General features: G+C 36.5%; 6 protein-coding genes and 1 pseudogene across 11 annotated transcripts in view; 3 read left to right on the top strand and 4 right to left on the bottom strand.

The window, feature by feature from the left end:
• coro2aa (coronin 2Aa) overlaps positions 1-1,760 on the top strand; it is a 35,857-nt gene extending 34,097 nt beyond the window's left edge. For all 3 annotated transcript variants that reach the window (XM_067441618.1, XM_067441620.1, XM_067441619.1), the window contains one exon: positions 1-1,760. This exon is cut by the window's left edge and continues 275 nt beyond it. The gene's annotated coding sequence lies outside the window, so the exon portion shown is untranslated.
• A 1,946-nt stretch (positions 1,761-3,706) lies between these two features.
• anp32b (acidic (leucine-rich) nuclear phosphoprotein 32 family, member B) lies at positions 3,707-8,526 on the bottom strand. Of its 2 annotated transcripts, none has more exons than XM_067441615.1 (7): positions 8,276-8,526; positions 6,330-6,479; positions 6,126-6,248; positions 5,224-5,410; positions 5,016-5,137; positions 4,867-4,936; positions 3,707-4,339 (listed from the first exon to the last, which is right to left on the bottom strand). In XM_067441615.1, exons 1-7 carry the CDS (start codon positions 8,327-8,329, stop codon positions 4,254-4,256), a joined length of 792 nt encoding a protein of 263 aa, XP_067297716.1. In that variant the 5' UTR covers positions 8,330-8,526; the 3' UTR covers positions 3,707-4,253. The 2 variants fall into 2 exon arrangements, with proteins under 2 accessions (XP_067297716.1, XP_067297717.1); XM_067441616.1 differs by having other exon boundaries at positions 3,707-4,336; positions 8,276-8,519.
• Positions 8,527-11,485: 2,959 nt separating this feature from the next.
• Positions 11,486-13,694, top strand: hemgn (hemogen). 2 transcript variants are annotated; one of them, XM_067441613.1, is made up of 5 exons: positions 11,486-11,871; positions 11,973-12,039; positions 12,501-12,591; positions 12,742-13,064; positions 13,190-13,694. In XM_067441613.1, the coding sequence occupies exons 2-5, from the start codon at positions 11,982-11,984 to the stop codon at positions 13,312-13,314; spliced, it is 597 nt and encodes a 198-aa protein (XP_067297714.1). In that variant the 5' UTR covers positions 11,486-11,871; positions 11,973-11,981; the 3' UTR covers positions 13,315-13,694. The 2 variants fall into 2 exon arrangements, with proteins under 2 accessions (XP_067297714.1, XP_067297715.1); XM_067441614.1 differs by lacking the exon at positions 11,486-11,871 and having other exon boundaries at positions 11,878-12,039; positions 12,501-12,579.
• trmo (tRNA methyltransferase O) lies at positions 13,483-18,678 on the bottom strand. Its single transcript, XM_067441612.1, has 6 exons — positions 18,476-18,678; positions 18,218-18,369; positions 17,725-17,899; positions 16,270-16,427; positions 14,540-15,055; positions 13,483-14,460 (listed from the first exon to the last, which is right to left on the bottom strand). The coding sequence occupies exons 1-6, from the start codon at positions 18,562-18,564 to the stop codon at positions 14,249-14,251; spliced, it is 1,302 nt and encodes a 433-aa protein (XP_067297713.1). The 5' UTR covers positions 18,565-18,678; the 3' UTR covers positions 13,483-14,248.
• Positions 18,679-19,888: 1,210 nt separating this feature from the next.
• spag5 (sperm associated antigen 5) lies at positions 19,889-56,254 on the top strand. 2 transcript variants are annotated; one of them, XM_067441611.1, is made up of 26 exons: positions 19,889-20,043; positions 20,676-20,721; positions 20,822-20,938; positions 21,061-23,099; positions 23,184-23,373; positions 24,750-24,866; positions 24,951-25,043; positions 25,117-25,230; positions 25,347-25,466; positions 25,695-25,787; positions 25,908-26,042; positions 30,585-30,678; positions 30,768-30,915; positions 32,963-33,013; positions 33,101-33,275; positions 33,385-33,518; positions 33,613-33,781; positions 34,485-34,599; positions 34,911-34,997; positions 52,430-52,556; positions 53,953-54,085; positions 54,230-54,310; positions 54,455-54,604; positions 54,894-54,968; positions 55,195-55,275; positions 55,372-56,254. In XM_067441611.1, the coding sequence occupies exons 2-26, from the start codon at positions 20,692-20,694 to the stop codon at positions 55,441-55,443; spliced, it is 4,740 nt and encodes a 1,579-aa protein (XP_067297712.1). In that variant the 5' UTR covers positions 19,889-20,043; positions 20,676-20,691; the 3' UTR covers positions 55,444-56,254. The 2 variants fall into 2 exon arrangements, with proteins under 2 accessions (XP_067297712.1, XP_067297711.1); XM_067441610.1 differs by having other exon boundaries at positions 20,643-20,721.
• LOC137073684 (uncharacterized) lies at positions 49,532-51,826 on the bottom strand (annotated as a pseudogene).
• A 601-nt stretch (positions 56,255-56,855) lies between the features above and the next one.
• foxe1 (forkhead box E1) lies at positions 56,856-59,538 on the bottom strand. Its single transcript, XM_067442735.1, has one exon. The coding sequence runs from the start codon at positions 59,042-59,044 to the stop codon at positions 57,980-57,982; it is 1,065 nt and encodes a 354-aa protein (XP_067298836.1). The 5' UTR covers positions 59,045-59,538; the 3' UTR covers positions 56,856-57,979.
• Between the last annotated feature and the right edge of the window lie 12,190 nt (positions 59,539-71,728).

The following is a 71,728-nucleotide window of genomic DNA, read 5'->3' as shown; positions in this document are numbered from 1 at the left end:
TCACACTAACAGGAGTTTCATGCGAGGACAATTTTTGTTTGTGTTTATGTGGTCACGGCAATTTGTGACACTGACCAACAGAAAGCTGCTTTTTTGAAAGTGACTGTGTGTGAGCGGCACTTCATGCGTCGCTACACTATTGACAATGAACAATGGAGCTTTTTTGCCCCTGAAATTTCGCTAATGTGACCGCGCCTTAAGGAAACACGGGCTACATTCTCATTACTAGCATCTCTTATTGAAAGTCATTCCTTGTATGCACATAAATACTGTACAACCTCCATAGTAGTTTTTTTTTACACTTTAGCACTATGCAAACATTTTTAGATTGTGATCATACTTGTTTAAATGTTGTTTTTTTATTATTATTTTAAAAAAGGCTTAAGTGCGCATGTGTGTTTTGTTTTATAAAGTGGGTTATGTATGATTGTCCGTGAATATGATTGTAACATAACAATGTTTTTATTTTTTTCTGATTCATATTCTATTTAAATTTCTGCGCAAATGTATGTGATGTGGCAAGAAAGTTTGATGATGGAATTTTTTTAACAAAGGGACGTAAATTTTAAAATATTAATTCTTAACATGTACATTATCATCTTATGTTAAAGTTTTTTTGTGTTTAAATGCTGTTAAAGGAGCTTATTAAATCCCAGCATGCACTGATGAGGCACTGGCTGTGGGAACTGGCTGGGGTTCACACAATATCTAAAGAAAGTCTAATTTAAGTTCAGTAATTATTAAGCTGTGAACTGCCAAAATGCATGTAAGTACCATGATATTTTAATGGCTTACTGCGTGTTTCACTTAAAACCACCCAGTTTGTATGTATGTAAATTGAAAACTGACCCATTAGGAGCCCATGATACAATGCTTAGGTTCACAAATTTGGAAAAGCCATCTTTTTTTAAAATAATATTATTTTAATAATGTTTTGTTTATATATGAATCTGTACATGCGCACATCATAATATATAATGGAATAAGAGGTTAAAGATGCTATTTTAAGTGTTGTTGCTCAAATATTTCTTTAATTATTTACTAAATGTTGTCAAATAGCTTGATTGCAGTCTGTACTTTTTTAATCCTATAAGTCTGATAATTTGGGTATTCAGGTAAAATAGGAAAGATAAAGAGGCTTTCTGAGTTCCTATAAGGCATTTACTGCAAATAAACATTTGCCACTACTGGTCTTGTAGGCTGAGTTTGCCAATGAAAACAGATCAGTATCTTATAATAGAGAGACAAATTGGTAACACTTTACAGTAAGGTTTTATTTTTTTAACCTGAACTAACAATGAACAATACTTCTAACCTATTTATTAATCTTAGTTCATGTGAATTTTTATACTTAACAATAAAACATTTTAATCAAATGTATCTGTTAAAATTAGTTAATGCACTGGGAGCAACACACACACAGGTCTCAGATGATCCCCTATTACTTATTGTAGAAATTTCACTGGATTGTATCAACCTCCCTTTCACCTACCAATCATATTTAAGCTGGTATCCTTTTCCAAACAATTTGAGTGACATTTATGCCTGTCTCTCAAGCACACAGCTTTGACATAATGGTCAAAATGAGTTCAATGGAGTAGTATATGCAATTTATTAAATGTGTTATTTCCATTCTGAAATATACCTTTTAATTGCATTTTCATCTTATTGTTACACTTAGTAAATTATATGTTCGTATACACTACCTGTAGGCTATGGGATAATTGTTGTATATTTTTAAAAGAGGTGTCAATTGCCCACCATACACTGTGTGTGTGTGTGTGTGTGTGTGTGTGGGTGTGGGTGTGGGTGGGGGTGGGGTGTCTTTACATTGCAAGGACCAAATTTCCACACAAGGATAGTAAAACCTGAGATGTGGTTCAGGTAAACACTACATTATGAGGACAAAATGTCCCACAAAGAAAGCAATATCCAAAATCATTGTCTGCTTCATCTTGTTATTTTATGCTGTAATGGGTAGGTTTAGATGCATGTAAAATTTCAGATTTTTCTTCACATAATGGAACAATATGAATGTTAGTGTACATTACATGTTGCATTAATGTTGATTTTCTGTTTTACATTTTTAATTATTTCTTTATTTTTAATCATTGCGGAGACATCCTGTGGCCCTTTTGGAAGTTTTCTGAGCCGTTAGGTTAAGAATCTATACATTTGTAGCTCAACCTGTTTGTCCATGTTTGCAAAACTACTGTAGGTGTTTCCTGCGTGATTCATAGAATTATAGAAAAGTCCGCTACTGAAAATGGTAATAAAAGAGTAATAAATAAGTAATTTACAATGGGTATATTAGGAATTCTGATGGCAATGCTATTCCTGCAGAACGTTTGGCAGTGTACAGCAGTAGGACTGACCTGTAGGATGGTTGTTCTGTCCTGCAGGGGTCCTACCTGATCTCTGTTTATAGAACTACGCAACATTTTTTTTGTCACCATGATAGAAATGAAAAGATGTGGTGTCCTCGTGTGGCTGTGAAAGGAAACGCAACCACTTTTCAATAGGTGAAGGCAATTTGAAATTAATTTTGAATGAAATATTTTAAAGCTCCATAAACCTAGCTGTACACAGACATTCTTAGATCGTGTGTATCTCACCTCAATCGGATAACTAGACAAACATCTGAAATTAAGCTGAAATAAGTGAACAAGATCACACTGGAAAGGGTCATCTATATATTGAATATACATTTTATCCCATTATTTGACCTGTGATTTCAAAATCAAGCATATTTTTTAATAATTGTCAGGTCAGGTCAAGCTCTCAAATGTGTATTGTTCATTCATGGGCTTTTTATGTGTAAATTAATTCAATTTGTTGAACACCTTTTGGTTTGCCATTACAAAAGTGTAACATTTTTCATGCTACCATTTATGTTTGATATTTAACAGAACTGTTACTTACCGTTCAAACTTAGCTGACATTTTTATTGGCAGGTTCCCATTGTTAAAAGGTACCCCACTTGCTGTTACAATAGGTCATTGTATTTGTATTATCTTTTTTTCTCCTGGGCAAGTGTTTTTGCTAAACAATTACATTTTTAAGTAAGAAAAGCACACAGGCCTCAACAATCATTTCCAGGAAAATATTTACTGTAATACCTATGCTTGTGGCTTACAATTTTCCTTGAAAGCAAATGTAAGTTAGTCCATATTCATACATTTTTTGTTTATTAATGTTGTGACTATGAGAAGCCAAACACAATGCATTGTGTACGGAGTGACAGGGTCATTTGTATGGCTCCATGTTAGAGGAATTCATCATAAATTGATAAGACTTTATAAAATATAAATATCAGTGCAGTTCTCCATTTGTATTTTGTTTCTCTGAATCCTGACTGGATTTGATCAACATTAATATAGCTTTACCAACATGTATTTTCTGAAAACACTTGTGAAGGGACTCTATATTATATCACTATATTAGTTTGTCACTACATGTTGATTATGTTACAGGTTATTAGTGACCCCAATCAATTCAACCGTAAAACAGAAAATTATTAAATGTGAAATAAGCCACTACATCATGAATTGTGCATCTGATAATCACGATCAATTTTTCCAGCTGCCCTGCAGCTTTCCAGTAACAGGCAATGATTGTCTTAAAACATACACAGGTCCCCATTGCCTCTATTTGTCAGTAATCAAATAAATGTTTAGACAAAAGTACAGAGAAATAGGAGCGCAAGCAAAGCACAAAATGTTATTTTATTTACAAAGTTTTTGTCTTACAGAAAGTAAAAATGTAGCTACAACCTTGATTTGTGCCACAGGCTGCCACACTAAAATGATGGCCTGCTTGTCACACAGTTGCTATAGCAATCTTATTGGGAAATTTGGAACAAAAACTAAAGGGGGTAGGAAATGTCAACACAAAAAAAAAAAAAAAAAAAAAAAAGAAAGAAAAAGAAAAAAACACTTTCAACAAAATATTAAAAGCACAGACCCAAAACTAAATACCAGTCCCCAAAGTCCCCAAAGGTTTTGGAACACAAACGGGCAGGGGATTGACAGTGAACTTGTGGAATGCCGAGTAAGCCACCGATCCAGAAGGCTTTCATTCAGCTCGTGGCTCCATTTGAACAGCTCCACCTGTCCGGTACAGTCTTGCCCCCACAGGGAGCTTAGCGCTTGGGTAAGGGAAGAGTTGTGGAGGGGGAGAGAGGTTGATGGGATAGCCAAGGTGTTGAAAAGGAAGGAGAGGGAAAGGTTGGTAACAGAGTTGTTCATTGGCTTTTAATCATCCTCGTCATCGTCGTCATCATCATCATCCTCATCCTCTGCTTCTCGTTTTCTCTTCTCACCTTTTCCTCCTTGCACTTCTTCGGAGCGAGAGAAAATACGTCACTTACTAGTGTTGTCAAAAGTATCGACCTCGATACCAAATCAATACGGAAATGTTAAAAATGTGACGTTTTGAGTGGCATCGTATAAACACCTCTGACTGGCCATTGTGCTCAAGAGCTCATAAAATATGTCTGTGATTGGCTACGACAAACAACGCTTCACAAACACGTTGTAAAAAATACATCAATGACGCTTTTCACAGAGCGCTTGCACATATAGACATAGAGCATTTGAATGCAGGTGTCTATCAGCCTACCGGTCTGCTGGTCGATGCCTGCTTGTGCTTTCAAATGCTCCTGCTTTCAAAACACTTCCGTGTTCTTTCAAGCCGCTGCCACACATTAATCATTGTAGCCAATCACAGGCACATCCGATGAGCACAATGACCAGTCACAGGTGTTTACGATTACAGCTCAACAGAGCTCGAAGTGTCACATTTTTAACATTTCAGTATCGATTTGGTATCCAGGTCCAAAAAAAGGTTCATTTTAATATAACTCACCTTCTTCCTCATCGTCGTCATCATCGTCATCTTCATCCTCTACTTCTCCATCCTGACCAAAGTCTTCCTCCTGAAACCAACAAGGCATGTAATTAAATCTCTCACAAATAAAAAGTCTCCATAGTCAACAATTAAAAGAAAACTCGTACCTCATCTTCTCCACTGCCATCCTCGTCATCCTCCTCACCTTCAACCTCATCTTCGTCGTCATCGTCATCTTCCTCTTCATCAAAATCCTCCTCTCCATCCTCATCCTCCTCCTCTTCTCCTTCTGTGATTAAAATGACAAAGAAACATTGGTAACCCCAAAAATGAACAGCTGTTTAAACACTAAAACTGAGAGCTAGCCACACCAACCCTCATCATCGTCATCATCGACTCCATCAGCTTCTCCGTCAGAGTCCGACGCCTCGCGGTCATCCATATCATAGCCGTCCAGATATGTGAGCTGTGGAAGGAGTTTGAAGACGCTTTCCCGGTAGTCATTCAAATTTGTGACTTCGCAATTGAAAAGGTCAAGACTTTTCAAATGGTCAAGTTTTTTCTGCCAAAATAAACACATCAAAAATCACAAAACTGTACAACTCCATGTTTTGTTTTATTTTCTTAATTTTTGTTGAGGAGCACAGCTCAAATGTTTTGTACACTTAAGAGGGATAGTTTGTTAAAAATGTTTATTTACTCATCCTTTTGTCATTGTAAAAACTTTTTTCTTAGGCGTATTTTTTCTTAGATTTCGAGAAATGTCTTTTTTGTACCTACAACGGAAGTCAGTAATTATGTTTCCATCCAACAATTATTATGTGCATAACCATAACAGTTTAATAACCAACATATTGCCTTTTGTGTTCCGCAAAAGAAAGTCTTAGGTAAGTCTTACAGGTTTGGAATGACATGAGGGTCGTTTTCATTTGTTGGGTCGCTTTAACCCTATGAAGCCTGACATTTCCAAAATATTTTTTAATTGATATATAAAATGTTTAAGAAACTTAAGACAAAATCTTGAAAAATAAATAAATAAAAAATACAGGGGAAAAATTCAAATCAAGATCAAGATCAAGAATTCAAGATCAAAACTATGAAAAATATACATTTTTTTAATGAAATTTTGTCTGCGGTTACTGATATTTATATGGCCAGAAACTAAGATGGAATGCTGACTGATTGTAATGCAAAGCAATTAATAGGCTTAAGCTGCAAAAAATTGAATGTGGAAAATGAATGATGTGCAAGTTCATGAGACAGGAAGTTGTACAAACCAAGGGTTCCAATGTGCTGATGTCTTTTAGTTTGTTGCCACTTAGGTTTAGATGTGTGAGATTGGGGAGTTTTTCGGCTAAAACATCAAGGCCACCAGAAATTCTGTTGTCACTGAGTTCCAACTGTAAATGAAAATACATATATCAGAACACAAATAAGATAATACTGCATTATAGAGATCAGTAAACAATGTGCGAGATTACCTTTTTAAGTTTTCCGAGTTTAGGAAGGTTGGAAACTGAGAGTAGACCAACATTTATCAAACTTAGAAATTCAAGATTAACAAATTCTGCTGTGAGGCCCTCGATTTTCCCTTCATTTGATCTGCAGTTGTCAAGGACAAGTTCTCGTACCTAAGGATCCAAGATAAAAGCGACAATGTAAATATTGTAACACAGGTGTTAATAAGATTGAACAACAATAACATAAAAGTATACAAGTGTAGCAAATTTGAGCACAGGGGGTGTTGGACACGGTGGCTAACATGGGAATGCTCAATTGGAGGCGACAAACTATGCTAGTTAAAAAAAAGTTTCTCAACTGGGAAAAAAACCCAACAACAATGGGTTTTTGCAAATAAACTTGTTTTAAGTGTGGTGGGGATTCGGATGTTTTTGCCTTATACGTTCGTAGAGAGATTAGTTAAGAAACTAACATGAAAACCATTGAGGACGTTTTGTTAAGCGGTCGCTGCTGTTGTTGCATGGCCCTATGGCTCACACTGTCGCAGCGAGTCACCAATGAGAAAACAGCAGATTACACGCCGACAGCCAGACAACATGGACATATCCGAAAGACACCATCGTCTTTTTTGTGAAATTTTGTGAGACAAACTGCAATTGGAAGGGTTCGTAAGCGCTTGTGTAAGATGGAAGCGATATGTCGATGGCGTATTCCTGCTGCGAAAGACGAAGACAGAGCGGAAATTAGTGAGACAAAAATGGAGAGTTTCTTTCTCTCATGACAACATGGCGCCTCCTCAGATAGGCTAACATTGACAAAAACACTCTACACATTCAACAAACCTCAAGCGCTGCGTTTGAAACCCTGACTCTGTGCGGTTAAAGTTACTTCGCTTACAGAATAATATTTTACGTTACGTTTTGTTGATTTTTATAACAGTATTTAAACATTTCCGCCGGGTTGTCAAACCAAACTAGCACATGTACACTACGTTAGCTTTTTTTTTACTCAATCGATGGTCCCGTCCTTGCACTCGTTTTGCTACTTAATATACCTTTAAAATGTGTTTAAGTCATCACCGGGAGTGTTTATTGAGTATGAGCGTTAGTTTAATCGGTAACGTTAGTGGCGCGTGGAGAGTAATGGCGGGAATCAGTGTCTCGCAGCAACGAGCAACAATATAACGAATAAAACTCAACACGGTCTCGTTAATAACAAATACATGTTAAATAATACATGGATAAATACAACTTTTGAACATTTATTTGCAGTTTAATTAAAAAACGTATTAAAATATCAGTTTATTCATAAATCGATAAGCCATGGTGCCCTTAAAAAAATTCATAATGCGACTGTATGTGCGTCAAATTACATATATTTACATTACTTTTTTTTTTTTTTTAAATCGGTGGTCTTATTATTACTCGTCCTGAACATCGTAGCAAAGTAAGAGCTATACTGTAGTGTGATTAGATCAAAATGTGACCGTATTTAAGAAAATGTGTAAGGGGTTGGTTATCCTCAGATATATCTGGTTTACTTTAGCTTTTAAGTGGATGTAATAAAGGGCGCCTCATGTTAGCAACAAACATGGCCACCGCGGTGAAATAAACCATCCCATCCATATTGTACCACGCCGATGTTAAAACGAGCAAATATTAAGCATAAAAGCATGCTAGATCATGAATACACACATCCAGCATGGGGGTCTTAAAATGCTGCAATAATGCCTTCAGCTTCCCAAAGTACTCAGTGTTTCTTACACAGTCAGTAGGAATCCTTTCATATCAAAACAAGACGAATGAACATTAATGCTGTGAATATACACGCATTACTTTCTCTGTGCCAGGGGTATTACACCCATGTGCTTACCATTAAACTACTACACACAGGTCAGTTAAAGTAGAAAGTAGCACAGCTAGCATGGCTGGGCTCAAAACTAAAGGTTTGGCTCAAAATTACTCACATCAGATGGTGTCCTGTTCCTCAGCTCCAAATGAATCCTCTTTTTCATGTCCATATCGCCCTCAAAAGTTGGACTCTTCCCTCTTGGGTTCTGGAGGAATTTCTGTTCAGCCCAAAAGGTAGAAAGATGCCTTAATGGAGGGAGAATATGGGACTGTATAATGATCTGAGCCCAGCGCCAAGTTACTCTGGGAGAGCAGAAACCATGGAGGGAAACGGCACTGAAACAAATATATACTCAATAGCGCCATCTCTGACCAACGACGCGCACTACAGTCACACAAACACAAGATCAACGACATCAGTGCTGCATTACAGTATGACATGGGAAGCTTGTCGAAATTTTGTACTTACAGTAAAATTGGTTGGAAAGTACCATATATTTTAATGCAATGTATTGTCGTATCATTAAATAATGTTTAGTGTGGCTTTTAAGTACACATTCATACATCATCTTGTTAATTTCATGCAAAATCAACATTTTATTTTCCTTGTTACACCAAGTTAGTTATTCTAGCTGAGACAGCCATTTTATATTAAAAATATTCAGTTATTTCATTATTAAACTAATGTAAAATAGCAAGATATTAAATCCAAAATGTTTTTAAATTCTTAAAGATTTTAATTCAAAAAATTCCACAAATGTTGATGTTCTATCATCAATTAGCTATATTTATAGGGTATTTAAATATATATTTAATATACTATAATATGTTTTATATAGGCTTTTATTCATTTATTTATACTTTATTTTCCCTATTATGAATTTTTTTGTATACTCTTTCCAAAACAATGTAGTATATTGTATTTATTTCATTAGGTTAACACTGTCTGGGAAGCAAACCACTTTATACCCCAGACTAGCCTACACCAACTGTTAAATTATTCAAAATGAAAAAAGTGTCGTCGTTGAAATTGATAATAACTAAATTGATAATAACTAATTATTAAATCAGCATATTAGATTGATTTCTGAAGGATCAAGTGACACTAATGACTGGAGTAGTGATGCTGAAAATTCAGCTTTGTCATCACAGGAATAAATTACATTTTAAAAGCATATTCAAATGGAAAAGTTATTTTAAAATTAAAAAATATTTCACAATATTACTGAATCTTCTCTATTTTTAATGAAATAAATGCAGTCTTGATGAGCATAAGATACTTATTTCAAAAACATAAAACATTTCACTGGTTGTGTGTGTGTGTGTGTGTGTGTGTGTGTGTGTGTGTGTGTATGTATGTTTTTCTATCCCAGTGGGGACTTCAACCTGAATGTACACTGACTCTTGGGGACTTGTGTCGCCGTAGGGACCTAAATTGAGGTCCCCATTAAGAAATAAGCTTATAAATCATGCAGAATGAGATTTTTATTTTTATTTTTTGTTAAATGTAAAAATGCAGAAAGTTTTCTGTGCTGGCTAGGTTTAGTGTAACAAATATAATTGTTGTACAGTATAAAAACCATTACATCTATGGAGAGTGCCCACAAAAATAGTCTTACAGTGTCCAGTCTCTATTTGTTTAATTTGTGTTAATGTTACAAACATTGTTCACAGTTCAACAAGTTCACTTGCTGTATGTGAACTTGTCAGGAGAGGGCATCATTTTGCTTGTGACAAAACATTGAAACAAAAATTAAGTGAAACTAAGGTTAATAAATAACTAAATAACAATCACAAAAGCATATGCAAATGGAAGTCATTTATCTTTAAATGAAAACCAGTGCTGTATTATAAGCAAATAAGCAACACAAGGCAGCAAGGACCAAAGGGGCCACAGAGTCAATTACAACTCCATTGTTCACAGCTGCACTACACTATACATTTAATGTTTCAAAGGAAACTGTTTAGAAAATAATGACTTAGTTTGCCACACATGAACAAACTGCACTGACAAAGAAGAACAGTGGTCAAAACTCACCTATTAGACAGTTTCCCTGCAGGATACCAACGTAAATACTACTATAAAGGTACAGAATTATCAGAACCCCTGACCCAGTTTTAACAAGCGCTGTATGCCAACATGGTAGGAGATTTGTAGTGTTAGCCATCATATTGGTATCATTAAGATCAATGATTGCAGTTGCACAGCCAAAGAATATGAGATGCCTTTGTACATGGCGCTTGAGGTGCAAAACCCCTTTCCTTTAATGATATTAATTTATGATATCCTTCATTTATATAGCGCTTTTTTACAACAGAGATTGCTTCAAAGCAGCTTTACAGTGATAATAGGAAATCATTTTAGTAATTTTATTTCCTGTGCATATAGGAAATACATTATTTGAGTAATTTTAGTTCCAGAGCTCTAGGATGACATCCACCCCTAATAAACGCCCTCTCTGACTACTGACACCTTTAAACATTTATTTTATACATAGAGCTGGAGGCTTTTCTTCATGAAGAATTATGCAATATCCCATAGACTTCAGCTGTTCTGAATACATCTTGATATTAAACTGCTGTTCGCTGTTTCTGTTATGATGGTGGAGGTGATCACAGTAGCAGGGAGAAGAAAAAGTATTTATTTTTAATGACATGCAACAAAGTGCTAGGGGAAAGTAATTTGTTGCAAAAAGTTTATTGAATTTATAAATAAATATTAAATAATTTTAACGTGACATAAATGATGAATGTCTATGGTCATTTTAACTCATTAATCTCAAAAGTTGCTCAAGGGGAAGTCATGCACAGTATCTACATGGCGGGACAGAAAAACTCAATATGTTTCGACCTGATTGTGAACGCCCAGAAAGTGAGCAGTGGTGATAAAATGGTTATGTATGACTGGCCAGAGTTTTTAAGTATTCAAATAACATGGAAATACAGAAACACCTTCAATGTCAGCATGGTTGTTTTGTCTTTCAAAAGAATAGTTTATTGTTGGTGGGATTTATTTTTATTTTTGTAACTGTGGTGTCTTCAAAATAAGTCAGTGTGTGTGGACTAATTAAATAATCCAATGAAGGTTCATGGCTTCTGATTATCAAACATTAAGCAAAGGAAAAGGTGACATGAAAACTGATTACTGATGTGTAGGTGAAAGTTAAGAGAACCTTCTCAAAACCTTAAGTGAACATTCTATATACAGAAAATCCTTTTCTGACTATAGCCAATATTATATCTATTTGGGGAACATTCCCAAACTGGCCTGGAAACCAAACATTTTTAGCTGATGGGATACAGTGTCTGAAGCACATGCCGTCAGTCCTGGACTTTACTGTCTTTAGTGAAAAACCTTGCTTAAGTCCGGTGATATAATGTTACTTTTAAAGTTGGCTCTACACAATGACAAATAGATCCTCAGGATTTGTTACTGCATACAAATCTTTCTACTGAAGATTAATTTAACCCTATATTTTAATCTTTATAGTTTATTTTTTTACTGATCACTTAGCCATGTTTGTCTATATGACCCTTGACCGAATCAAGAATAGCGGTCTTCTCTCATGACGACAGGCAAACAGTCACATAAGTGCAAAGGCAGCCAGCATCATGACCTCCTTTTTTACTTTCTTCTGCGAGTATTGTGCCAAGTCCTCCACCTTTGCAAACAAGATAAGAGCACAACTGCAAGAACTCTCCCAGCACTACGGTAATGTTTAACCAGATAATTATTCTCTTAGCGGCAGGAAAAGTAAATGGGCACAATTTTTTTCCGCTCTGTCATTTTAATACTTCATATTTATGTGACAGGACAACAAAATGGACGAGACTTTGGAGAAAGACATTCTGCTGTCTGAAGTAAAAGATTCTGACGAAGGTATGACTTGAATGAATGAATCACTTTTAGGAACAACTTTATGACCTGAATTTGTTCATTATCAATTCATTAAGATTGTCTATTATGACCGTTTTCAAAAATTAAAATGGTTTAGATGAAACATTTTATATCAGATAAAGAACAGAAAACCTTTTGAGTGGTTCTTTGTTCTTAAGGATTGTAATCAGTCTTTCCCTCTGTGGTTTATTAGATATTTATGTACTAATTGTTTACTCTTGTGTTGCAACAAGATATTTGAAATGATTTGGAACCATACTAACTGGTGTGATGTATGTCAGTGCATGTACATTTAGCTTGAAACATGCATTGAGCAGCTCTTTTATATACTCATGACCTGAATTCTGAATACTTTTGGTTGGTGCTAACTTAGCAACTGTTACAAAGGAAACTAAAACCTGCAGTAGGCAAAACAGCAAAGGACTAATTTGTTTGTATAGTAGGTGGAATTCGGCTGCGATTGAGAGACAGAGACCTGTTGAAGAAACGGAAAGCCGAGGCAGAGGAAAAAGCAACCAACCAGTGGGTTTATGGGTAAAGATAGTGTTAAATGAGGCCAATAAAGGAAAAGGCTATTGTGCACTGATTATTTATTTTTCAATTCAACTCGCATTATGATACTGTGATGCAGAGCCACAAATTTGGAAATTTCGCTCAAATAATGTCTCCTAACGTTGACTGCAGGGCACAAAGCCTTAAAAGAGTGAAAAAGAGGACCAGCAGTAACCCAGGAAGGAAAGGTCGACCAAGAAAAGAACAGCCCATAGTTATTCCAGAAGATCTTGGTCTGCCTGAGGAAACAGATCCTGCTCCTGATACGCTTCCTGTCACAGCGCCTGTATTACCAATGACAATAGAGATAGTGCCTTCACTACCAGCTGAGCCACAACCAGAGCTGGTGCCTGTGGAAGCAGTAAGTGAAAAACCTCTTGAGGGGTTTCTGATTGAGGATCTGGGGCCGGACGATGAGGAAGACATGCCTCAAAAAAGCCTTGTCATTGATACAGGTATTTGGAGAAATGGCACTAAATTTTTTAGTAGGGTTCTCCATTAATCACTTGGTTATTCATTGTAAAATTAAGCATTTTATGTATTGAATTTTCAAAGCAAATAAATGCATGTTGGTTTTTAGGTGATGATGAGCAGCCATACGCTGACGTGCCTGAACAAAATCAAGTCTCAACGCCAGTGTTTCCTCCACCACCCGATCCTTCTCAATCAGACAGCCTTAGCCTATCTGACAATTTACTTATCTGAATATCTATTTTTTACAGCAAACAAGCAGTGTGACAAACTAATTTACTTTAACTCAAAGGGTTTCAAAGGCTGAAACAAGAAAAAGTGTATATTTATTAAAATTGTTCATCTTTTTGTGTATATACTCCACTCATCAGAATATTCTGTCCAAATAGTAAAAAAAATTAAAAAAAAAATTAAAAAATAAAAATATCGAATTATTTAATTGTTACAGTACAGCACTTTTGTGCCCCCTGGTGATTGTAAAATAACTACAACTTTTAAATAGGAAATAACTAGCAAATTTTTTTTTGCCTTTAACCTCTAAGACAAATAAATAATCTTTCTTTAGTTTGTTTGTACAACTGACTTATTTTGAAATAAATGGGTTTTATATTTTGTCTTTGTCTACAGTAATTTCTTCATTGGATCCATTCTCCACCTATGACAATCAATTCTATTTGCAACATTTTATAAACTACTTCACAAGGGCACATATTCAACAAATTCTAAAATGCAATAATAATACACAAACTAGATGATTATAATACACATTTGATTACGTTTTTTAAACGATGAAATTATTGTAATACAGTTTCTAACCATTTTTTTTTTTTTTTCTGAGCAGAGCGTGTTAATCTATAAAAAGTGACGATCTCCATAACACCATCTTCAGGTGTTTTGTTGTGAAGATTTACAAATATTTTTTTAATGACAAGGATGTTGGATCAGTTTGATTTGAGATTTATTTAACTCCCTGTTGCTATTGATGCACACATAAATCATTTTAGTGAACACTGAGTTTCATTAAATGGAAATGGACCCCATTTCACTCAAAGTATTGAAGGTGAGCAAATGATGACAGATTTTTCATTTTTGGGTAAACTATTCTTTAAGTCATTTTTATTAAAGTGCAGGAATCTGACACAAACCTTTACATCATATTTGTGAGTTCTTAACTCTGCACCGGTTTGACTCTCACAACTTCAGCAAAACCATCTCCAAACCAGCAGGTGACGTCAGCTGTATCCAGTGTAAAGAAGAACAGGCGGTCTTGACAACGTGTGCGACGATACACTGATCTGGGGTCAGCTGACAGAATGCCGTGGATAGCTGCCACTGCTTCATCCGGTCCTTTCAAGAACTTGAACTTTGGTCTTGCGCTGTCTATTAAATCAAAGGTCAATTAGAAAAATGGCAATTGCCTTCATTAGAAAAACACTCAAGTATCAGAATGACCTAATACCTGTACTGTCGCAGGGAAGAAACTCTTTGAGCTCTTTTTCAGCATTTGCAGTAAATCGCACATCAAGGTTACTGATAGGAGGCGCCCTGACCCAGGCAGCGATTGTACTGTAGTCCTCATGGCCAAATTTGAGAGTGGTTGTACCCGCTGAAGTGCCTTCAGGAGCATCTGTGTTTTCATTTGGATTCTCTGTAAAAAGTTGTTGCTGTTTCAGATAGTTTTTAACCTCTGCAATTAATTCAGTCACTTCACTGGATCCAGACCTTTTTGAGCATGATAAATTTGAAGCAGCGGCTGGACAAACACTGAGCTCTGAGGAAGGTTCAGATGAGGTCTCTAAGGTGTCTGGTCCTTCATCTAGATCCATCGGGTCTGTGAATGATGATGTTTGTTTATATTCACTGTTGGTATCATCTGTCCTTGTTTTAGGAGAATCATAGTCTGGAATATACGGCTTGATGTCCAGGACAGGCGTTCCAGCGATAATATCAACCCCTGACAAGTGAAGTGTATCCCCTTGAAAATCAAATGATAAATGATTACTTGTATTAAAACCAAACTGACTATGATAAACTTGATGTTACTCTAAAATCTAAAAGTCATTGTTCATTTTCTTTAAAGCTTGTGATTGATGATGATGCCTAAAGTCAAAATAAAATGTTTGTTAAAATGTTTCTCCTCTGAAAAAAATGACAATGCAGTACATCACAACCAGCAGGTTAATTAACAGTTGTTGTTAAAGGGATAGTTCACCCAAAAATGTTGTTGTTTATACATTGCTCATATAATGCATGTCAATGAGGTCTCATTCTAATTAGACCCCGTTGACATGCATTGTACGAGCAACGGTTGGAGTTAAAAACCTTCACTTATGTTCTATTGAAGAAACAAACACACTTACATCTTGGATGCCCTGGGGGTAAGCAGGGCATTTTTTGGTGAACCAAAATTTTTGGGTGAACTTTCCCTATAACTAAAACAATTTTTGTATATTAAGCTGAAACAAAATAAAAACATAAATATTTAATGAAAAACGTATAATGAGAGCTGTCACTTTGCCAACTTAAATAATATATAAAAAAATAAAAAAGTACTGAAATTGCTAATAGTGAAATTAAAATAAATCTAAAAAGAAATACAGTTGATAAAAAGTACAACAAAACTGCTAAAACAAACTAAAAATGTAAGTGAAAATTGAAAATATAAAAATAAAAGCTATGCAAAATATAAATACTAGAGGAGGACATCAATAAAACTAAAATTACAATGCACACATGACAATCAGTGTTTTTTATACTTTTTAACACAACTCATTGTCCACAAAATTATTTAAAGGCCCCATGATTTTTCCTGTTGTTTGTGAATTACTGGTTAAGAATAAAGGTTAACATTTTTTTAAAACTCAAATTCTGCTTAACAAGATATTTTGGCTAAGCAGAGCTAGAAAAGTGTTTATTCATAAAATTCTCACCGAGTTAAGATATTTTATTAATTTACACAACAGTTTCCCAGTTCTAGATATCACACATTTAAAATTAGCCAGCCTCGGATCATATATCTGGACATTTGAAACCCTGGATCTTCAAATAAATAAACACAGAAGTTAAAAAGTGAACTTTTTAACATTATATTATAATGAATATCTATTATAATATAATTATAATTGGCTTTAATGCCCCCATGGAAGTTTGCTGTCCTAGAGTTTATTAAGTGCAGTAAAGTTGTGGTACCTGCGATTCTCTCTAGCTTTGCCAAGGTCAGTCCCAAAGCATTGGGCCTGTGGGGGCTGCGGGTGGAGTACACCCCCACTCTCTGGCCATTCAGACGGGGTGGCTTTACTTTGGCTTTATAGCTCATTTGCCCATTCTTATGGAAAAGGAAAATGATCCTGAGAATGCGAAAGAAAAAGACAAAAGAGTTCACACAAATGTGTACTTAACTTTCAATTGTCATTAATTAGGTCTGGCCACTTGTCAGGCCTATCTAGAAACACTTCTTGTAACGGCTAAACCCATTCACTTTTGATTTTGCATGATCATCATTACCTCCTACATTACACTGCTATTTAAAAAGTGCAGCTCAGTTAAACTATTCTTTCTATTGTCTTATCCATCCAGCCAAGCTCTGAGGATGGTGGTGAATGTTATGCTTTTGCTACTAGACTTGCAATGGTTTTAGATTTTCATGGTATGGCTACTGTCGCAGAAAATATTGTGGTTTCACTGTATACAGTATTATTCAATTATTATTTTAAGAGCTACATACATCATTAACAGTAACATTTACCTTAAGAACATTGTTTGGCTACATTGTAATTGTAACCATTGGTTGGAAGTACTGTATGTGTACAAAAGTCTCTCTTTTGAAAATACATTTTAAAAATCTGTACATCTTCCATTTGAACAATAGAAATGAGCAGTTAAAAGGAACACGATCTTTAAAACATCTCTTCAGAAATAAACAACTGTAAACAGTTGTTTGCAATGCTTTGTGAGCAAAATCCAGTAATTTCAAAAGGAATATACACACATTCAGGTATTTTGTGTGAGGGCGAAAGTTTTCTCCATGCTGATTTCGGATTTGCAATGAGTTGAAGTTGGTAAAGCGAATTTTCCACGGTGACAATGGAAAGGTGCTTAGTTTGTAAGTGACTGACTACTGTGCTTTAACATCACTACATTATAGACAATAGCCTGGTTTGCCTGTGAAACTTTGTTAATGTGACTGCACCTCAACTGTAAAACTGTACTTTCTTTTAAGGAACATACAAAGGAAGGTTACTATTTTTCTTTTTCTGAGATCAGATTACCATAGCAGCATGGATTTTTGAACTTTTGTGTGTAATGCAAATTTGCAAATCTGACAGACAGTCAAGGAGGAAAGAAGATATCTGTCCAGATTTAATTGTCGATATCCTAGATCAGGAGTCTCCAATCTCAGTCCTGGATGGCCGCTGTCCTGCAGAGTTTAGCTCCAGCCCCAAATAAACACACCTGGACCAGCTAATTAGTGTTACAACAAGGCCCTAGTAAGACACGGATTAGCATGTTCAGGTATGTTTATTTGGGGCTGGAGATAAACTCTGCAGGACAATGGCCCTCCAGGACTGAGATTGGAGAACCCTATCCTAGATAAATACCATGAAACTAACCCAGTATACTACTGCAACACTATTTTTTACACACCAGATATGGGAGTATTGTTCCAGTCCAACTAAAGAATGTTCAGGGTTATTGAAGACTGACGGTTCGATCTTCAAGCTGGCCCGTGAAGAACTGCATATTGTGGGTTGTCGTGGGGTGCCAGTTTTGACTGCAAAACATGAGCTGATGTATCCAATAGGTTCCGTCTGAATACGCCCTGGGATGTTAACAGATACATAATATGGTTTGAATACTGTATATGGCTGTGTGACTACAGCCTCTGTAATAGTTATGTTGGTTAACATGGCAAAAACATCTGGAGTCTAAAAAGGGACTCTCTTTGATAGCCATTTTTAGGTTGTCTTTAGGTTTAATAAACACAAAGTTTATTAATCCAAAGAGTTTTCTGACAAAGTTCAGCCACTGACAAGGTACACATAATATAAATTTACATCACAATACACATTCTGCCTACTAAAATCGACTGTTCTAGAGTTAAAGTGCCAATCAATGCGTGGCATTTGATTCCGTTTACCTTGTTCTAATAACTGACTCATTCCACTGGAGCTCTTAGACAAGCTTTTGCTCACTGGTTGCAATCTGTCATGTTTCATACAGTCTGTCAGCATGAACTGAAGAGATGACATCTGCTTCTTATGTGCCCGTATGGATCCATCCATCTGCTGTCTGTTCGATCAACAAACCAATACATGGAGGAAATTCCGTTTTCCAGGATAATCATATTTCAATATTTCATATACGACAACCATGCTGATTTGAGAACCTAACTTACCTGAGGTTTTTAATCTCTTTTCTCATTACCGATGCCTGCTGTGTCAGTTTTCTGACTTGTTCGGCACAACTACACCCTGGTGGCGACATTTTAATGACAGTAACTCTATAACTCAAAGCCTTATACACTTCAGAAATTAAATTATGTTACAGTGTTTTTTCCATCAGTTCATCTGCTTCACTGACGTGCACGTGTTTCGCAATTGGGCGAAAAATGTTGGACGACCAATTACTTTCAAGGAATTAACTTCTTCTGGTGTAGTACCGCCACCTGCTGTTCGCTGTGCAATCCACACACATGAACAAGACAAATATGAACTAAACTAAAGCGTTTCTTTGATGTAAATGTCAAATCCGGAAAGCTAGAAATATTTGTGTAAGTCATGACAAGGATTTCTTTAATGTTTTTGAAAGAAGTCTCCACGCGCAACTTACTGCGTTTATATGATATTGTGAATTGAACAATTCACAATAATTTAACATTTAAATATAGTAAAACAGTAATATTGTGAAATATTATTTCAACTTAAAATAACTTTTTATATTTTTATGTATTTTAAAATGCCATTTATTATTGCAACGACAAGCTGATTTTTAGCATCATCAGTGACACATGGATCCTTCAGAATGATTTTTTAAAATGTTAAAAGCAGCTGTGCATATTAATATTTAATAGTGTGGTGTGGTTTAAGTTCAAAACTGCTAGGCAGGTAAATGTATACGATTTATACATACTTTCAAATAGTAAAAATAAAATAAAATTATTGACTATTGAAAAAAATAACACGGTACCTTCCTATGGGACACACACAGATGTTAAATGGACAAAAATAAAATAAAATTATTGACTATTGAAAAAAAATAACATGGTACCTTCCTATAGGACACATACAGATGTTAAATGCCATAAAAGGGTCATAATTTAGGCTAGGCTACTAAATTTACCTCAAGTTGTTCCAATTTGTTTCTCATTGCTGAACACAAAAGAAGATATTTTGAAGAATGTCGGAAAACAAACATGATGTGAAAGACACCATTGACTTCCATAGGCTAGGCCGACTGTTTTATGGTTTTATTTGCACCCATTTTTGGGGTGAATGTTTAACATCCATGTGTCTCATAGGAAACATGTAATACATTCTACAACAGTTAGACATTTTTTAGACATTTTTTACAAATGAATAAATACAAACTAATAACCTCCAGTTACATAATGTCCTATCCATAATCACAAACGTGATAAGCCTACAGAATGCATTCTAGGATTTGCAAACACTGAAGAAGAAGAAGAAGAATGCAGTTAGTAAATGAAGGAAAATTATATCAAACAGTCCAGTAGGTGGCACCAGAAGCATGCGTATAGCCAATAAAAACCAAAAAAAGAAGAAGAAGAAGCGCGTTTCCGTGTGTCACGCGGTGGTTTTTACCCAATGAGGTGTTTGTGCGTTTTATTTTGAACGTCGTATTGGCGGTTAAGTCGATAACCTTGTTTGTTTTTTGTACAGTACCGTGCTCAACTAAGAATCAAAATAAGCAGTAACATTAATAAAGCGCGTATGAGACGCAAAGGTAAGAATTAAAGAAGGACCATACTTTATTATAAATGTAATCATTAATAATATTTTGTGCTAGTCGATGTTGTTTGTCCAATTTGCTTTATTGTTCTTAAAAATAAAGACTGTTAACAGTTACCTAACGTTAAGTGACTTAACGTTAACAGTTAACTTACCTGAACAGTATTTGATCGGCGCCTTTGACAGTCTGCTTGATAACGTTAGGCGTTGAGACACCGACACATTTCTTGAGAGGATGCAAGCAGTGACTTTAATGTCTTATGCTGTTATATGTTAATGAAGGTATCACAGCAAAAACTATATACAAATGTATTTTCTGTGGAAAAGGGAACCTCATTCCAACATTTCCGAGTATATGTAAAAAAAGGGAATATATTGTATATTTAACTTCAAAGTAATGTTGTTTTCTCGGCTAGTAGTGAATGTAGGATTTACTTAATTCAGTGGTGTCTGTATATGATAGGCTGTATTTACATATTTATCAGATTTTTGTCAAAATGAAATCAACATGAGTTGAAATTTGCTGATTTATGGTGTTTACTTGATGATGGTGATGTAAACTCATAACGTAATTTCCTCATATTCTTTGAGAAGTTTGACCTCTGCTTAACTCTGGTGTGCCTGCAGTTATTAATCTAAAAACATGTCATCATCTGTCAGTGGCTTGTCAAATGTGAGTACTCCATGCATTTTATAACTATAAGTCAATGTAATGTTCCTACCAGTATGACAGTTTGAGCTCTAATAATAAAGGGCTATGTTCTATATTTTAGCCCAGATCTGATAGAGTGCCTCTCAGAGATGTACAGAATGAAATGCTGAATTTGCAGGACACTCCAACACTGATGCTCAAACGTGTGGCGATGTATGAAAGAGACCCTAAAATAAGGGTAAGTCATTCCTTCGCTGCTTACATATCACTTGTCTTATCTTTCAACCTTCTATGATGTCTAGTTCATAGGAATAAAAACAAGGAATTGTATTTTTATTATGATATTTTATTTTCCAACAGCATGATGTTGTTCCTGATGAAAATCTAAGCTTAACTATCACAACAGAGGTCCATAATAATGGGCAAGTTGTTGGTGCCACTGATGAACATCAAGATGTCATATTAAAATCCTTTGTGTGCCTTGAAGGAGAAGTCATAGTTGAAGATGAACCTGTAAAGTCAGATGAGTCTGTTCTCATCGGCCGTCTGGCACAAGAGGATAATGCCCCCCTTCAAAGTGACTCAAATGAAACCACTGAAGCCGAGGGCACAGTGGATAATAAGACCAGTCAAGACCATGTTGATCATCCATACTATTATAGAAGCAGATCTACTGGTATAGATGCTTCATCCATACTGTATCAGGGGGAAGAGGCTTCCACATGTGAGCTGGGAAATGTCACATTCAAATCCCTCATGTGCTTAGGTGGAGAGATTCAGGTTTCAGATGGCTCAGCCATCTCTGATGAATCGATTCTTATAAACGATCTAACATCAGGAAATCAGTCACAATGTACAAATACTCCTGTTTCTAAAGTTGACACAGAGCCCGTATCAGTAAACCCTCAACCCTTGGGTCATTCATACTGTTTTTGGAAAAACCATGCATCTTTATGTGAAGATGATGGCACAATCAGTACAGTCAATGCTGATGCCGCTTCTCAGTCAACTCTCAAAGACATTGGAGGAACGCCACGCAAGCCTAAACATATAGTGAATCCAAACAATCACAAGAGCACAGATCTCTCTGGAGGATGTCATGATGTGTCAAGCAGAAAAGGAGAGGTTACATTTAAAAGTTTGCATTGTTCTGGGGTTGAAATAGAAATTGCTGATTTATCCGAGGTGTCAGAAATGTCTGTGCTCATGGAAAATCTTTCTGAACATCAAAGTCTGCTTTGTTTAGATGACATCAGTGAAAACAACAGTCAAAGCTTTGCTTCTTTTGCACCTGAAAGCAAGCACGTTGACCATATATACTGCCATACTAGAGAAAAGTCGGGCACTGAAAATGAGGTATGTTCCAAGTCACAGCTTTCCCTGGCATGTCTTTTTCAAAAATCTGAAAATACAATTGGTAATACAACATCAACTATTGGAAACTTAGAGAAAATGTATGAATCAGTCACATGCTGTGAACTGGAGGCATTAAAGTTGATTGCTATCAAGGAGTCAAGCCATCACTTGTCAGCAGTGAATAGTGAAAATAACATGGTTAGATCCGGTGCTGTACCATTAAGTGATGATGATGACAAACTTAAGGTGCCCAAGGATGACTCTTCTGTCATGACTGAAAAGAATGTGGAGGAGCATCTTGATCAGCAATTTCTGCCAGAAAGGGACAAAGCAGTTTCATGTTGTGAGGAAATTCTTTATCCTCAAAGGGACTCTTTTGAAAATGTTGGCTATAAAGCCAGTATTCTCAAAGATAAGACACTGATTTTAAAAGATGAGGAGATCCACCCAGAGATTGAAGTTATGCGGTTGTGTGATGGATCTGATGAAGCTGTCCCAGTTCATCAAGATCTCCCTAGTGCTCTTGTTCTAACAGGTTACTGCACTCCAAAGACACCCACCCTAAGCAGGAGTGTTTTAAATGACCACACAGCTGAGAACCAATTGAGCCATCTGTGGCCTGAGCTCCCAGAGAGTCCCATACCACCTCCACTCTTGAACTCCACATCCCTGGCCAATGCTTTTAGCTATACACCAGACCCACCCAAGAACAAGAGTGTGGAATCTAAATTGGCTTCTGCAGACCATCAAAAGCTGTTGATTGCGCCTTCAATTGTGGGCAATGGTCCTTTACAGGAACAGCTCAGACAGGTGGCTGAACTCTTAATGGTTGCTTCAGGAAAGGTGGTTGTTCCTGCTTCAGCACCAGTGAATCACCACAATGCTTTAGTGGGCACTTCTCCAATAGCGATGCGTAGCGCTTGTGTGTGGAGAACCCCTGTTCAAAGGATTGAGCGGAGTGTTAATACTTCAGGAGCCATGGAGTTTTTAAAGGAAGTTTATGTTTCTGATGCCAGCACTTCAACGGACTCTCTGCTGTGGAAGTAAGTTAAGATAAGCCTATAAGCATGAATTATTGAATTTGTTGATATGATCTACATTGTCTCTGTGTGACTTTCTCTTTGAAGCCTTTCTCCTGGAAATCTGGAGCATTTGTCTAGATCAGAGTTGGAGCAGAGACTGATTTCAACACTCATCATGGTGGAGGTTCTTTCCCAGCAGCTCACTTCTGCACGGGCGCACAATCCAAGCAAAGACACTTCTCCATCTGATCTCAGAGATAAACTTATCCAGACGGACCACACTGAGCTCAGACAGGTACGTTTCCAGCAATATCGGGAAAAATAAATCCACAGTTTTGATGATAAAAGTAATTTTCAATATGTAGTATACATCATGATTGGGTGCATGTTGCTCAGTTTCGTCTACTACACATACTCAAACACACACAACGTTTGTACTGTTGTTAGCATCTGCTGCTCAGCCTGACTATATTCTGACAGTCCACATGAGCATCATTTCCAGAGCTGCTTCATGAGCATTTCACCATTTCATTTGATAAAATGAAATATTCAAATGTACACAGACTCTTCACTACAAACCAGCAAAATAAATATTTGGTTTACCTTGAAATCATCACAGAAATAACAATAAATTATAATTATTAATGTTATTAGATTACTATTTTATTCTTTGCATCACAAATAAATAATTAGTTGTATATTCAATTCCATTTGATTACATTTTAGAGCTGCACAATTCTGGATAAATTGGGAATCACTTTTTTTTGTGTGTTTGAAAGGGAGATTGTGATTCTCCCACAAATCTGAATAGACAACTAAATAAAATAACATGTCATTTACTAGAGGTTCTTACAAAATGTTAATTGCTGAAGTCTATTTTAAAATATTTTATGAATTTGAATTCATTATTTTTGTTAAAAAAGAAATAAATCAAAAGGTGATTTATTCTATTTTGATTGCTACTGTAGATATGTGTTTATATGCAAACTAAACTTTTATCCCAGTACTTTGTAGTAACTAGTAATTTGAATTATTGTAACAGAAATAGTGATACTGTGTGTGGTTGTAAAAGATTGTTCTCTCTGGGTCAGCGGCAGCGCGAATACAAATTTGAATGTTCAACTGTGATCATATTTTTCAAAGAGTTAATAGGCATAGCCATCTCGTTGTCATTTAGGAATAAGATTGCATGGTCGTTTGAATTGAGATAAATCATACAATTAATTGTGCAGATCTATTATATTGTAAAATGTTGTATGTAATTATTTCATTAGATATCTTTTTTGATGATGCATTTATATAAAATAAAACAGAACGTGTTGTTTACACTTATTGTTAGTCATGTTTACACTTATTCTTGAGGTCTAACAAACATGTGGAATTTATTTCCTTCCCCATTAATTGTAATTAATGTAGTGGCAAATATCGATACCGAATGATAATATTTTTGCCCATATTGCCTGGTAATAATTTCCAATATTTGTTCTGACCACTGTAAAAGTTCAGTGTTATTAGCTGCCTGTTAGAGCATTTTGTTGCCAAATAGACAAGGAGAATTTTGGACCAGTGAAATTACAGTCAGAGGAACAATTAAAACTCCTTTGGAAAAAAAAATACACACTCTGAATATGTCTGGTTTTAATATGTTTTTATCTTGTCTTTATTTGCCAGAATGGGACATACAGAGATTTGTATGAGATTGCCCTAGAGAGAATTCAGAGTCTTGAGCATGATCAGGAGGTTCTTCAAAGTTTATATAACAGCATTCAATCTGTGCGGGCTGGGATGGTGAGACATTTTATAATCCTACGTTTTCAAAGCTACACTTGCATTTCAATTTAAAATGCTTAAGATGTTATAATTCTTCTACAGAATTCATTTAAGTCAAGCACAGGGGATGCCATCTTCAAGATGAAACAGATTGGAGCTACTGTTAACGATGATCAGGAAACTTTATCTAGACAGGTAAGTGAAAGAGCTTCATAGAAGATCTTTGCCAAGAAATCGCCGCTCATAATAACAAGTCTGTTTTATGTAGGCCAGTCAGATGAAGTCTCTTTATGGAAGGTACAAGGAAACGCTCCATAGGATGGAGCAGAAGATGAAAGAAATGAGACATCGCATGGATGAGTCTGTAATGGAGAAGGAAGCAGTGAGATGACATTTTATTGGTTTTGCTGAAGCTTTAGAACAGAAGATTTAAAAAAAAATGAATATACTGTTGTTTTTAGCCTATAATCTTACCCTCTTATTTGTCTTTGTTTGTAGGCCTTCAGTGTAACACAGCAGTTGAGGGATTACTATACTGCTCAGGTGGCAGAACTAGAGCACACTGTTGGGTCTCACCAGGAACTGATGTCAGCCCTCAAACTGGCCTACCCATCACTGGTCTGCTTATATTGCTTGCTTTACCATCTCAGTTTATATGAAAATATAACGTTGCCTTCAACTTAACTCTTTCCCTAGCAGAAAGAAAAATAAGAAGTTTTGCCCACCTGCATTTTAACTCCTTCATTGGAAAAGGGCATGAATGTATACATAATGTTTTTCATCATGCATGCTTGAATTTGTGTGTAATTTCTTTTGTATTCTGAATGTGAATTGTGTAAACCCAAGGTTGAACTGAGCAAGTCAAACATGGAATCCATCAGTGCAGCGAATGTCCATTTGAGAAGGAAACATGAAGATCACATGAGCTTGTTAGCAGAGGTAAGACTTCACATTGAAATGAAAATGACATGCAAAGACTTAGCTAACTCAACCTTTAAGTATCAAAGTAACACATTTGCTTTGCTACCTTTCCTTTCCTTACCTTTCCTCCATGGGAAGCTGAGAAAGGCTCAAGAGCTGGTTCAGAGGACAAACCCAGTGCTTCACCAGCTCTATCAGAGGACCACGACCGCCATGGAGCACAGCAAGCAACATCTAGAAATGAGAGACAGAGCTGTGGAAGAGAGAAACATGGTTAGACATTTACCACTGAAATTATAGAAAATTCTATCAGTATTTATTTATTCTCAGCTCCTTTGTTAAACCCTAAAAAAGAACCTGAAAACCACAAAGAAAATAATCTGACGCTCTGATAGATTTGGGCAAAGAACAGGTCGAAATTTGTGTCGAACAGATCTAATGAAGTTATATTTGATTTTAAAATCAGACCATTTCATTTTGACCAGCTAGTAGCTACTACATGTTAAGGTGCAAACACATTTACCGTTATTTGCCAAGCAGGTGAAATCCATGCTATCTGGCATTTTGTGTGAATGCACGGGTTCTGTCCATGCAGATTTCACAACGGGATCAAGTGGTTCCACACATTGACCAAGAGAAAGCTGCTTGGATTGAAACTGACTTGGTTTGTGAGCTGTGATTCATAGATTGCTACACTGTTGACAGTAGAAAAAGGGCCTTTTTGCATGTAAAAATTTGTTGAAATGTTGCTAATGTGACCGTACCTTTAGTAGCAGCTTCTTTGGTGCTTACTCATCTCATTCAAATAACGCCAAGACAATTGAGCTTCTATTATTTTATCTGTATCTTAATAGACTTTACAGATTAATGCTTTAAAGTCATGTCTCTGACAATATGCTTATTATTATTTAAATTTATTACAAATTATGTCATATAGCCCTGCAGCACATGATCAATCCAATTTTTTTTTCTTTAGAACTGACTGTTCATTTGTTCAGTCAGGTTAATATCTGGTTCTTTTGTTACTGTAGTAAATTCAACTTTAGCACAATGCCAAAGGACAATTCAATTAAAAAAAACTGTAATTGTGGAAAGATTCTGTCAGAAACGTTGTGCAAGATGTAGGGTTATTAGAGTCAATTAAAACCATAAAAAAAAAAAAAAAAGTTAAAATAAATGTTAACTGAAATATTACAAGGTGAAAGCTTTGTGTTGTGAACCTAAAAGCATTAATTGACTTTAAAATCAGAATCACCCCATGATTTACTTACCCTCAAGGCATCCTTCGTTATATTAACACAAATTCTGGCTCTTCCAAACTTTATAATGGCAGTGAATGGGGCCCACACGTTTAAAGCTCGAAAAGTGCATCCATGTAAATTATCTAGCTTCCACCACCTTCCATATTCAACTACATCCTAGTAGGAGTGTAACGGTATTAAAGCCCTGCATTTATGCCCGAGCCCGACGGGCCCCGACTTTTTTACGCCCCTCGGGCCGGGCTTCGGGCCAATTTTCATGTCATACCTAAAACGCGGGCCGGGCTTCGGGCCTTTTTATAGGCTTCTCCTTCGTTTTATATTTATTTTATCAATTAAAAGGAACAATGAGTTCTGCGCTGGTGGAAACAACACGAGACCATAATAGCTAACGCAACTGTTAAGATGGCTCGCACAGTGTTCAGAGCATAGGTTCAGAGTCCGCGCCAGCAGCAGCGCGCCCGTTTCTTCAGCACGGAGACACACTGCAAGCGTGGCGTGAGCATGGCGTTTCTGTTGCGTGTCATCCGCGGGGCGTCTGGTGCTATTAATGTACAGGGAAGCCCTATACTTCATGTTAAATATAAATATATTGCCTATTGATACAGCAAAGACAACTTCGGCAGTAGCCGGCCCATGCCATATCCATGGTATTGACGGCAAAAGGCTACAGAATAATTCGTTCTGTATTGACTGGTTTAATATTTCAAAATCGATAATTAGGCTATGTTGTCTTTTATTATTACAATTAGGCCTATCTGCATTTATGTTAACCTACAGACTTTCAAACATTATGTGTTACAATGTTTTATGGGCTATATGTTGTAGTCAGATAGATATGATGGTGCTGCAACACGCATCGCTGCAAATGACTAATGCAAGCCAACGCAAATGGCCGTAAATGAAACTTAAAATAAGTCTAAGATAGTCCAAACACCATCATCTTCAATAAAAATGAATGAGATGAATGAGATCATTATCTTACCAGTGCGTCGCGCTCTCTTATGTGGTATTTGAATCTGAAATAAGCTGCTGAATAAAATGCATCTTAATCTTTTGCTTCCGTTGCTGTAAACTCCGTTAAATGAGCATATACCCCGGGAATTGAAGATGGGATTTATATTCATTTGCGTAGGTGTAAGGTAGGCTATAAGACAACCTGCATGTGCTTTTTTTATTTTATTTGTTTAGCTCCGTTTGCGAGAGCCGCGAGCAGAATCAGCCTGCCTCAGCTCGTCAAAAATGCCTTTTAGGCTACTGGTGGTAATAGTTGGCGAAATTAACTAACATTGAGATGCTTGAAGTGTTTTATGGATTTTATTATAGGCAAGACAAGTCAAGAGTTGATTTGAGAGACTAAAATAATTAAATATGCGGTTAACTCACTGTCGGCCGCTGGTCGCTTTTGGTCGTCACTTAAAAAAATTAAAACTTTAATTTAACAAACAAAAAAATGCTTTAAACATTTTTCTAAATTAACGTAACAAAGAAACGAAACGAAAAATAACTACTTTGACATTAAAAACAAAACAGAACTATTTTAATGGCTGCAACAATGTAAAAAAAAAAAAAAAAAAAAAAAAAAACGGGCTCCAGTCGGACTCGGGCCGAGAATTTTGATAAGCTGTCGGACACGGGCCGGGCTAGGGCCTCAGCGTCTCGGGCCCGGGCCGGGCTAGGGCCTAGATTTGAGGCCCGTGCAGGGCTCTAAACGGTATATCATTAATTGATATATCACGATATAAAAAAATGTCGACATGCATCGTTGATGTAAACAATATGATTTGTTTTTATCCAAGGCTCAGCATACTGTATTTATAAGGTATAATTCACCCAAAAATGTAAATTCTGTCATTATGTAGGCTATTCACCCTCATGTCATTTTGTTTAATTTCCAAACACATAAGATATTATTTATGAAAAACTGATGAAGCTGCGCTGCTGGAACGGCACTTCTCAAAGTCAAAGCACAAACATAATTTAAATCACCATATCACATTTAGTTTTAGTAGTATGATTATTCAAAGCGTTTTAGATTGTTCATTATGATATGTATAGTGCATTAATAGTAGGAGAGGTGGTACATAGTGAACTGAGAGAATGAATCTGAACGTGATTAATGCGTGAGAGGAGAAAAATTTCAGTTTCAGTGACATTACTACATTAAACGACTATATATAATGTTGATTAAAATCTATAATAATGCAGTGGGGGAATATTTGTGGATCCTGATAATTCAATAATAATATTATTTTAATAATCAAAAAGTAGTAATAAAACCAAAAATCTTTATTTTCGCTTAAAATATTGCGATACATATCATGAATATCAATGTTGAGCTGTGCTGTGTCTGGCTTATTTCAGTAGCTCACAGCACAGTTCAGTTGTTCAGTGAAGCGGCCCGTAAGTCCTAACAGAACACAGACCGACTGAATGACACTTTAAGCCAAACATCTCAAATGGAGATTGCTAAAATTCAGCCTACTTTTTTTATTGGTGTTTTCAGATCATTTGCGTGCATATGGTTGCCAGATTGAACATGTTTAGGTAAAACATAATATACGCGTTCTTTCCACAGAAAACCTCTGTTTGGAGGATTTAAATGACTGAAATCTGGCAACCGCAAGCTCTTCTTTCCCTCAGCCAAAACCAAAACAAAAGTGATTTTAGATATAACTTTAGTCACATTGTAGCAGGGTTTTTCCTACATTGAAATTTTTTTGGCGGCCGCCAAAGCAAATTTTTGTCCCCCCAAAGCCTTATTTGATGAGTTATTGTGATTTATAAATTGATGTAAATTACTAATGCGCGTGACTCTCTGCTCGTTCTGACATTTGGTTAACGTGCGCCCTTGTTTAAACAGTCAATAAGTGGATAAAATCACTACTTACTGTTTTCAGGAATACAGTTGAATTGCCACTTTCTTCAGTTTAAGACGCTGAGCGAAGCTTGTTTGAAATGGGCCGAACAAACGAACGATCTTGAATTAAATTGTTGTGGTATCCGATCATAAACATCAACCATGACTGTTGACATTTATCTGTTGGAAGGGTAGAAAAGTCCTCATGTCCCCTGCACAGACTGGAACATGACGTGTGTCCATAAGAGCTGCCGTTTTTGCAATCCTCAAATGACGCTTGTTTACATGATGATTCGGCTTTGTCAGTTCCGCCTGACAATGAACATGTTTGGACATATGCAAATGTCAGGGGCGTACATATAAATGATCCCCAATGATTGTGTCACGGTTGGTGTTATGCTGAGAATCACTTGTTTTTCCGTGGTGTTTTTCATGCAAGATTTACATATACTGTGAGTCTCAAACACCCTTGCCTCTTCCTTCATGTGATGTCCATGTACTGAACTCTTATTTCACTATGGCATGGTTAATTAAATTTTTCATTCTAGGGCACCTTTAAAGAGTACATTGTTCACGGAACTGTTTCATTTGAAAAAAGAGACAGGAAAATATTTTTAATCTCTTTCCAAAGAACTTCATGCATTTATTTTAAATGTAGACTCTCTTCTTTTAAACACTGTTGCTGTAATTTCCCAGATGGAAAATGAACTAGAGCATGTGAGTTCAAGCCTGGAAGATGCCAGTCAACAGATTTCCGACTTGAAGATGCAGCAGACCATCATGACTTCAGGTGGGACAGTGAATTACTTTGAATTGGCTTATTCCCTGTGCAGGCAAAGGTGTAGCTTTCGCTTGATTTTGCACTGTGTTTTGTTTTAGAGATGTCAGTGCTGAGGGAGCAGCTGAATCAGGCAGAGGAGGAGCGTTTTCAGCTGGAGAAGAGAAGCACTGAGCTTTCAGCCACTGTTACGTCCACGCTAGCCTCTTATGCCTTCCTGGAACAGACCCTTGCCTCTGAGACCATCAAGTATGTTAGAAGATATGCACTTCTGCAATTTGCCTTTTTTGCTAAAACTCACCTGAATTAATGAATGTAATCTACATTTTTTTTTTACATATAACTAGAATCTAGAGAAGCGGACTTCCAAGGAGGTCTCAATATGACTTAAAATTATTTAAGATAAGCCAAAACAAATAAAAATCAAGATATCTCTTATTAATTCATGATTCTAGAGTCATCCAAATGATATAAATTAATAAAATCTTATAACCACCATGTTCAATTTTGTAATATATATCGCCTCAGCCCTTGTACTAAGTACTTGTACTAAGGTAAAAACCTATATATTGGAGCCTGGCAAAAATCCATAAGCAATATGGTCTTTTCACACTGCACTTTCAAACTCTGCAAAAGGTAAAGGAACGTTTCACTTTTAATTCAGAAGCAGGGTTAATCACCAGGGATAACTTTTTCAAGTGTGAAATCTGAAATGTGTCAAATATTTTTATACCATGGTCTGTTTAAATTCTCGATTCTGACTGGCTGGAAGGTGTGCAGTAAAACCGTTTAATGCACAGATAGTTCCAGTCAGTTTGATTACAGTTCGAAATTAATCCGCCACTATAAACACTGGTAACCATAGTAACAAAGTTACGCTTACAAACAGAGTGACAGTGGCAGACTGCAGTATCAACCACAGATATGTCTATACGTATAACGTTCCATATCTATGGCAACATTAAGTGACATGAGACATGAGGTGACACACAGAAGCCAATGGCACATGTCACTATGGGCAGATAATGTACATATCTATGATGCGCGTAGTGGCACATGCGGTCTTCATTGTCATGTCACTGACATTATCGTGACTGACACTGACGACACCTGCATGACACCGAGTTGCGGAACATGTCACCGTGTGAAGTGCGTTTTTTACAGTCTGATGGTCGTGACGCCTACACTGACAGACTCGAGCACCTATACTGACGTGACACAAAATCCTAAATAAATAGCCTAATTTTGGTGTATTTTAGATGTCAATAAATGCATTAAAGTCAGTAATATATTTTTTAAACATGTTATTTGTGTCACGTCTGTATTTGATTGGCACGTACCACTGAATGTTTTGTAATAGCCTACGCTTCTAGGAAAAACACGAAATAAATCGGGTCACTACGACTACAAATAAGGCATTAACAGTAGTTAAGGCAAGTAGTCTTTAGGCCTACGACATACTGACATTGCGACATCTGAGAGAACCTCAACAAGCAAGCGAAACATAATTTCACCTCCAAGCCTAATAAACCTGAAAAACTCCATGTCTAATTTCACGAAAACAATCACCAAAAACGAAATTTCCAACTGTGTTATTTTTTTATGTTTTATTAGCCTATTGCTTAATTTAATGCATTAAATTTAGGCTAATGTGTCTTAGTAGGCTAGCCTATGTGGTTAAAGACGGGGGTTAATTTCACACTGGGTTACATAATGATGATTCGTTCAAATAAAGATTGCCTTGTCACTGCAGTGTTGCCTGTCATTCATAAATAATTTTAATAAATCCATTAAATAATCATTAAGTTATGTTCGCTATGCTTAAGCAACGAGGGGATCTTCAGACTGACATGAAGAGATGTTAATATGATTGCATGGAACAGAAAATAAAAGCACCTAAATTGTTGCAACATGAGGGTTAGTAAATATAGGGTGCACTTCTTCATTTACTTTTTATCATTTGACAGAATGCCAAAGTTACTTACAAATCGGGAGAACAATAGAAGCAATCAAACCAACAATAGGGCAATATTATGCAAGTGGTATCATGTATGTATGTATGTGTATATGTATATATATATATATATATATATATATATATATATATATATATATATATATATATATATATATATATATACACATACATACATACATATAGAATAGGAAGTCTATAGTAATATGTGAACTGTGGTGATGAAAAAGATGTGTCTTTCAGATGTTGCTTGAAAATGGCTGAAGACTCAGTGGCTTGGGTTGAGTTATTATTTTATATAATTTTATTTTTCTACTTTAGGTTTCAGCAGTCAATGTGTGATGCACAGCAAGCTACTGAGAGAGCAAACTGGTATAGCTTCACAATTGTATTCATCATCTTTTGTTTTAGGCTGTGTAAATGTATAATTTCTTTTAAATAAACAAATGCTTTTGGCAGTCTTGAAGAAGCGCTAGAAACATCCAGAAAACAGCTAGAGGAATATGAGGACGCTCTGTCGCAGAGAGAAGCCCTGATTAAAGAACTCCACAGTGAAGCTGAGATTCATCGCCGTCAGCTCTGTCGACTGGCTCAGCTGCAGACTGAACTCTCCGGTGCAAAAGAAATGAGTGAAGTGAGGATTTATTAGACCTTTCACCATATAACATTGTTAGTAAATGTTCACAATACTTTTGCCAAGCCAGTTCCTCTCACAATATCAAATCTTTGTTTCGTTCTATCAGTTCCTGCAGGCAGAACATGAACTGGCACGGGAACAGATGGAGGAAAGCGAGAGATTGCTGCGGTGCCACTTACAGGGCCTCAGAGAGAGAAACCTGGAGTGTGAAGACCTCAAACTAGCACTGGAACAACTGCGGTACAGCATATTCTTCTCTACCCACTGTTACTTTTTAGAACAAATATGTCAGAATAAATGGCTTTTTTCCTGATGCTGTCCATCCTTCTCTAAGACTTGAGAAAGAGTCCCTTCAGGAAGAGCTGGACAGCACACAAGACAAAGCTCGCAGTATGTTGCTGGAACAAGGAGAGCAGATGGCTCAGGCGTCTAAGGATGTCATGCTCCTAAACCACAGAGTTTGCTGTCTCACGAAAATCTTAAAGGAATCCCTAACCTCCAAGGTCCGTATGCTTCAAACTCTACTTGTCTTAATATGCATGCTTTCATTTACTCAAGACTTTTAAAAGAATATTCCAATAAAAAGAATCTTGGCTCCACCCACCCAATAACCACAAATTCCAGCCTCAATTTCTTTAAATTAACAGAAAAAGGGTTTTGCAGTACATTTTTAGTATTATTTATATACTATTATTAATTGTATTATTATTGTAAAAAAAAAAAAAAATATATATATATATATATATATATATATATATATTTTTTTTTACAATAATAATACAATTAATAATAGTATATAAATAATGTTTTAATTAGTTGTCATGGCAACATATCTAAAGGTTTTTACGTTTTACTTTCCATTTTCAAGTGTTTTTTTTTTATGTAGAGAGAGATTTAGTTGACAGTAACAGTACTGATTTGTAAGTTTGCACTTACTATGAAAGTTTATTGATCGGTTACACAGGACCGTTTAAAATAAGAAAGGACCTAATGAGTATTCCCTATTACAAATAAAGAATATATTCAAACTCCATAATAGATTCCATTAATAAAGTAGTCATATTTCAGAATATTAGTTCTAGGTTTTTAGTGCTCCCCTCCCTTCTGCTCTAACTGGCTCTGAATTTATTGTAAAAGTTCAAAAAAACTTGCATACACAAACATTTTTTTCTGAATAAATAATTGTTGCTCTCTTGCATTGCTCAGGAGTCTGATAAGTCTCTGCAGTCTCATCGACATCCCTCCAGCTCTTTTGTGGATTCTGTTATGGTGGCCATGATGAAGACACAGGATCCTGAGACAGAGTCTCCTGAAGGTTCAGGTGTGTTACCGTTTGGTGCTTGTTTTGCCTTATTGGAAAGCAGTTCTAATAATGCATTATCTGAAGACAACCTTCTATTTTGTGTGAAAAGTTTCTGGATACAAAAAAACTAAATAATCACAAACACTGTGTGAATGTAGTTTTGAAGTCCTTAGAAGTAGTCTAAATCTATAGGTCTATGGATTTGTACATTTAGGAATATGGCATAGAGACTCACACAAAACTATAATTTGTATAATTTATGTAAAAATTTATGTGAGATTTATTTGTCATGATTGTGCAGCCCTCTTATGATGTTTAATGTCTTGCAGAGGAGAGGGAGGTGCAACAAGATGGCATTGGCAGTGAAACCAGTGCTTTTACCAGAATACCCCCAACTACTCACACTGAAGTGAAAGGTAAGTTCATTACCGGATTACAACATATATTTCATATTTTAGTACTCAGGTTAGATTTAAACTGGCTGACAAGTTAAATTCAAATTTTGAATTCATCAAATTAAAAATAACAATCCACATTTGAATGCATAATGGTGCATTACAATTTTAGGTGTCCATCAGGCAATGCCACACAATATGCGATTTATGCCATTGTTGTATTTTAATGTTAGCCCATAGATGGCACTTAGATACATATCTAATACATATACATACAATATAAGATACATATTGTATATTAGGCGCTAGATACAAAACATTGCCAAGCCGTTCACACACACACACAACACATTTTCCGTGCTGCTTTTCCATTGTTTTGCATTCAGTATATTATTTAAAGGTGCCCTAGAATGATTTGAAACAATATGTTAAATTGTTTTCTGGTATCTTCATAAAGGGTATGTGGCTTATTTAAGGCAAAAATTGTCCAGATACAGTTTTACAGGTTCATTTACAACCCTATAAATTGTCCCTAGGATGTAATGCTCTGTTTTTGCCTTATTTGGAAGAGTCATGAATATTAATTTTGAGCTCTGCTCTGATTGGCTTATTTCAGCAGCTCACAGCAGTTCAGTTGTTCAGTGAAGCCGCTCATGAGTCCTGACCGTCCGGACAGAACACAGACTGACTGAATGACAGTTTAAGCAGAACATCTCAAATGGAGATTGATAAAATGCAGCTTACTTGTTTATTGGTGTTTTCAGATCATCTGCATGCGAGAAAGAACTTGCATGCTTGTGGTTGCCAGATATCAGTAATTTAAATCCCCCAAACAGAGCTTTTCTGTGAAAAGAACACATACTATCCAGTGTTTTACCTAAACATGTCCAATCTGGCAACCATATGCACACAAGCTCTCTCTCGCGAGCGGATGATCTGAAAACCTCAATAAACAAGTAAGCTGCATTTCAGCAATCTCCATTTGAGATGTTCTGCTTAGTGTCGTTCAGTCTACATTTTAGACTTGTCTTTATTCGTCAACGATATTGCATGTTTATATAACATTAGCCACAATGTAGGCTATGCAGTGACTGTGATACTGTGTAATCTGAACAAGCATGCGAAAACATCACAGGCCTAGCTCAGGGTTTAGACATTCGAATCAGAATTGTCTAATCTCTCTATGGTCGACCGATAGTCGAATGCGTGTGTGAATGGGTTGGGAGGGGCACGACACTAGTCAGCAGAAGGGTAAAACTATTTTTATTTTCCTTTACACACTGCACACAGCAACAACTTTCAATAAAGTGACCAAAACTGCCTGCCAACTGACAGACGAACTGATAATGGCTTTCTTATTTAGGTTTAAATAGCCTAAAATGTAATGTGGTGGATAAACATTCATAAACCATTTTCTCAAAACATTTTAAAGCTGCGATCGAAATACAGAACATCACACAAATATATAAAAGAACATTTTGATAAATAAACCTAAAAAAAATACCTGCCTACAGAGGAAAAGAACACTGTGTGCGTTTACATGCACGTTCTTAAGCCGATTGTGCCTAAAGCGAGTGAAGGACTCAAAGCTCATCCCCGCGCCTCAGGATCTCACACCGCTACCTGACGCGCACATTATATGTATATTAATGCGAGCTCAATTTTAAATTGACTGACATAAGCTGCACGAAAGCGCTCTGTGGTGCGGCAGGATTTTAAACAACTTCCTGAGTGGCCGCGGACCGGCGCTGAATTTTAAAGGCGCGGTGCGAAGCTCAGCGCCCTTAAAGGGGTCGCACACCGATGCTCAGCTCAAATCAGCGCTGCAACGCGTCTTTAAAATATTGAGCGCCCCCATATTGCCAAAATGGTATGATGCTCGTTTCATAACACCCGCGAAGATTCGACCGTGAGATCGGTGGTCGAATCAGGCTCCGCATATCGATGCATCGGATTTTCAACTATTCGGGGTCACCCCTACAATACATAATTAAAATGTAAGTACTTTACTGTAAAAAAGAAAGTATACAAATTGAGTGTCTGTAGACCACTTATGACTGTTTTAAAGACAGCTCATTATTTTCATTCACCTGAGACGAGCGGAGTGCATGTAGTGACTAGTGTTGTCAAAAATATCGATATTTCGATATATATCGATACTGGAATATCTGAAACGATGCGATTCTCAGTTTTTACAGTATCGATATCAGCTGCGCTCTCCTCTCTGACCGTCAGCGAGTTGACACACACACCGGCATATTCTCCCTCAGCCCGGTTAACCTCTGAGCACGGCGAAGCGGGCGAACGTGCGTTCTGCTGGACTTTTTCCTCATGACAGTGTGTTAGTGTTAGTGAGTGATCGGTCTGAATTTCGCGCGGGATTGCACATAAATTAATTCTACTAATCCCCGCAGATTTCGTGCTCACATCTGAAGCGCACACACATAGCCTACCGTAATAAAGCCGCCTCTGACATGATACAAGTGCAAACATTTGCTTCCTTTTCCAGCTTATTATTGGTCAAATACACTCAAAGAATTATCAGTGCACATCTGGAAGAGTATTAATGTAAGCACAGTCGCAAACAGTTCAGGAAGAACGAGTAACAGGAACAGTGTTCAGGATCCATGCGTCTGTTAGTCCTAAAGGGACCGCAGTCATTTGCTATTCAAACTACAAAAAGACACGATCAACTGCTCTTGACTGATCAACTTGTGTAACTTTAATAGTTTCATCTGTACGCTATTGAATTTTTTACAAAGAACATTATTCAATGTTGTTTTAAATGTAATTACTATGCATTTTTTTTAAATTCAGTTTCTTATCTGAATGTTAGACCTACCTGAAAAAATAAAGCAGTCTGTTTAATTTGTATCTTCTATTCTATTGTATTTATTTGTGCTATTGTTTGTAATCTGTTTATTTGTTCTTATTTTATTACTGTTTACTCGTCTTTTTTAATTCAATTTACCATTCGAAATCAAGCTTTCTTGTGCTGTGTGTAAGCTATTGCAACACAATTACCCCGTTGTAAAAAATACATTGAGATAGCAAAAATTTGTGAGATAATTTTAATAGTAATTGATCAATAATTGTTCAAATCAAAACTATGCCCAACCCTAAGGAACATGCTGGCCACATGAATTTTTAGTAATAAATAACAATGAATAATAACAAGTTCTGTTGTCATATTAAGCATCTTATCTTATTTATTTATTTTTTTACTGTGGTATCGATTTAGTATCGATATATCGATATTTTAGTCTGATATCGTATCGAAGTCATAATTTTGGTATCGTGACAACACTAGTAGTGACATCAGATCAGATCACATGTAATAATAAAATCTAACTTTATCAGTATGAATATAAACAAATAGGATGTCTTTTAGTACTCACTATCAAGCTAGAATACCGATACTGGTAAAGTTTAAAATATATTTTAGTTTGATTCGGCAACAAGCTAGTTATATTGCGAAGGCAAAGAAAACCGCATCGATACATGTTTTTCCAATAACATCAGTTACACTGTGATGAAGAGGAAAAAAATGGGAAATTCATAACATATACTGTGTTTTGGATGTAAGAGTTTCCATGATGAAAGCATTGTTGATTAGTAGTAGCTAAAGCTAACTTTAGTTCTAAAAAAAAGTTCCTGGATGTGGTGTACTAGCTTACACATGAATTTTGTTATTTAAAGTTAAATTTTGCGAAATTCAACACGACAGCAATCAACTTGATCTACGCATATTGAGTATTTATCATCTCTACTAATGGCTAAATGAATAACATTGTAACTTGTATGCTTATGCAACCGGCCGTACACAGTATTATATAGTATAATCCAGATATCACTGACTAGGCCACCTTGGGAATTACACCCAAGGAAATAAGAAAGGAACACAGGTCGGTGGTGCAGTGAAAAGACAGTCGGGTCATCCAATAAACCACTGAAGAGTTTTATTTAAAAGACAGAAAGAAAATGTTTCACTAGCATTGTTTAATCATGGTATAAATCACTAGCACATTTATTGTAACAATACTAAACATATCAATGCTCATGGTTAGAAAAAGACTCCTCCAATCATGCCTGATTCAGATACTGCATCAGATCAAACAAACAAACACAAAAACAATGCACTGTTTTCACCAAATAAATACATTAACAAAAAGAAATAAATGAAAAGGAAAAAAAGAAAAAGAAAACAAGCCTAGAGCTTACCTGAGGGGCGGCAACCTAGCTGTAAATAAGTGTTCCACCCCTTATGTGTGCACAGCAAACCAAAACAAGAGGTGCCAACCCTGGTGCATCAAACTCACAGCAAATGTGTTTCACCCAGGTGACTAGCCTTCCCCCTCGGTGCACACCCTTGACTTGAAAAAGAAAGGAAAGAAAAATTAGTACAGTGCAAATATACAAAACAAATCAGACAATTCTGGTAATAGACCAAATCAGCTGGTACATGGATAAAATCCCTCCAACCTCAGCGGCACTATAAGGACCACAAAACTATCAATGAGTGACAGTTTGTCAGATGGCACATCCGCTATTGAATACAACACAACTTATGGTCCTGGTCGCAATGGCCAAACTGCAATACAAATATAACAAACCACACTAATAAAGAAAGAAAAGCGAAATACAGAGATTACTAAAATTATGAAAACAATTCTCAACAAACACCCAAACATCTAATCACGAAAAACAGCAGCACGACCTGGGTTAACCATCACGTGGTACACATGAGACTGCAAAACAAAACATAACCATCAAGCAAAGATTTACTCCAAGTCAATCAAATTTACTTCTGTAATACGAGCATTCACTAGATCATACATACCCCTGATGTCAGGATACACTCGCGAATGTCCTGTTAAAAACACACAATAACCCCCATTAAACCCAACTAACAATAAAACCCGCACCACAACGGTGATCGCCGACGTACCTTAAAGCTTTCAATGAGCGCTTAACGCAACTCCCAGTGCAAGTCACTGAGACCACTACAGCGATCACTTCAGAGACAAAGAAACGCACTTTAACAACTTTACAACCACGCAAAGCCGTACATCACCTCCGTCACTTACCTCCACTATAGTGACACCGATAACCGGAATAGGGGCGGGTATGACAATCTACGTTTGAAGGTTTCCTGTCTACACACTTAAATACACTGGCCCTAATTATCATGCACACCCAATCTCATATAAAGGATAATGAACGCAAAAAGAAAAATCCCCTACTACTAAACTTAGTAATGTTATGTTAGCTATATTAGGCAGCTACATGTGCTAGTGATACATGCTTCATGAAAACATAAACCAAAAAAAATGTATAATCAAAATTAAAGATTACCTGTCCAGCAGAAGTACAGCCATCAAGGAGTCGTTTTTAATAATCAAAGAGTTAACAAACTGGTTTGCGGAGCCAACAGGGTTGTCATATCTATACTTCCTTGCTACAACGTACAATTTACAATACAAACTATTACATGAAAACACATAGACGAAAAATAAATCATACTTACAGGTTATTTCCCATAAATACCTTCTGTTTTTAAAGTTGGAACTGCTCCATCTTTCAGGACAAGCCATTGTGCAAATCCTGCATTTAACTCAAGACGATTGTGAGCTTTCCTCTGTGAAAATGTGCTGCACAGAGAGCAAGATTTAAATTTTAACCATTGATCCCTAACTCCCACGTCACTAGGAAGGCTGAACAAAGTGGACCTACAATCCGGATGAAAATAACAGTGTTTCCTCTGCATTTCAAAATGGCCTTACCCACCTTATTTAACATTCTCGGAGGAGGGGTTTATGTAAATATTGAACCCGCTGATGTCAGCAAGTCTGGAGGAAAAGGCTGTAGTTCCCTACTTGCCGTTTGCTGTAGTCCTTAGAAATTGATTTCTTTAAAAGCAAATCTCTCCCTTAGCTTTAAACTTTGAATGTTGTAACTGTGAAGATGTTGTTTATGGTCAAACAGCAACATTACACACTAGCTAAATTTAGAAAAGTGGAATCATGTTTTTTCACCCCTTTAAATGATGCTTGCGCTTTGACTCAAGTCGAGTGTCATTCCAGCAGCACTCGCGCTTCAGATGATCAATGCAGTTCTAATCAATCAACTTTATTTATATACCGTTTTTACAATGACGATTGTTTCAAAGCATTTTTCTTTTCTTCACAGTGTTAAACAGGACAATATTTCAACAAAATTTGCTTTTGCTGTACAATCGTTCTGGAGAAAACAGTGATGTTATCAGCTTATTTTAATTTATCAAACTGTTAGGGGTTAACAGCTTATGACCCAGGACCAGTAGTGAAGGAACAGGAACCACTTTTTTTCATAAATTTGTCATTTAAACCTTTATATCTCTTTTTATGTTTTCTTGCCTCACGTGTTTTTCAGTCATTGTCTTTAATTGAATTCAAGATTGCATTTACGCTGCTTTGTTTAGTACATTAGCATACTAGCTTTAAGTAGCTAGAAATGTTACTCAGCGATGATTTATTTACTGTATATTTTCAATGTAGGTCAAAACTAACCTTTAACATCCTACATTTATGGGTTAGCCAGCTTTATCTTAAATTAGCTTATCTTTTTACAATCATCTTTTTATTCAAGATGATTGTAAACAAAATACCTTCGAAATTGTACAATACAATTTCATATATTGAATATATTGCACTCGAAACACAAAGATGAGTAAACATAACATGTTTAAACAAGAGTAAAACTGATTAAACAAATGACCAATCACAGGTGGGAAGACAAAAGTCATTGCCCCGCCCTCAAAGTGTCAAAAGTCAACTCGAGGAGCGAGCGAGTGTTGGGTAGTCACGCGAGCGCTCATTTGCAGTTGTGCGCGCTAGGCAGCAGGGGCTTGCGCTAGTATTCATTTCCGCCCCTAAATACTGTTTCGCGCGCTCGCGGTGTACAAATGCGCGCTCGCGGTGTACAAATGCGCTCGCGGCTGCACAGATGCGCTCTCGCGGCTGCACAGATGCGCTCTCGCGTTGCTATTTTCCTCTCGTGGGTCTGGTTTGCGCGCTTGGGTTTATTCGCGTGCTCGTGGTTTTCGTGCGCGCGACTTTTGACTTAATTTAAACGCCATAATCTTTCCTTCAAATTACTTATTACTTAAAATAATTACTTAAGACCTTCAATTCATTAACATTATTATTTCTTATACACTCTTAGACAGAGTAAAAATCTCTTCTTTGTTTCTGTCTTTTTACTCTGTTTCATCTACAAAATTTAGTCTGATGGCCTGATTTGCCACCATTTCTACATTTTATGGGTGGTTGTTCAAAATGGCCCTGCTGACCATAATTAAAACACTCTCTGTCCTTCAGCAACTGGCATGTTTCAGTCTAATTTTCCAGTCTGTAAGGCGGTGCCTAAAGTGGCACTCGCTCGGACAGTCAGAGAAGAGCACGCAAGAGGGGAGAGGGCAGATAAGACTGACTGCTCACACATCTTGGTGTTTTTGCTTTTTCAAAAACGATCTCAAGCCCTTTATTCAGATTACACCTTAATTCCAGTAATTTCAGCCAATTTATTACGTTTGGCAATTACACTACACCCTCAGTAACTTCTGGGATTTTTTTTTTTAGGGGTTAAAGACACCCCACCCATTTTACAAATTCATTAAGCATTCTTTATTTGTAGCCAGTCAAGTTGCTGTTTAACTTTTTAATCATAATTAAAACCTGCTGCCCATTTTTGTTAATATGTTCTGCAAAATTCTTTTAAGTGAGGGCTTCAGAGCAAAGCTAGTTACAGTATTTGCTCTCTTTCATTTCAACATATTATCAAGACTGATCAAGTTACTGATCATGTCACAATTTGTCAGCCATATTTTAGTCAAAGTTCACTCACTGAAACGGAAAGAGATGGAGGCGGCGATCTTTAACCATCACAGCTGTGGCTTCTGCGCGATGAAACTGCAAAGGACATTTGTACGGAAACGTCACGCATACTGGTCCATGCCAATTTGGGTCACAATTTTTATTTTACTCTGGATTGTTCCAGATGCATCCCTTGCAAGCATCTAATTTTATTTTGTTTAACTAATATTTTATTCCCTCACTGCCTGATTCACTAATTTCTAAACTCTAAGTTTGGGGTACCCCTATCTGAGATGGAAGAGATAGAGCAGGTTTGCGATGCCCCCTGGACCGTGTGACCATCCCTTAAGACTCTAAAGCCAGGTGCACACTGTGCGATTTTGGCCACGATTTGGCCGTCTGGGACAAATTTAGCAAATCCTAAAAGATTCCTCAGGCTAAAATCTGAGGTCTTTGGTCGTTAGTTTGAAATGTTCACCAGCAGCCGATTAATGAGCGCTGTGATCAAATTTTACCTCAGACGAAATTCTGGCAGTGTCAGAAGATTTGGCACACAATCCTGCAGTGTGACTTCTCCTACGACGACAGTCAAATATCTCAGTTTTTCAAGACAAACTATGACCAAAACGAGAGCTAGATATTTCTTTGTAGCCGTCATTTCAGTCCCGCGTGTAATGCAGCTCACTGTCACTGAACGCGTCACTCATTGATGATATAAAACTCCGGGTGAGTTTTCTTGCGTGCGTCCGTTTTTAGCGCGCCTTCACTATCGTGCAGTCTGACATTAATGTCAACTGAGATCTTACAGTGTGACATGGCGATCATGTTCGTACAGTCTGACAAGGGACATTCGCAAAGGATTTTGAAAAATCGCACAGTGTGCAGGACCCATAACTCAAACAATCAGATCACAGGCCAGAGAGACGTGCTAGTGCAGTGTTGACAGAACTGGACTAACATGATCGTACTTTCTGGTTCTAGTAAGAACTCGAGTTGCTGCGTTTTGGACTATTTGGAGTTTGTCTATTAAGCGAGCAGGGCAACCACCCAGTAGAGCATTACAATAATCTAGCCTCTCAAGAACGCATGTACTAACTGTTCAGCATTTTGCATTGAAAGCATGTGCTGTAATTTAGATATATTTTTAAGATGGTAGAATGCAGTTTTACAGATGCTAGAAACGTGGCTTTCAAATGAAAGATTGATGTCAGAGAGCACACCCAGGTTCCTCACTGATGATGAGGGCTTGATAGAGCAGTCATCAAGTGTTAGACAGTATTCTAGGTTACTACTTGTGGAGCTTTTCTGTCCAATAATTAAATTTTTTATCTGAATTAAGTTGCAGGAAATTACTATTCATCCATTTTTTTATATCAGCTATGCATTCCGTTAATCTTGTGAATTGGTAAGTTTCGTCAGGGCGTGAAGAAATATAGAGCTGAGTATCGTCAGCATAAAATGGAAAACAAATGCCATTAGGGCTGGGTTTCGATTCAAATTTCAAGAATCGATTAGATTCCAATTCTCAAGATCTTGAATTGATTATCATTATTTGATTTGATCTTTGATTTGATTTGAAATCTTCGAGATTTAGATACGTGTTTTTAAAGAAAGCATTTTTTCCAGCTGTTACCTGAATTACAGGACTGTAGTTATGCAACATATTGATACTATTATTATAGACATTCAACTGCAAATTAATGGAGTATTGATGGTTGTAAAGAACAATCCCCCTTCCAGAGTGCTCTAGTCAGCGAACAAGCGCTGTGGAGAGGGCGCGCGCTGTCATGACAAGACAGTCATTACAACTTCCTTGGCAGTAAGAGGATGCTGCAGTGAGAACGGCTGTGACGTAAGCCGCGTTCTCGACATATCCAGCAGCCCGAGTTCGCTTGTCTAACTTAGTCTAGTATTCTCTGTCCGCGGCGGTTCTTACTTTCGGCTTCAGTTTGTTTATCTACTCTAGTATTCTCTGTCTGCAGCGTTTCTGGAGTTTTCAAAGCTGCCATGTTCGTTGTTTTAATGTCCTTCAACCTTGCGCACATGCGTGAATTCAATGACTCAGCAAATTAAAATTCACAGGGAAAATGTAGGCCTATTATTAAATCGATCCTCTGAGTTACAGATCGATCTTTAGAAATTAATATGACAATCTATTCACGAAAATCAATTTTTTTTTCACAGCCCTAAATGCCATGCTTCCTAATGATATTTCCGAGTGGTAGCATATACAGTCTTGTTCAAAATAATAGCAGTACAATGTGACTAACCAGAATAATCAAGGTTTTTAGTATATTTTTTATTGCTACGTGGCAAACAAGTTACCAGTAGGTTCAGTAGATTGTCAGAAAACAAACAAGACCCAGCATTCATGATATGCACGCTCTTAAGGCTGTGCAATTGGGCAATTAGTTGAAAGGGGTGTGTTCAAAAAAATAGCAGTGTCTACCTTTGACTGTACAAACTCAAAACTATTTTGTACAAACATTTTTTTTTCCAGGGATTTAGCAATCCTGTGAATCACTAAACTAATATTTAGTTGTATGACCACAGTTTTTTAAAACTGCTTGACATCTGTGTGGCATGGAGTCAACCAACTTGTGGCACCTCTCAGCTGTTATTCCACTCCATGATTCTTTAACAACATTCCACAATTCATTCACATTTCTTGGTTTTGCTTCAGAAACAGCATTTTTGATATCACCCCACAAGTTCTCATTTGGATTAAGGTCTGGAGATTGGGCTGGCCACTCCATAACATTAATTTTGTTGGTTTGGAACCAAGACTTTGCCCGTTTACTAGTGTGTTTTTTTGGTCATTGTCTTGTTGAAACAACCGTTTCAAGGGCATGTCCTCTTCAGCATAGGGCAACATGACCTCTTCAAGTATTTTAACATATGCAAACTGATCCATGATCCCTGGTATGCGATAAATAGGCCCAACACCATAGTAGGAGAAACATGCCCATATCATGATGCATGCACCTCCATGCTTCACTGTCTTCGCTGTGTACTGTGGCTTGAATTCAGAGTTTGGGGGTCGTCTCACAAACTGCCTGTGGCCCTTGGACCCAAAAAGAACAATTTTACTCTCATCAGTCCACAAAATGTTCCTCCATTTCTCTTTAGGCCAGTTGATGTGTTCTTTGGCAAATTGTAACCTCTTTTGCACATGCCTTTTTTTTAACAGAGGGACTTTGCGGGGGATTCTTGAAAATAGATTAGCTTCACACAGACGTCTTCTAACTGTCACAGTACTTACAGGTAACTCCAGACTGTCTTTGATCATCCTGGAGGTGATCATTGGCTGAGCCTTTGCCATTCTGGTTATTCTTCTATCCATTTTGTTGGTTGTCTTCCGTTTTCTTCCACGTCTCTCTGGTTTTGCTCTCCATTTTAAGGCATTGGAGGTCATTTTAGCTGAACAGCCTATCATTTTTTGCACCTCTTTATAGGTTTTCCCCTCTCTAATCAACTTTTTAATCAAAGTACGCTGTTCTTCTGAACAATGTCTTGAACGACCCATTTTCCTCAGCTTTCAAATGCATGTTCAACAAGTGTTGGCTTCATCCTTAAATAGATGCCACCTGATTCACACCTGTTTCTTCAACAAATTGATGACCTCAGTGATTGAATGCCACACTGCTATTTTTTTGAACACACCCCTTTCAACTAATTCAACTAATTGCCCAATTGCACAGCCTTAAGAGCGTGCATATCATGAATGCTGGGTCTCATTTGTTTTCTGACAATCTACTGAACCTACTGGTAACTTGTTTGCCACGTAGCAATAAAAAAAAAACCGAAAAACCTTGATATTATTCTGGTTAGTCACATTGTACTGCTATTATTTTGAACAAGACTGTGTATATATATATATATATATATATATATATATATATATATATATATATATATATATATATATATATATATATATATATATATATATATATATATATATATATATATATATATATATATATATATATGTATATGTGTGTGTGTGTGTGTATGTATGTATATTAGGGATGTCAGCGATTAATCGATTAATTGTCGAAAAGACGTTTGATTGATAAGACTTTTCGATCATCGATTAAGCAGGGTCATGCGCGTGCGTGCGGCTCAAACGCGAAACGGGAGGAAAAATGAAGCGAGCGTGCCCGAGTTCTACTTGGGACCATTTTACAGCTGGAGTCACACCTTCATCATGACTGCAAGTTTCATGTGCATTCGCAGCCTTTTGTTTTGTGCAAATTTTGTAATATTGTGTTTATTTTGTGCAGGCCTATCTATAGCTGATTTATCTCATAAGGATGCATTTGGTTAATAATTAACGTTATAGGCGAGCGGTAGTAAAAGCGTGGCGGTGATCGGCTTCAGCGTGCAGCTCCAACAGCACTAATAATGACTATGATTGGGACTGTCATATTACACAACGTTAATGAGAACACTATTGTAATAAAACATTGTGATTGTTAATTATTTGGGTTTATTTGCCGTGTGTTTCATTGCGTTGATCTAGGAAGAGCGCGTGCACAACATGAGTCACGCATTCTGACTCGTGCATGTAACTTAGTTCAAGTTCACTTGTGCATTCGCATCAGATTGTGCTGAAGTAATCTGTAATATTACATTTATTTTGTAACGTTATCTATGTGATCAATCAAAAGGATGCGTTTCTTTTAGCGAAATAAAACGCACTAACAAATGGCTTCAGTCAGTGATGGCTACCGGTTTTCATTCAGTGCTTCGGCTTTAGCGCATACAGAGCAATGCATAATAACGATGATTGGGACTGTCATATTATATAACAGAAATGAGAACACTGTTTTAATAAATGGTTGTAAAGTCATTGGGTTTAGGTGCCGTGTTCAGAGCGTTGTTCCAGGAAGCGCGTCTCCCATTCTGAATATGAATATCAGCAACTCAATTGAAGTTCACTTGTGCATTCGCATCATTTTGTGAAGATATATAATTTGTAATATTCTGTTAACTTTATATAAATCTAATTAATCTCATATAGGAAGCTTTTTGTTGAGTTAAATAATGCGCTAACAAAGAGCTTCAGTGTAACTTACCGGTGTTGTTCAGCGCATCCGCTTCAGCACGCAGTTCAAACAGCAACGCACGACTAATAATAACTATGATTGGGACTGTCACATTACATAACATTAATGAAAACAATATTTTAATAAATCGTTTTGAATTAATTGGGTTTAGGTGACGTTTCAGCACGTTGTTCTTGGAAGTGCGTCCACACATTCTGAATAATCAGATCTGAGGCGGCGTTCGTGTTGTATTACATTTGGTTATTAAATAAGTAATTTAATTAAATTATAAATAACATTGCCTAGTTTTACAATCCCATAGCTCTTTGTTTAGATAAAAAATCCTTCTCATTCATTTGGTGAACATGGCGTTTTGAGCAGCATTTGCACATCCTGTCATGCTGTCGGCAAACCACTGCTGTAGACACATATTTTAGTATTATGGTTAACGATTAATCGATTAATTGATCGTTAATCTAAACGACGATCGATCATGGGAAACATGTTGTTGATTTTGATGATTTAACAAGTTTAGCCAATTCTTCTCCTCCTATAGCAGTGAATGAGTGTAATTTTTCCTCAGTGACACTACAATGCTCTGTCTGAAGTGATACTGTAGTAGACGGCTGCAGGGTTATAATTTTATTCCTTCTTGGTACAGCGAGTGTGCTCGTTGTACCACGGCGTTGGATTATTTTCTTTGATCTTCTTTAAGTGCCAGGGAGCAACTATGTCTAAAGTGCTAGTAAAGAGAGAGTCAATAGTTTCTGTTGCAACATCAAGTTCCTCTTGGCTATCTGAAATGCTGAGGAGATGGAACTGATGAGGCAGATTAAGTACAAAGCAATCTTTAGTCGCAGCAGTTATTGTCCTGCCATATTTGAAGCGAGTGGGTGGCTTTGCAGCCTTAGCTAAATTAAGTATACATGATATTATGTAATGATCTGAGATGTCATCGCTCTGCTGCAGAATTTCAACGGTATCAACATTTACTCTGTGACATTATTAGATCTAAAGTATGATTTTAACGTTGAGTGGGTCCTGATACTTGTTGTCTAACTCCAATAGAGTTTAGAATGTCTCTAAATGCCAGTACCAATGCGTCTTTTTCATTGTCTACATGGATATTAAAATCACCAACAATTAGTACTTTATCTGCTGCCAGTACTAACTCTGATAGAAAAACAGCAAATTCTTTAAAAAAAGTCTGTATTGTGGCCTGTATACAGTAGCCAACAGAAATGTCAAATGGGATTTATCACTTACACTACACAACATTACATAAAGCACCAAAACTTCAAAGGAATTATATTTGAAACTAGACTTCTGAGTAATACTGAGGATATTATTATACTGTAAATTACAGCAAAACCTCCCCCTTTACCTTTCAGTCGTGGCTCCTGTTTATAACAATAATCTCAGGGGGTGCACTCATTCAAAGTAATGTAGTCGTCAGGCTTTAGCCAGGTTTCTGTCAAACACAGCACATCTAGGTTATCGTCTATAATCATATAATTAACGATAAGCGCTTTTGGCGAAAGGGATTGAATATTCAGCAACCTGAGCTTTATCAATTGTTCATCTGTATTATATCTGTTGTTTATTTGTTGGACATCAATTAAATTTTTTACTGTTGAATGGTTTTGATGGGTTTTTGTATTTACTAATTCGGGGAACAGACACAGTCTCTATGTGATATCTAGGTGAAAGAGTCTCTATGTGCTGGGATTTAGCTGACTCTGGTGACGTGAGACAGCTAGCAGACGGTTGGTTTAGCCAGTTTGTCTGCTTCTTGACCTGGGCCCCAGTGAGTCAAGGTTTAGCTCTAAGACTATGTGCCAAACTACTAGAGAGAAGAGCAGCACCAGCCCAGGAGGGATGAATGCCGTCTATCTTCAACAGGTCAGGTCTGCCCCAAAAACGTTTCCAAGTGTCTATGTACCCTATTTTATTTTGCGGACACCACTTAGACAGCCAGCCATTGAGTGATGATAATCTGCTAACGATTTCATCACCTCATTTAACAGGGAGGGGAGCAGAGAAACAGACTGCCTTTGACATTGTACTTGCGAGTTTACACACCTCTTTAATGTTAATTTTGGTGATCTCCGACTGGCGATGTCGAACATCATTAGTGCTGACGTGAATAATAATTTTAGAGAATTTACGATTAGCTTTAGCCAGCACTTTTAAATTTGCTTTAATGTCAGGTGCTCTGGCTCCCGGTAAACGTGACTATGGTGGTGTCTATTTTCACGTTCCGTGTAATAGAATCACCAATAACTAGGGCACTTTCAGCAGGATCCTCAGCGAGTACGTCACTGAGTGGGCAGAACCTGTTTGATGTTCTAATTGGAACGGAAGAGTGTTTTTTTGGATCTGCGACTATGCTTTCTCATCGTCACCCAGCCTTGCTGCAAGGGCTCAGCCGGAACCAAACAATGTAAAGAGTTCACTAAGCTAGTCGCATCCAAAGCAGTATCTAAAGCTTTTACATTCTCACTACTCTCACATAAAGTCTGGATGTGTGTCTCTATATCTAAAATCTTCTCTGTCAGCCTGATTAATTCCTTACATTTATCACATGTGAAGCCAGGAGATAGATATGTTAAACATGTAGCATGCAGTGCAAGTGACAATGACAGGAGAAGAAGACATGGCTTACCGTATTTGTTGGATCCAAAACTTACCACAGTTGTTTGATGGAGTCTATTTAATAATCCAACTCACCACAGTTGTCTAATGAACTCAGAAAACAGGAGACCTGGATGCCGGGATGGAAAGCTACCAGGCTATTGAAAAGCTAAAACGTGATAGTGATTTAGATTAAAAGCTAGTGATGTCAAATTTAACTTGATAGGTTATATTAAACAATATATGGTGATGAGTAAGTTATATTTAGCAGTATAGATAACAAAGAAAATATATTAAATAAAGATTCAAACACAACTATACAGAGCTACAAATGCTGAGGCAGGCAGCAGGCAGACATGAGCAATCGATCAGGAACAACAGTCAGCCCAATAATCGCAAGAAAATGTGTCAAAATGACTATTCCTAAACTGTAAATCTTTAGCTCATCTAAAGAAGTTTAATTCTGCATGTACTCTCTCTCTCATGTTGTTTTCACGTGTCTCACAATCATTTGAACGTTCGTGTTTACTACAGTATGCTAGTCCTGGTAAATCTGTCATCAGATAAAGCCATTGTGTCTCTTCAGAAGATTTGGATTAGACACTCGATTAGTTATTTTTACAATGTTTCTAAGATATAACTTCGATCTTTCAAGTATTCATATTCTTGTGTAATCGACGCGCCATCCTAAAAGAACCCGTCTCTTGCGTGATACCCTAAATTTTGAATGTTCCTATCTAATATGATTTATGACTTGCAGGGTTGGCAGAATAATAATTATACATTGTTTAATAATAGGCCAGAGGAGAACTGGCCCCCCGCCTGAGTCTGGTTTCTCCCAAGGTTTATTTTTCTCCATCATGTCCTGATGGAGTTTTAATTCCTTGCCACTGTCGCCTTTGGCTTGGCTTGCTCAGTTGGGGACACTAAAATTAAATTATATATTATTAAATTATTATTAATTAAGTTATTCAATTAAATATACAAATTAAATATTGATTAATTAGGTCATATTTAATTCTATAAACTAGCCAAATCAAATTTTGTTGCAATATTGTCCTGTTTAACACTGTGAAGCTGCTTTGAAACAATCATCATTATAAAAGCGCTATATAAATAAAGTTGTTTGATTGATATTTATTGGATCTTATTTATCCCAAATTTGAGAGGAATGGACAGCCCTGCCTTTATGATGCCCGCAGCACTGGGAATGGACTTAAATGGAGGGACAGAAATCACAGGTTTTACAACAAACATCTTAATTTGTGTTTAGAAGTTAAACAAAACAACATACCGTATACGCTGTGTGCATGGCTTCTGTGCTATTTTGTGTGCATTCGACCAGTCAGCGTACTGCTGTCACAACGTAACATGGACAAAAAATAATATACGTTTTTTATTTTTGTTTTTTTTTGTAATCGTGGCTTTGGACAATTACATAATTATAGCGTCCATAATTGTAATGCTGATTAGAAATTCGATGAATTGTGCAGCCCTAGGATAAGGGTTATATAGATCATGAAAAGAGGAAAACAACATATATTAGGAGTATAGTATCTTACTTGTTATACACATTTAATAAACAGACAGTGAGGAGATTTAGATGCTCCATAAGGTGTGGAAATGAACGGGTCTTTATCATCGCTGAAGTGAGCGACAATATGATCACAAATGCACAAACAAGCGAACATGACAAACGAGCATATTCAAGCAAAAGCCAGCATGTGTTAGTTCTCAGCTAATGTGTGTTGTGTGTTTTGAATAATGACTTGCACTGAGCCTCTCTTCTCACCATCACCAGTAGACATGCCTTTTACCTGCTGATTGGCTACAAGTTTGTTATTGGACTTGGCCCGATTCCGTTTTGAAATAACACCCCACCGTTAATGATGTCTATTCTCATATGTGTTCTCAGAGGAGAGACGGAGCCATGTATTGGAGCTGTTGTCTGATTTGGGTGAGACCATCTCAGATCTTCAGTTAACCATAGACCAACTGAGAATCCATAAAGACACGGAGCAGCAGACTCTGAAGCAGACCATGTGAGTTACTAAACTCTGATTTACTCATTGAAATTCTCATTGTTGCACGGGGACAGGAGAAGGGCTGGGTTTTGAATTTAGTTTTTTGCTGTACTTGGTGAAAATCTGTGACACCTTCTAATGTAAAATATTTACGGTATATAAATATGCATATAAATATAGAACATTTGAAATGCATTAAACTGTTTTACCTTAAAAGGATGGATGTTTTGAAGAACACTGGTAACCAAACAACACTGGTGCCCACTGACTTCCATTGTATGGAATTTTTTTATACATATAATGGATGTTTGATTAAAATGCTATTTTGCATTGTGCAGAACAAAAATTCATATAGTTTTGGAAAAACATGAGTGAATTAAAGATCATTTTCATTTAATACGCAAACTCTGTATTTCATATTTGAGTTAAAAATCATCTCTAAATCATAACTGAACTGGACGTACTTACACAAATTAGCCTACTAATACTATTTTATATAATATATATATATATATATATATATATATATATATATATATATATATATATATATATATATAATATGGATATTGCCATATTTGTGGGGACATTTGTTCCTAGAACATAGGGCTGTTATATAGATATATAATACACACACAGACACAGGTAAAGCCCTATGTTCTAGGAACAAAATGTCCCCACAAATATGGCAATATCCAAAAATACTTGTGGGGAAATTCTTTTTGTCCCAGTGAGGAAAACAGATTCTAAATCATACTTGATTTAAAAATCTAAAATGCAGGAAGGTTTTTTTTTTTTTTAGAAGGTAGGTAGGGTTGGAGGATAAATTATACGGTATAAAATCATGATGTCTATAGAAAGTCCCCTTAAAACAAGTAAACTCAACATTTTCTCTTCACATTTGAGTATTAAAAAAGCTATTTTATTATGTAGTTACAATTTTAAAATTTCCATTTTGCTAAATAACTAAGGGAGTGTAATCCCTTTCTCATATTCACTGTTGGACACCAAATTTAGGTTTTGAATGAATCGTTATTACTTTAAGTCAGTTGTCACACAAATGTTTTTATAGCATTACAGCATTACTGAAAAGTCACAGGCCTGGTTTCACAGACAGGTTTTAGACTAAGCCAGGATTAGGCCTCAGTTCAATTAGGGCATTTAAGTAGCTTTTATAAATGTGCCCTAGAGAAAAAATAAAAGATAAATGTCAGTGCTATTGTTTTGTCTCAAGATGCACATCAGTAAAGATATTACATATTATATTGCATATTAAAGATATACCAGTGTAAGTTGCTTTTAGTTAAAACCGCTCAAACATGAATTTTAGTCTGGGACTAGCTTAAGCCTTAGCAGTCTGTAAAACCGGGGGGGACGGTATTTACATATATCTCAACCCAGCCTGCTGTTTCAGATGTGGCCTGCAGGAGGCGCTGCAGGAAGAGTCTCAGAGACGCACACTGGAGGTCTCGGAGCTGAGGCAGAATGTGGACCGATTGCAGGCTCAGGTGGAGAAGGATGCTGTGGTCCTACAGCAGAAAGCTCAGGTTAACCTTCATCTCGCTGATTATAAACAATATTTCATAGAATTTTCCAGGGGCAAAATTTTAAATTCAGCATTTAAGAATATGGAGTTTAAGAGGATTGATTATGGGATTTACATAATTCATAATGTCTGTCTACTCTTTAAGGATGAAAGAAGCCTAAGGAAACTCTGCAGTGAGATGGAGGAAAATCTGGAAGCAGCACACAAATACAGAGCAGAGAATAGTGTATGTATCCACTGCCCACAGACATGTCATGCTGACTATATACTTTTTTAGGCTTATGGACCATCGATAGATAAAATGCTGTGGTCGTCAGTGCTGTTAGATTGTTGTATAGTAACTAGCCTTTGCTCTGGTTGTGTGTTACAGGAGTTACGTCGAGAAGTTGCTGATTTGCGTCGGATGGAACAGCAGGCACAGGTGGAAGCTCAGATCTTGCGGGAGGAGCTCAACCGGACAGGTGTCCTATCAGCAGCCAGTACCAATGCATTAGAAGAAAAAATCAAAATGTACAGAGAGGTATAGCAGTTTATGCATCTTTTCCTCTGTGACTAGCTTGAGACATTAAATGATACTAAATATAAGTTCTACTTTATAAGTCCCAACCACCCCCCATCTCCAGCTGTCCAAAACCTTGTCTGGCTTGCATTCAATAGGTCTTTCATTTAATGTCATTATGAAATAAAAAATAGATATGAGAGAATTTCTGTTTTAAGCAGTTCCCACTTAGACATGTCATAGATTTTGGAAATGAAAAGGGAAAAAAAGAAAGGAAAAAAATCATCCAACATACACATTCTGTTCTTAGCTTGAGAAGCTGAAGGCAAATTTAATGGAAACCGAGGAAAATCGTGCTAAGGTCTTGGAGAGGGCAAAACGACATGTAAGTCTTACCTGCTTTATTACTATTATTACTATATTGCATTATATTAATTTTTCTTTTAAAAATTGTGGAAAACCGTGACATCTGTGTAAAGGAGAAAATGTATGCATTTGCTTAATGCTGATCAAAACATTTAGGAATTGATCAGAAATAAATGCTTAAGCACATTTAATGTCGATGTGTATTCTTTTGATGTCATTTTAATTATTTAACTGTGGTTTTGTAGCAAAGGGTCCATGCCATGAACCAGAGTAAAATGGAGAGAGAACTACATATGCTTGATGATATGATTGAAACCGTGAGAAAGGTGAGGGGACAAAAAAAAAACTAAATTTACACCAATGCAAAATACTGTATGTATTGGAAATATATTAACACGTACTATTTATTTTTTTATTTACAGACATTGTCCTCTATACCTGATCTTGTCGAGAGCTCTCCTGATCTACAAAAGCTTGTAGAATATCTTGGATGAGTTTCTGAAAATTCAAGTTTAAGTTTTAAATGCATAATAGTTGAATAAACAGGTTTTATGTTTTCTATGTTTTTATTTAAATTTAAAAAAAGTCTTCAGGCATTACGTCTGGAGAAGTGTAGGTCAATCAGCTCATTGTGTAAGATTCATTTTCATCAATTTTGTTAGTGATAAATTAGTGTATGGACACATTCTTTGAATTTTGTTTTATTAATTTAAAGGTCTGTACAATGTGTATTAAACTATTGGAGTTGTTATCAGGACATCAGTAAAATGTGTGCTTTGTCAATTTCTTGTATTACAGATTGGGTTTAAAAATTGATTGAATGCTTTTTTTTAGGTGTTTACTCATAGTCTGAATCATATACATAAAGGCTGATTGATTGATAGTCCAGTAATTAATCATAGTTATTCTAATCATGCCACTGCTTGTGAAAACCTGGTGAACGTTGTGATGTTTTAATCCACCCATTCAAGCACAATGTGTTACTCTGCTTCACTGATACTCAATACCTTGGTCTCTTCTTCGGTCTGCCATGTAAAACCTACGCAGTTGAATGCTTAACTTCCCATCTCACCATATTAAGACATTTAGTTTTTTCTCTAAGCCTTTTGTTGGATAAGTACAGATTTGTTGAATTTGTGACTAATACTGCAGGACATGTACAATATGTTGAAAAATGTCATGTTAATCCTAGCGCAAACACTGCCGACTTCACAAGCTTGTCAAAAATGGCAGCATTACACTCTACCCTGATCTTTGAGTCATGTGACATACAATGCTTAATGACGAGTTGATTTACAATTTTTTTTTTTTTTAAAGTTCAGAATATTTTGAGTTTAATTGTTAGGTATCCGTCCCCTTTTGTTTGGATGCAGTTTATCCCATTTATTACTGTACGTTTTATGCATTACTTGTGGCATTGAGCATTGCTTTTTTTATACACTTTGTTACAGATTTTGTTATTATTATTATTATTAATTATTTTACCTACACTAAAATATTCTGCAGCATTTACCTCACCAGCGTGTTCTATTTTGGCTTAGCATGCGTCTTGTAAACTTTACTAGTAAATGTCTGTTAAAAATCTAATTTAAAATAAAAATGGAATGGAATGGAATTGTAGAGAGTGACAGGACAGACAAGTCTTCAGTGCTGTCAGATCACAACCTATTTTGTGGAAATAACTAAATTTTTCCAAATTTCAACTCAATTTTAATTCTAATAACATAACATAAAAGGCTAAAACAGTCATGCACTCTTAAAAATAAAGGTTCTATTTTGGCATGGATCCATGAACACCCTTCTTTAACATTCATGGAACCTTTTTATTGCACTTAAGAATAGATATTTAATTATATATAAATTTTTTTTTCCTTCACAATAAGATTTTATTTTTAATCTTTTCAGATATGTTCACTGAAAAGTTCTTTGAGGAACCAAAAATGGTTCTTTATGCATCGCTGTGACCCTGCCTTTTGGAACCTTTATTTTTTTTGTGTGTCTGGAAATTATTGTACCTCACCATACAATATGGTGTATGATGATTTTTTTTTTGTTATTTTGTTACACATATTCTGACCATTTTGGATGATTTTGTAGTTATGTGCAGTATAATCAACATTAAAAACAACCGCTGATGATCTGTCTAACTGCAGACTATACTATAAATATTTAACGGAAAGCTTGCCACAAATTGATTCCTTAATTGTACATTTAAAAAAAATTATAAAAATGAAAATAATTTTAGTGATATATGAATTTATTTTAGTGCTATGTGAGTTGAATGTTTATTCTTTCAAATTATATATAAAATATAAAAACATGCTGTAATATCTTTCAATAATATAAAACCAGTAGAAAGGCATAATTTGGGATGATCTGTTTAGAAATGCTTTATTTTTTTTAAACCCAAGTGAAAAGATTTAAATGTATGTAAATTAGAGTTCCGCTGAAGGATGTATTTTAGTACATTTTTATGGTTTTCTTTATTTAGACCATAGTGTTGTGTATATGTTCAATATTAAATGGGAAACATTTTTTATTGGGATTTCTCAGAAATCCTCATCCTCTGAAAGGTCCAGCAACACAGCCTTTGTAGAAACATTTTATATCATTGAATTAAGCAAATGCAGCAACTTAATTCAATGAAAAGTAAACGCAGCAAAGAAGCATTTATACTTTTACCACAAATGGCAATAAGAAAAGCATATACAAAGCACATGAACACATTTCACTCAAATAATTAAAAAAACACCTTTCTTAGAAGACCTTGCTTTAAAAAAAAAAGTGACCTTTGTAAACGGTTTTTAACTTGTGATTTTTTTTTTACAGTGTTGAAATAGGAATGGTCTGTACATTAAATTGCGATCATTGACATTTCAATTTACTATATTGAGGGAATCACAATAAATCAACAACATTTTAAATATCACAGTTGTTTTTCACAATGTTTTTCATATTTGCTAAAATTGTCTTCTCAAATGTTCGTTTGTGCCAGCAGTTCTCACCATGGAAAAAGATCCTCACTCTTTGTTAGGTGGCAGACACAAACCTGTCCATATTACCTGAGTAAGCTGGATGCCTGATGTAGGCTCCTGAGCTTCCTACTGGACCAGAGTTATTGTACTGAACAAAAGAGCCCAGCTGTGCAGGGGAGGTTCTACCATACGGGTCCCCGACAGCATCACCAGCAATGGGAGACAAACTGGAGATGGCCACTCTCCCTGTTGGCCCGTATGCTTGGGTGCTGCCTTGTGGATATGATACCTGAGTTTGTCCATGTCCCGGGCCGGAGTAGGCAAATGGCATGTTGTTTGAGGAGCCAGAACAGCATGAAAGCACCGTCTCCCCGCTGCAGGACTGATGCTGATAGCCTGGTCCACCCAAAGTGCAGGAGCCGCTCTCAGGACTGAAGCTGCGGCAAGACTGCTGAGGCATCATCTCTGCGCCTTGGCCCATCCTGCTAGGCGACCCAATGAGAGAGTTGATTCTGAAGACCCTCGATTGCCCTGCGCCAAAGCTCGGAGTGGAGGACTGGTAGTAGGCAGAAGGCAGCTGTTGTGCGTATGGTGGGCTCACGGCCATGTTGGAGTAGACCGAATTGGTGTAAGCTGAGCGTGCAATCTGGACTGGCGTGAAGACCGGAGACTCATGCATGAACGATGAGTATGTACTAAAGTCGCTGCGTTTAAAGCGCTTTCTGCGTCTTAGAAAGCTTCCGCTCTCAAACATGTCTTCAGCATTGGGGTCCAGCGCCCAGTAGTTGCCTTTCCCGGGTCTACCAGGCTCTCGGGGGATCTTGATAAAACAGTCGTTGAGTGTCAAGTTATGGCGGATGGAATTCTGCCATTTCTTGGAGTTGTCTCGATAGAAAGGAAACCTCTCTGTGATGAACTTGTAGATCCCTCCCAGAGTGAGTTTGCGGTCAGGCGAGTTGGCAATGGCCATGGAGATCAGAGCGATGTAGCTGTATGGTGGTTTGCCTCGCTGAAGGGGCCTCTTCCTCCGGCGCCCTCTTTGCGGCTCTGCTCTCTGACTGTCATTCACTGGAAGAGTGGTTTCAGAGGGAGAATCACTCTCCACTTTAACCACAGGCATGACTCTAGTTAGAATGAGTCCCAACGGTAGCACAGCTTGGAGATCACAAGTCTGACTTGTCACAGTTTTGGTTCGCTTGGTTCTTTGTCAGGAGTAACAAATGGACTTTACTTGCTGAATGTATTTTGGTGAAAAAATACCAGTCATAATGCAGCCCTTAAAATCCCCAACCAGAAATATCAGTTCCTTTGTACTTCATCTGTAACGTCAGGTGTGTCCTTTTGCGGGGATGCCCTTAAATCTGAGCAATTCTTGCAAGACCAAGTTTAAAAAAAAATGGAAGCACTCACATAAACAGCCTTATTTGATGGTGGTCTTCGTAACGTTGAAGAGAGAAGTGAGCAGTCAATTACTGGCTGTGTTACCCAAGGAACACACTACCTGAAGAGCTATTAGCCACACCTCTTCAGGTTATCTGTCACGTGGCTGAAAGCACATGCCTCTGCAGATTTGTATATCTTGAAGTGCTCTTTCAATCGTTAACATTTATTTACTTCAGCTTTTGTGGAAACAAGTACATTGTACACTGTTGCCAACAAATAAAAATGTTGAAATCTACTGAATGAGTGTAATTCATGTTAAAAATTCTTCAGTCTCACAAAATGCTTTTTGTTTATGATTATGTTCCCAAGACTCAGGTAGCTACTATACTCCCTAAAGCACCTTTTCTCCCCAGACAAAAAATAAAATAAAAAAGGTTTATAAGTAGTTGATAAAGGTATCGACTATTTGCGTGCTCATCCAGTAGATTAGGTCTCCGATCATCTTATTTTTATCCTACATGCAGCTCATTCTCTTTCGAGATCCTAATTGTCTAGCTCTCAGGCAACTAATGGAAAACAAGTCAGTTTATTTTTATAGCAAGCAAAACAGATTGGGATTCATTTTGGCTAAAGTGTGGCATTATTGAGCTCTAATAGCCCTGTTTAGTGGTAACACAAACTCCATGGCCTCCGCAGAATTTTTTTTTCTTTTCTTTAGTGCCGTGTCAGGCGGTTTCATCTGTGTGAGAAGATGTAAATATGTTTTTATAAGCCACAGAGTGTGCCTCCCTCTGTTTTAACAGCATGCAAATCTGGGTCACATTTTGGTGTGTGGCTATAGACAGGCTGATACCTAGGCCTGGGGTCCTGTTGTCATGTTGGGGAGATGTTTAATAAAGGGAATAAAAAAGCTGGTATTGCCAATTGCTGCTATTGTTAGCTTTATTTTTGGGTTAAAGTGGAAAGTAGCCCTGTTTAAATAAAACGTATGATCCTTGATGGGTCTTCTTGATTTAGGCGAATTATAAAATTCTGTCCTTAAACAACCTCTCGGACCTGATCACCTGGGCCCTATGCATTACATTCAGTGGTTTGCTTGAAGCTAGTACTTAGCAAAAACTCAGGCAAAACCTCTTATGTGAGAATCTGCACTTGAGGCCAAATGAGGGGTCTTGAGCCTGGAGAGTTTGAGTGGTTGTGCTGAGATAGGTTGTTCCTCGGACAGACGCCAAGACAATGAGCCTCTCTGTAAAGGTTAAACATTTCTTGGGCTTACAAAGAAATTCCTCACCTGTCATCTGAGGGTAATCTCTTGTGCTCGGCGGATTTATAGAGGATAATTCCTAAGGGCTGCCCACCCTTGTGCAATTGGCAGAAAATGCTCGGATGAGTCATAAAATGTTTCTCTCCATCACATACAGGATTTTACATTTAAGAGAAAGAGTTTACCTTAATACCCCATGTTTTGTTCATGCTATCATGGACGTCATCAGAGTAAAACACACACACACACACACACACAAAAACATGAATAAATATATAGGCCGCCACCCAAAGGACATTAAAACAATTAGTCTTACTCCAAGCAGTCGTAATTCTACACATTATAGCATTGAATTGATTAAATGCAACAGATCTGTCTACAATTAATAATCATAAATACTATTACATAATAATATTAATACACACTGACGATCCACTTTAAAAGATTTATCTTTGACAAGCCCTTTTCTTGAAATTTGGATCACGCAATCTAAATGGTACGTTTTCCACATATCTGAATAATGCACTTTGTTCAAAAAATATGCCGCTATTAATTTGGTGACACTTTACAATAAGGATTCTGTATAAAATGTTAATTTTGAAAGCATTTTCTGTACTGTCATTTTTGTAACCTACATGCCAAAATGTTACATCTGATACTGCATCTGATAATGAATTGCTCTTAACTTGACCTGCAATTTCCAGTATGAAGAATGAACCAGAATAACCGGAATGATGCCACCAGTGAATCTCCCTCCTATTTTATCACAACACCAAAAAATGTCTTTTATCAGCATTTCACAAACTATTTCTACAAAAAAAAAGGGGGGGGGGGTACTTATGCAGTAAGCAGTGTTCCATTTATAGCATTTAAAATGTGGCAGTTGTGCCAGAATGACAAGAATTTTAATTCTGTTGAAATCATTATAGCGCTTTTCCTTGGAATTCTGTGGGCACAGATTTGAAAAGCTTGACAGAGCAAACAAACCAACATTCTTTTTGGACTTCTTGTGTATGTAATGTGCTTATCTTTCCTGAATATCGACCTAATAATAATTTGTGTTTATTTATTTTTACCTCTCTTTGGTTTAGATTAGGGTCTATCAGCTAACTATTAAATAAGAATTTTGACTCAATAAACCCCTAATTATTGCTTAACACTTTAGAATACCGTTTTGTCATTAATGAATAACTACACCAGTGAGTAATGCGGTATTAACACGATAATAACTACTATTAACTAACAAGAAACTCAGATAATAAATGAGTAAGTAATAGCACTCAATTGAACGAGGTAGCTAATCAGGCTACTTTTTTTATCATACCTCCCAGAGAACTACTAACAACTAGGCCTACTATATAAATCTTCATAATTAATATGAATAATGCATATGTATAATGCATAATTCTGAAGTGAAGGTAATGGTAACCATGACCCAAGTATTACCAAATACTTCAGAAGGAACTATTAATAACAGTATTATATGGTGAATAGCATGACACACTTTTGACGTTTTTGGAAGGTTTTGGATAGTAATGACTCAAGTGTCACTACATACTTCTTTAGGAATTACTAGTATTTGGATCTGTATGGTAAAGTGAGGATCTTTGTAGCCCACTACTAATTACTCAAGCGTTACTCTCCAAAACCTTACAATGATCCAAAAAGTATGTAGTACTCTAGTCATTACTTGTGGGTTGCCATTACCTTAACTTTATAATTAATTATATATTATTCATTATTCATGTTAATTATGGACATGTATATAGTAGTTGTTAGTAGTCCTAGCTAATAGTGAACTACCACATTTAATTGAGTGCTATTACTTACTAATTCATTAATCAGAATTTTTTGCTAGTTAATAATAGTAGAATGTTAATATTGCATTACTTTTTTGTTCCTGTGTAGTTAACAATATTCTAGAGCGTTACTCTGCTTATTAACAGTTAGTAAGGTAGTTGTTAAGTTTAGTTATTGGTATGATTAAGTGATGCAGAATATGATCATGCAGAATACTACTTGTATATGTGCTTTAATAAACAGCCAATATCCTAGTAATATGCATGCTAATAAGTAACTAGTTAATAATGAGAATTGGACCTTAAACTAAAGTGTTCCTTTTTCACCTCTATCTGTAATATGCTTGACATTTTGACATATATGTTGATTTATACAGTGTGCACTGCCTGCATCAAAAAGCCAATAGAGTTTTATTTCCTGTCCAAACCGACAAGCAAGATTGAGGAAAACTTAACTAACCTCTTCAAAGTGTCTGCTAAAAACATATAGATCATATAGCAAATTTTTTTTTAAATGACGTTAAACATTGTCAGAATTATCTTCCCTGAAAACTGTTCTGCACAAGTGTAATATGTATTTCAATGTGAATAGAACTATGTTTTTTTGAAATAGTTCAAGAGGCCAATTGATGGATTATGTAAATCAGAGTTTTGTCATTATAAGCCATGCAAAAGCCTTTGACACCCCCTGAGCACTCTTCAGTTGAAAAATGATAACCATTTACCCCCATAAAAAAATAAAATTAAAATAAAACACCTTCCCTATTTATAAATTAACTTTCAACTGTTTGTGTCAAATGTAAAAGGCTTTAAAAACTCTGTCTCTTGTTCATTTGTGTTATAAATTAGATCACAGCCTTATCTGCAAGTTTTATTTTTGAATTGAAAAAAACATCTTGTATTGATTTAATTTATTTTAATTTAATTAGTTTATTTGTCAGGGACAATGTACAAAATACATTTATCATACGAAAATATGTTTTGTACCAGAATTAGCTTATGCCAGTTTCCATCTGCAGTCCTCGGGCACAAAATATTAAAACATTACATTACAAATAACTTTCAGTAGCAATAACAAATATTTGCAATATTAGGAAAACACTAATCAAAATGCCATCACAACCTAAAATATATACTACATAGTCAAAAATATTTTATACTTATAAAAATTTAAATGTGCTGTATTGAACTGATTTGGTCATATCCACTGTTCACGTCCAGCAATATCTTTATTTTTTATTTTTTTATAATTATCCCAACTGTAATTTAATTAGGAAAAAAAGCTTGTGGAGAGGACAGACACATCTAGCATGTTATTCTGAGTGTTAGCATAGCCGACGGCTCTCTAAATGAACCTCTGATGCTGGTGACAGTTTATTTGTGTTGGGTTGCTCTCAGTGCTCCTCATGCTTGCTGGTTTAGAATAATACACATGACGAATTGCTCAGGCGTTCAGTGTATAACATGGCCACTCGTTTGCTCCTGCCACGGTCCGTGTGTATCTCAGTGCGGGCTCAGCACTCTACAACCTGCTAAATTCAGCAGATTCTGAAGATCTCGCACATTTGTATGTGCTTTTGTTGTTACTTGATCTTAAATTAATAATTATTGTTAAAATAGCTTTAACTTTACATTTAATCACTGACACCTGTTTAGCAGATTACAATTGCAGGTCAATTCTTTTTAAAGCCCCCTGTGGGTGGTGTGGGCCAAACGAGGTGGCAGACATTTGATATGACGCAACTTTGTGATTGAACATCATATTCAACAATATTTTTGATCTGCCTGCTTTTGTCCTTTGACAACATTGTATGAGAACTGAACTGAGCTGGACGATGACATCTCTGTTTTCTCATGAGCTGCTGTATCGATAAATGAACTATATGTTTACACGACAACATTGTACTGAAAACTGAAACATTTCAGTTACCAAGATGAAGTTCCGTTCACATGAATTTGTGAAAACGTCTAAAAACACTGTGTTATGCATGCCAGACAAGCAATCTGCAATATCACTTCGTAAAGAAAGACTATGACCTACATGCCTGCGCACATACACATTTAAACATGCATGCCTAGACTAAACACATATTGCACACGTGCATGCCATCAGACTATTCACAGATTCACAAATTTTGAAGTTTACACGGAGATGATAATGGTATCGTTTTCAAAAACGTGTACTATTTTGAATTTTGCGTTCCACGACTATAATTAGTAGCTATTAATATCCTAATGATTAGTTATTAAGGATTAGTTACTAATATTACTAATATTTTTCTTTTTGCTGTTTTAAATTATATTGATGTCTATGTATTGCTCAATGTGGTTATGTCTATCCTTTTCCATTACAATGGAAGGAAATTTAATTTATGATAATAATTACTATTACAAATCATGAAATATGGCTTTAAATTACCACTGTACCTGTTTAAACTACCACATCCATTCATCTATAGCTTATGCTGTCCTTTTTTTCTTGCTCTTTCTCTTTTCTTGTATATGTGTGTATATGTCCGTCACTGTCTCTTATGTACAAATGACTACGTTAAAGTTGTAGATGTTCATTTGTGTTTTGCTCAATAAAAAAAAAAGAAGAGAAATAAAAAAACGTCATCTAAACTTCTTTAATGAAAGGAGATTAATTAACGCTGAACATAAAGGGTTAGTTCACCCAAAAAATTAAATTCTGTCATTTATTACTTACCCTCATGTCGTTCAACACTCGTAAGACCTCCGTTCATCTTCGGAATACAAATATTTCTGTTGAAATCCGATGGCTCAGAAAGGTCTCCATTGACAACAATGTCATTTTCTCTCTCAAGACTCATAAAAGGCACTAAAGAAGTTGTTATAAGTCCATCTCACTACAGTGGTTCTAAAATAATTTTATGAAGGGACGAGAATAGTTTTTGTGCACAACCCACACAAAGCAGCAAAGTCACAAAGCAGCAGTTTTGGCGGTTTGACACGCAATCCAAATCATGAATTGATACCAATCGACACGCTGATAAGGCTTCAGGAAGAAGTGTTTTGAAATCGGCCATGGCTATATGTCGTTATTTAGGTTTTGTTTGCGCACAAAAAACTTCTCGTCGCTTCATAAAATGATTGTAGAACCACTGTAGTGAGATGGGCTTTTTAACGTCGTCTTTAGTGCCTTCTATGAGTCTTGAGAGGAAATTACATTGGTGTCAATGAAGGCCTTTCTGAGCCATCGAATTTCAACAAAAATATCTTAATTTGTGTTCTGAAGCTGAACAGAGGTCTTATGGGTCTGGATCGGCATGAGGGTAAGTAATTAATGACAGAATTTTCATTTTTGGGTGAACTAACACTTTAAACTGAACACTGCATTTCTTTTAGAGCTGCTGTACAGTCTAAAACAGTCTTGTTGCAACAATTTCCTATTATCACTGTAAAGATTGCTTTGAAACAATCTGTATTTTAAAAAGTGCTATACATAAATGTGACTTGACTTGATAGAACTGAATACCATTGGCTTTAGAAGAAGTGTAAAGCCTACTGTAGCAGTAGTTGAGTGGTGGTAGTTTAGTCTCGTTCGCAAAGAGCCAAGCTTATCTGCAGAAACTGTCCTTGCACAGCTAAGACATCATAGAAACATTACCTAAAAGTACTCTGTAGATGTCTTGTCTTCTCCTCAATAAATTATTTATCTCGTTTTTAATATTTATGCAGTAACCTTTAAACAAATATATAAATATATATTTTTAATTTTTATTATAAAACAATAATATTATATTCAAATTAAACACTTGTATTTTATACACTACAGCTCAGAAATCCAAATGATTCCAACATTTTTCCGGATTATTAAGGTCTTTTAATGTTTTTGATAGCTGCGATAATTTGTTAAAAATACAGTAAAAACGTTATTAATGTTAAAATGTTATTTATTCATATTATTTTTCATATGATTTGGTGCTCATTATTATCATTTATTATTATCACATTTCTTGTGATCAATTCTTAATGTTTTTTATTATTAATGTTGAAAATGCTGCTTAATATTTTTTACACCAGTAGTGTACATTATTATTAACATTCCTACTGTATGTAACATTTACAGTTCCAGTGTCTCAAACACACCGTTAATTACACGAGCAGATGGTGTTTCTCCTTTTATATTAGCAATCGAATTAAATGAAATTGATTAGTTATCCCCATACCATATGTGAAAGGATTGAACATATTACTTAAATATTTCAAAAGACCTTTATATATTGAAAATGCTGCTTAAATTTTTATTTTATTTAGTTTTGACATTTATTTACACAGAAAATTGTACATTACATTATTATTGCAGATATTTATTTATAATTTTTATTTTTTATCATTCATTCATTCATTCATTCATTCATTCATTCATTCATTCATTCATTCATTCATTCATTCATTCATTCATTGTGTGTTGTGCATTAGTGTATTCATGGTTGTATGCGTGTATTTGTACCTCAACATGTATACTGTTTGCATTTAGCCCAAGCCTTGTCACTGGCAATGCAAACTCCTTGTGCCGGTTGACTGGTTCTCAGGCCTGGCCAGTTTACATAACTGAAGCAGAATGCTGCCTCTCTCGGCTAACGTTCACTTTTTATGACCCTCCACAAGGCAGCCACCTGTCTGCATTGACACGGCCAATCAGCACTGTTCTGTGTACTGTATGCTCACATTAGAATTCAGTGGAAAAATAAATAAATCAAAATAAATCAATAAATAAATTGAACAACAAGTCTGAAAAGATTTTCAGATGGCTTCCAAAAAAAGGAAGCATTTTACATTACCATTTTACCAGTTGTTATTTTACAGCACACATATATTCTGGCTTTGGGACTGTATGACTGCTCTAAGGCTACATTCAAACTACAGGTAAATTTGGGCCAGATCCAAATTTTTAGTTTTTAGTTTGCTCAAATGTGACTCAGATCTGTTTTTCTCATGACAGTGTGAACAGCACATGGAATCTGACTGGTGTGCATTTCCCTTACAATGACATAACTACTCTTTCGCTTAACCACCATAGTGCGATGCATCGTTGAAAAAATCAACTAGCTTGTCATGACTGTTTCCCCGGAACCGCATTGTCGCAACCACGTTGGTTAATGATGTCATGCAGCTAGTGGAGTAATACCTGCTTATCAATCATGACAAGTCTTAGAGTGGATAGATTCAACTAGCATTTTATTAACATGGAGCATGGAATGTACATAGGCTTGATTTTGGTGGACAAGATCTGCTACGCTGCTGCTGCTGAGCAAATACATAATGTTCAGCTTAGTCAAGAAAAATAACAAGGAAAGACTGCTGCAGAATGATATAACCCCCCACTGCAGATCTCTACAGGTTGCGCTGGGGAGTATGTGGGATTAAAGGAATTCTCATATTGTGCGGGGTCATAGACCGTAAAAAAATATGGACGACTCGACATCATCCGTTTCTGCTTGGCAGTTTGAAGCTTTCAGATGGCCTGCACGGCGCTGACATCTTGGGACCAAGTCTGCTTTGTAGAGATTTCGGGACCGGAGTTGCGCAGAAGAGAGCAGGAAGTAGAGCAGGAAGTACAGTCGCGATATCAAAAGCCTGACCACACTCTCACAGATGCAGAACAATTAATTATGTTGATGTGAAATAGACAGTTATGGAAATGTAGAAATTAAAGCTTAAGCTCCAATCAGCTCCCAAAGATCCCGAAAAAAGTCTGTTAGTGCCTCAGTGACAACTTCACTCAGAGAAGCTGTCAATCTCAGCTGTCAATCATGACGTCACACACCTGTTTTTATAGCATCAAATAACTAACTAAAACTAAACTTATTTTAAAAATGAACACTTGAAATGAAATGATGTGATGATAACTGCCTTCAATGACATAAACTAACTTTGGGGGAAAATATTTGAAGTGTATTTTTATTGTTTAGTTTGCCTCGCGTCCATTAAAAAACACAGAGGGACTATACTGGGACCGGTCACCGGGGAGCGATCGAGGCGCGAAAGCTTCAGTTTCTGAGAGGGGCACTGCAGGCTTGTGCGGGGTGCTGATAGTGGCTAGAATACGCTATAAATAAAGCCACGTAAATGAGGAAGAACCTCTGCCGTAGAATTGAAAGAACCAATCAGCGATTAATAGAGTTTCATGACTGAACTTTATATTTAATTAATTATTTTGAGATTAATTATGGACATGGCACTTGAGGACTAATTCTTATTTTTCTCAGTTCGTTTTTCTTATGTACTAGACCACGTCCGCACATGCACACTCTTCAAAAAAAGTTTAAATCTTTTAAACTTCTTAGTAAAAATAAGTAAAAACTTAAGTTTAAAACTTAAAAGACATAAATTACATTTGTATGTATTCGTATTCTAATTAATATATATATATTAAAATTTTATTTTAAAAAATGATAATTTTTTTTGCTTATTTTCCTTAAGATAAGGTTATATTAAGTCCACGTCATGCAAACAAGAAACTATGCGTCTAAACACAGGTTGAGATATGTTATTGCAACCACACAAGTTTGTGAAGCTGTTTGTGAATGTTTGTTGGAACTATGTTTTTGGGAAACACAAACTGGTGGTTGAAATATGTTAATAATGACGGAACTTGCGACCATAGTTGGCTAACAATGCTTTCGGGAAACGCACCCCTGAACTGATCCTAAATCTGATGTCTGATATTATGCAATGCAACCTCAGTCTGAACAGTCAAACTGGAATCCATGCAACTTTTACATCACTCTAGATCAACATTCATCACAATTCTCCGTTCTGTTACATCTTTTTATCGTTCTTTTGTACATGGGGGTCAGTTCAGGACCAAGATCTGCTCACTGTGGAATCTGATATTGGCCATGTGAACAGCTATACAAAAATAAAAAAAATAAAACATTCAGATCTGAGCAATAAATCAGAATTGAGCATTAATGCCCCATTTACACTAATGCGTTGTAAAATTACACCGATCTATACTGACGGTTCCACTAGCCTGGCTCCTGGCTCATGAAAATGTTCATTTCCCTTTAGTACTACATCTGGGACTGCTGTGTAGTCTTAGGTTTTCTACGAACAAATTTTTACCAGTCCAATCAGCGAACAGAGGGAGTGGCTGAGAACGATGACATTGATGTCATGCGCTAGTTTGAGTTGTAGTTCAGTAATAGCGGAGGAGAAAGATGCAAATAAAACCATTCATAACGTTGTGGCACCGCTGCCGAATATCCAGAAGTTAAAGCCGGAGCAATAGCAATCTTTGCTGGGGTTTGTTGGTGGCCATGATGTTGTGGCCCTCCTCCCCAACAGGGGGAATTCGGGAAAAGTTTGATTTTCTAGCTCGTTCCGTTAGTGGTGAAGGAGTTGGCTGAAGTAATTGAACAGTAATTGTTTCTCGTGGGGTCGGAAGGTATTGCCATTATTTACAGGGGTTGTTCAGTGATTTTATTGCCGTCCATTTCCCACCACCCACATAAAAATCCCCGGCCGAATTACCTACTGCTTTAGACAAACACCAAGGTCGTGTGGGGATGTAATAGCTGTCCGAATCCACATCTCTCCGTTTAAGAATATATCACTTCAAAATTCACTGTTTATAATCCTTTTTGACCACTGCAGAACACCTTACGGTTGCGCTTTGCTGTTATTTGGATGCATTTCTAGACTTGTATTTCTTTAAAATGCTGGCAAGTATTTACAAGGGCAATATATTTCATCACTGCTCAAACAAATTTAAATAAAATCACGTAAACATTTGAATTTTCCGTTATTTATAGCAGCATTTATTATAATACCAAGCATAGGACATTTTATTTACAGCATACAATCATGTTACGGATCACAAGTGGCGCGTTCCCGATCACAAAACTCTCCCCTCTGCCGTGGCGTGAATAAATCACAATCCGAATGCACAAGTTTTAGGTTTTATCCTATAGTTTCATCACTGAGGTGGCCTTTTGCACATTTCATCACTGAGGTGACAAGTGCAAATTTATTTTGACGGATTTGTGTGAAACAGGCGAAGGGAGAGTCACGACCAAACGTTAGCGATTGGTTATAGCAGATCCAGAGTGGCTCTGGGCAGATCCAATAGTTTTAAACTTCAACAGAGTACCTGCCTTCGCGGAAGTAAACGCTTGTCAATAGAGAGTGGCCAGACTCTATGTACAAATGAAATGTACGAGAGTCTGGTGAGACCAGGCTACGGTTCCACTGCATTTCAGAAACAATCAATCAATCAATCAATCAATCAATCAATCAATCAACTTTATTTATATAGCGCTTTTACAATCACGATTGTGTCAAAGCAGCTTCACAGTGTCAAACAGGACAATATTGCAACAGAATCTGATTTGGCTGTACAGTCGTTCTGGAGAAAACAGTGATGTTATCAGCTTATTTTAATTTATCATATAGTGACAATGTTGGCAGATCAGTATTATAGTTTATAGAATTAAATAAAACCTAATTCATAAATTTTATTTGTATAATAAGTTGAATAACTTTAAGTGAAGTTTTATTAACTAATTTCGGGAGGAGCACTAACAGATAATTAAACAAGGGGAGCACGTCAGATAATTAAACCTAATTAAACACAAGTGGAGCATGGTAAGCTAATCAATCTAATCAGCGATAAGAGGTGTACTTATACTACAGATTTACCTCCTCTCGTTGACCATTTTTATTTTAGCATCCCTCCACCACCCCATCTCCTCACTTCAATTTAATAAACTCTCATCAGATGCCATCACAATCCATAAAACATTACAGTCTAGTTATAGAGTATCTTTATCCCGGAGCAGCACGCCAAATACGCATAATCTTTACTCTATTTAATTTGATGTAAGTGGGAACTCGTGAATCATAATTTTTAGTGTCCCCAACTGAGCAAGCCAAGCCAAAGGCGACAGTGGCAAGGAACCAAAACTCCATCAGGGCATGATGGAGAAAAATAAACCTTGGGAGAACCCAGACTCAGTCGGGGTGCCAGTTCTCCTCTGGCCTATTAACACACCGTGTAAGATTATTATTCTGGCAACCTTACAGGTCAGAAATCATATTAATATAATAATAATAATAATAATAATAATAATAATAATAATAATAATAATAATAATAATAATAATAGATTTTATTTATAATGCACTTTTCATTCCGAAGAATCTCAAAGTGCAAATATTAGATCGGAATATTCAAAATTTCAGGCTATCCCGGAAGAGACGGGTTTATTTAGGATGGGGCGTCGATCACACAAGAGTATGAATACATGAAAGATCGGAGTTATTGTGCCTGAGACGGGTTTTTTGAGCATGACTTGCCGGTGAGGCAAATTCGGAGGAGACACCAATTGACA

The sequence above is a fragment of the Pseudorasbora parva genome, chromosome 4 (assembly GCF_024679245.1).
Source record: "Pseudorasbora parva isolate DD20220531a chromosome 4, ASM2467924v1, whole genome shotgun sequence".
NCBI classification, from domain to species: domain Eukaryota; kingdom Metazoa; phylum Chordata; class Actinopteri; order Cypriniformes; family Gobionidae; genus Pseudorasbora; species Pseudorasbora parva.
Note: the sequence above shows the minus strand (reverse complement) of the source record. Positions and strands in the feature narration are given on the sequence as shown.

Excerpts from the sequence above, each read along its gene's own strand:
- anp32b (XM_067441615.1), bottom strand. The coding sequence starts at position 8,329 with ATGGACATGAAAAAGAGGATTCATTTGGAGCTGAGGAACAGGACACCA. Across the intron at positions 6,480-8,275 it reads GGAACAGGACACCATCTGAT|GTACGAGAACTTGTCCTTGA; the intron begins GTGAGTAATTTT and ends TTGGATCCTTAG. Across the intron at positions 4,937-5,015 it reads ATGGCAGTGGAGAAGATGAG|GAGGAAGACTTTGGTCAGGA; the intron begins GTACGAGTTTTC and ends TGTTGGTTTCAG.
- hemgn (XM_067441613.1), top strand. The coding sequence starts at position 11,982 with ATGGACGAGACTTTGGAGAAAGACATTCTGCTGTCTGAAGTAAAAGAT. Across the intron at positions 12,040-12,500 it reads AGTAAAAGATTCTGACGAAG|GTGGAATTCGGCTGCGATTG; the intron begins GTATGACTTGAA and ends TTTGTATAGTAG. Across the intron at positions 13,065-13,189 it reads AAGCCTTGTCATTGATACAG|GTGATGATGAGCAGCCATAC; the intron begins GTATTTGGAGAA and ends GTTGGTTTTTAG.
- trmo (XM_067441612.1), bottom strand. The coding sequence starts at position 18,564 with ATGTCGCCACCAGGGTGTAGTTGTGCCGAACAAGTCAGAAAACTGACA. Across the intron at positions 18,370-18,475 it reads AAAGAGATTAAAAACCTCAG|ACAGCAGATGGATGGATCCA; the intron begins GTAAGTTAGGTT and ends TTGATCGAACAG. Across the intron at positions 15,056-16,269 it reads AAAGCTAGAGAGAATCGCAG|GGGATACACTTCACTTGTCA; the intron begins GTACCACAACTT and ends TTGATTTTCAAG.
- spag5 (XM_067441611.1), top strand. The coding sequence starts at position 20,692 with ATGTCATCATCTGTCAGTGGCTTGTCAAAT. Across the intron at positions 23,100-23,183 it reads ACGGACTCTCTGCTGTGGAA|CCTTTCTCCTGGAAATCTGG; the intron begins GTAAGTTAAGAT and ends TTCTCTTTGAAG. Across the intron at positions 26,043-30,584 it reads CTGTGGAAGAGAGAAACATG|ATGGAAAATGAACTAGAGCA; the intron begins GTTAGACATTTA and ends GTAATTTCCCAG.
- foxe1 (XM_067442735.1), bottom strand. The coding sequence starts at position 59,044 with ATGCCTGTGGTTAAAGTGGAGAGTGATTCTCCCTCTGAAACCACTCTT.